This window comes from Salarias fasciatus, chromosome 7 (genome assembly GCF_902148845.1).
Source record: "Salarias fasciatus chromosome 7, fSalaFa1.1, whole genome shotgun sequence".
Classification (NCBI taxonomy): Eukaryota; Metazoa; Chordata; class Actinopteri; order Blenniiformes; family Blenniidae; genus Salarias; species Salarias fasciatus.
Genome location: NC_043751.1, coordinates 27,490,637 through 27,562,725, shown reverse-complemented (window position 1 = coordinate 27,562,725; position 72,089 = coordinate 27,490,637). Strand labels below are relative to the sequence as shown.

At 43.8% G+C, this 72,089-nt stretch overlaps 2 protein-coding genes across 2 annotated transcripts; one reads left to right on the top strand and one right to left on the bottom strand.

The window, feature by feature from the left end:
- The first annotated feature begins 14,498 nt into the window (after positions 1–14,498).
- cracr2aa (calcium release activated channel regulator 2Aa) lies at positions 14,499–26,268 on the top strand. The gene is made up of 18 exons (XM_030096586.1): positions 14,499–14,614; positions 17,241–17,609; positions 18,948–19,059; positions 19,147–19,336; positions 20,046–20,192; positions 20,645–20,735; positions 20,830–20,925; positions 21,328–21,515; positions 21,848–21,919; positions 22,389–22,434; positions 22,522–22,601; positions 22,696–22,966; positions 23,053–23,185; positions 24,014–24,095; positions 24,283–24,397; positions 24,602–24,703; positions 25,109–25,185; positions 25,981–26,268. Exons 2-18 carry the CDS (start codon positions 17,409–17,411, stop codon positions 26,066–26,068), a joined length of 2,091 nt encoding a protein of 696 aa, XP_029952446.1. The 5' UTR covers positions 14,499–14,614; positions 17,241–17,408; the 3' UTR covers positions 26,069–26,268.
- Positions 26,269–28,966: 2,698 nt separating this feature from the next.
- Positions 28,967–49,790, bottom strand: LOC115392080 (protein arginine N-methyltransferase 8-B). The gene is made up of 10 exons (XM_030096587.1): positions 49,640–49,790; positions 45,511–45,756; positions 44,449–44,604; positions 38,889–38,952; positions 37,970–38,112; positions 36,339–36,426; positions 35,160–35,275; positions 31,905–32,055; positions 29,502–29,623; positions 28,967–29,117 (listed from the first exon to the last, which is right to left on the bottom strand). Exons 1-10 carry the CDS (start codon positions 49,706–49,708, stop codon positions 29,034–29,036), a joined length of 1,239 nt encoding a protein of 412 aa, XP_029952447.1. The 5' UTR covers positions 49,709–49,790; the 3' UTR covers positions 28,967–29,033.
- Positions 49,791–72,089: the final 22,299 nt, after the last annotated feature.

The window sequence follows — 72,089 nt, the reverse complement described above, 5'->3', positions numbered from 1 at the left end:
TTTTCAACGTCAAATACATCCCGAGGGTCTAAGTTTTTCTTATAAAGCTTTAGATTTAACTTGTCAAAATCTGCAAAACGGTGATGATTCCAGGTCATAATGACAAAAGCCTGGAGATGTAACCAACATATCAGTTGCACTTTTCCACCAAAACATGACCTTTAAATGAATGTTGATCAAATCTTCTTGCAATCTCTGTATTTTTTTTCTGTTTGAATTTCTGAAGAATACTCTCTTACTAACGTCTACAGCACTGATCACTGGACACTGACACGTTTACCGTATGTCATAACAAAGCACATCCACCCTCAAAACGATCTCCTCCGATGTAATGATGGGCTTGAGTAATGCAGCGACTGCTTGTTCTGCGCATGGCGAGGCCAGCCGAGCGCCGCAGCGAGCCACAGCATTCATGAGAAGCCGCAGCGTCTCCGCGCTGCCATCTGAAATTCATTCGCTCAGAAGAGACAGAGGTTTAGCTTTCAGTGACTGACATCTTTAAAGGCCCCAAACTTTATTTTCTATTAGCTCACTTACGTTTACTGCAATAGAAAACCCTAATTGACGAAACGGCATGTATATATTTGCATCAACCTCCAGAGAGCTTTGTGTTTTTCAGTGTCTCCGCTGGCTAATGTTTGACCTTTAATTATGCGTGCTAGCCCACCAGAGTGGAAAAAATTCCTGTAATTTGTGTTGTTTTGTTGTAAACATCTCCGCTAACTGAACACAAGTGTTTTTCTGATGCGGTTTATGTCGGGATTTCAAATATACTTAAAATCTTCATCATCTGGCAAAACAAAGGTCAGCAACCAAAACATCAACAACCAAAAACAGGTTGGCGAGCATCTGAGAAAAACTCTGACTTGCATGATGAAATGAAGCTTGTTGCATGGTAATATTTCAGCACGCAGAGCCCCGTCCACAGCAAATAAATGTGCTTTCATTTGCGTTGATGCAGAGAAATGTGAAAATCGGCTGTGAAATCCTCGGGGGGGAATCATCCTACAGATATTGTGTTGCTGCTCCTATTGTTTCCAAAAGAAACCCATGTGCACAACTCATCACATCGTCCAGAGAATTCCGTCCAGAGGACATAAAACAGGAAGATGAATAACAGAAATGTGTTCAGCAGAGCAAGAGGGCAAAGTCAACAATTATACAAGCATTAAAGAATGTGATTTTTAGATGTTTGCATGATATTTATTTACACAACAAAATCCCGAGCCTCTTCTAAACACCTGCAGCGTATAGACATTTGCGTGCCTGATAACAGCTGAGCCTCTCCATCCAGGTACAGTCCGGGAGAATTTATCCGCCATGTGGTGCGCAGCTCCGAACAATACTTCATCAAACCCTGGAAAACAGGACGGCTTGATTCATGGGTTCTCGCTCAGCTTGAAGGCTCTTATCTTTTTCTTCGAGCATTCTCAGAACCAAAACAATAAAGACTGGAAACACATGGCGGAGGGAACAAGCCCAAAATGACCAACTGTGCTTCCCGTGATCAGTTACAAAGACGCTGCAGTTTTCATGTGCATTTTATTCAGTGTCTTCTGTCTATTATAGAAATGATGGCTGTTATATGGTTTGCATGGAGGCATTTATGAGCATCACTGAAATATGGAATGCACCAGTCGTCCTTTTTCTACCTTTCAGCCTCTGAGAAAGACAAAACTTTACAGTGAAGCTGAACCCCGGAGAGAAATATCTGTTTTTCTCTTTGCCATCAGACAAATTAAAGCTATTTTTGAAGCTTATTTGCTGTGTAGTGATTCAAAAGTTAATTAAAAAATTAATTTGTAGCTTTAAATTTGTACTAATGGTTCCATGTTTCCTTATGTTAGTGCAGTTCATGCAATAAATCATTAAAAAGAAGAAAAGCCACGTGCAATCTCTCTTCATTTGTCAAAATAAGAGGAGCTATTAATATGTACTTAGTATTTCATGGTCCGCTTTGCAGAGATCAAGGGAATTGCTGCACCAGCTTTGGAGAAAGAGACCCTGACATTAAGGTTTTATTTTTTATCTGCAAACAATTTATTTTTTCTGCTTTCCTTCAGTGTTCATTCATTCTAGTAAATGGAGAAGCCATCAGAGAGAAACAAGCCAGCCAGCTAATAAAAATTAGACTATGAAGTGCAATTTTAGTCTGGGTTGAATTACTGATGAAGTTCAGAAGAATTCCTCGCTCGCCATTGAACTCGAGACATCCGTAAATCTGCACTTGCTGAAGAGTAATAACCTTCCTCTCCAGAAGCGTCAGATTTCACCTAAAATACTGAATTTTTCTGCTGATTGAAGCTGAATCGGCTTTGTTCTCCATCCACCGTCAGATTATCATCCCTCACGCTGCTCTCCGCCTGCACTTCCTCCGTCAGAACTGAAGTTCGACGTGCTCCTCACATACCAGCAACACTCAGCGGTGATTAATATGCTGAGAGGAGGCCGGTACGGATCCGCCATCAACCAAACTGCAGCGGCAGAGAGTGAAGTGGAGAGCATGTCGTCTATCATATATTAAATATGACTTCACTTCAGGTGATCTCTTGGAAGGGGGCGGCACTCCTTGCACTGCTGCTCATGCTTCTCCCACACAGCCGTCCATTACGCCTGCTTCTCATGTTTGGTTTCGAGGTCAAACGTGCAGCGTGTTTGCAAGACGCCACGCGATACGCTGGGCCGACGAGGTGCAGCCGCAACACGGAAAGTCATGAATGTCAAATTAGCAAAAGGCGATTTCTGTTACACAGTTATACATCAACTTAATTCTTTTAATGTCCTGCGAGTCCTGGACTCATTCACTCGGGTAACAAGGCTAAAAAAAACAAGCACCGAATCGTTTTAACTGAAAACTGAGCTGATGTCAAATTAATGCACTGAGTTTTTATGCTGGATTGCAGGAATTCTCATTCCAAAAAGAGACTGAGGACAGGTTTACGCAACTTTTATTTCAGAAAAGGTTTGTGACAATGTTCGGAAACGAGGTCCGTTTGCAGGGAAGGCAGTGATGCTGGAAATGATGTAGATTTCATGCTGTTTTCACGTTTCATGTCGTGGGAGCTGTTGTTTGTTTTTGTAACGAGAAAAATACGTTTTAAACATTAACAGTGGGAGAAGACAACCAGGCTGGATTGTTGTTATATTTGACTCAACTCTAAATCTAATCTGGACTGGGAGTCATGACACTCCAGAAATATTCCATCTCCTCCCGCTCGTGCAGAAGGAGTGTTTACTGTGGCTGTGGTGTCAGTGTTTCAGAAAAATTCCGTTTTCCACTGTCTACACGGTCCGGTTTCGAAAAGTTGCTTTTTCCGTGGCGCAGATGACCGTTGTAAACAGTTCGCTCTAAACAGATGTTCAAAATGCAGCGAAAGTTTTTTGATTTGACTTAAAAACATGGTCGTGTTATGGGGATTAAATCAAACATGTCAGCAGACAAACCAAACTCTCGACTGACTTTGAACTGAAGCACCATTAAACAGTTAATGACTAATTTTCCTTTCATCGTGCATCATACTGCCTCAGCAGTGTCAACACGTTCTACACAACCAGCACATTCACCCATTCATATAACATCAGTCACAGAACATCGACAGTGGCAGCATGAGGTCTGACTCTTGGAGGCCACAGGGGGTTCGGCGTCTTTTCCAAGGACGATTCGATACGACTTTACACTGTCAGGAGGAGCAGATCGCTCTCCCAGCCGAGCCTCCATCGCAGGACAGCAGCCTTATCTGAGACAACATCTACAATCTAGCTTCAGAATTCTTTGTAAAATATCTCGACAATCGAGCTCAAAACGTCTTGTTTTCTGATTTATGACTCACTTCACATCTTTTAAATTTGGCCTTCCCATGAGAAAGCTGGAAACCACTTTCAGACTCGTGTTGACGTGGACAAGGCGATATTAAAATAATCCTTGAGTGCCACAAACCTTCAGCCTCTTCAGCTGCGGTGGGATTTGGACTCTAGAAAGACCCTGTAGATTGATTTCCATCCTGAAACGGCCAGAGAAGTGACAGCTCGCATTTGGCTTCACACTCTGAGAACTTGAAACATATCAAACATGGAGCTTTACTCGGGCGTCTAATTTACTGTGGAAAACCGACTGTTAGCTACATTGTTCACAGTGCTTAACTTTTTGAATTTAACACACGGAGACAGTCCAGACCTCCTCGGGCTCCGAGGTCAAACTCTATAAGTGTAACGCTTCAAAAATGGCTGTATATGAAATAAACAAGCCACTCAGAGGGCGAATCCCTCACTGCAGCCGTCTGCTTCTCGTTGCAGTGGATGAATGTCGACGTTTTACTCATATAATATTCTCTACTCCTGAAGACCATCTGCCAAAGCTCCCAGAAAGCATTCTGCACTCCGTACCCTCTCTCTGCCCTCTCTCAACTCTCTCCACCTTCTCTCCGCCCTCTCCACTCTTTCTCGAGTTTCTCTGCCCTCTTCTCGCTCTTTTTCCGTTCCGTTTTTTGATATTCTCTCTGCACTTTGGCTTTGTGGCCCTGCACCCTCTTGTGGGTCAATTTAGGCTCACGGGCCTTATATTTGACACCCCAGATCTATAACCTTATAACCTTTCTACGCTCTCAAACTCTTGGTGCCCTCTTTTTTTCTTATTTGCCCTCTTTCTCCCCTCTGCACCCCGCCTCGACCTCGGCCTCTCTCGTCTCTACATTCTTCCTTCTCTATCCTCCACCTAAATCCTCCTGTCTTAACTTTAACGGCGGTTTCAGTAGGCAGCTCATCGCCAGAACACCAAATCACTTCAACGAGTTACAACTACACCGGTCGATTTTCGAGACGAGTGAAATCCACGGTGATGATCGTCTTCAGCGTTCCTTCACGGGATCGAGTGAACTTACTGCGGTGTGTGACGCGCCTGACACTGCAGATGGCACAAAAGTCATTCATAACTACAAGTTCCATGAATTTATGGTGCTTAAGGAAGATTGTGAAACATAATCATCCCTCCATCCCACTTTAAGCCCAGTCAGTGACCCAAATCTGAAGCCTGCCACCATCTGCCAGCCCTGGAGCTTGTGGTAAGGTTTTTTTTTTTGAGCTGGCACACTCGGCTCTCATTCCAGAGGACATAAACAAGACCTTCTGAGGGCTTTCAACAGCGACGCAGAAACAGGAACGCTAACCCAACGCTGCTACACACATCACTCTACTGCCAAGCCGGCGAACAAAACATCCCTGAGTAATGCCTTCAGCGTTCAGCGCTCGAAGCCAGACGTTAATATATCCAATTGTTTCTAATTATTTTTAAGGTTCTTGGTTAGACTGATAGACGTGGTCGTAAATCGTGAAGGAGCTCCCTGGAAAACAGACCGACTGCGCCGAACGCCGTGAGGCCGTCCGTTATTATATACGTGTGTGAAATCTATCAAGATGGAATCAGTGGAATGAAATTCAACTCCAGTCAAAACGACATCCACGCATTAATATTTGGAAGAACTTTCGTCGACATTAAAGCAACATTTATCTTATGATAGCGCTAGAAAACTCCCGCTAATCCAGCTTTGACAGAGCGGTGCAGGTCCTCGTGCACCCGAGCCTCCAGGCGTCCCGCCGGACGGTTAGAATAACACCTCGCCGTGCGTCAGCCGCCCCGCGCAGCCTTGAAACCTTTCCCTCTCGGCCGCGGCCGGCGGAGAGCCCAGCCAAACACGTGTCCGGTGCCGCGGTGGTATTCGCCTTCTGGTCGGAGCAGACGTTTGCAGGCCGTGCCACCCAGCGAGCCGGCGGTGCCCCTTCGGCTCGGCGATTATCAGTGGGAGGTCCGGCCTCTCCCCCTCCCCCTCCTCCTCCTCCTCCTCCTTCTCCATCTCCCTCTCTGGGTCTTCAGTTTCATACCTTATCTGACAACGTCTCCAGATAAATTCCTGCTGTCTCCCAAATATTTGACATACGATGACGTCCAGTCTAAGAGTTTCCAGATCAGATGTAGACTCAACATGTAACCTGCGTTCGCCGCACCCGAGCTGCCTCCACAGACGCCCCTGTGCCGCTCTCTCCACTTTCACTGCTATCATGTTCACGCAGTGAAAGTCAGTTTGGCAGGGTGGAAGGAATCAGCAGGAGTCTGGCTGGAAAGAAGGAGCTGCAGCTCTTAAAGTCCTTGTTCCCGTGAGGAAGACGCTTTTCTGACCACACTGACGTCCTGCTGGTCGTCGGCGTGAAATTCAACTCGTCAAAACAGCTTGGAAGCCACTTACATTCTGGCATGTCCTATTGGAGAAAGAAGCATTTAAAGAACAGTAAATAAATCAAATCAACGTACGAAAGAACTTTATGTGATGTTAAGTCCATCCTGCAGTTTGAATGATCTCCTCGTGTTTGACAGAGCTGAACATCTCCCCAGAGCAGACGACGCATTGTTCTCAAATTTCATTCTGTTCCAGCAGAAAACCTGTAGTTTCACAATTTCACATTTGTAAAATAGCATTAAGTGAAAACATCAAGACAAAATAAAACAGTTTTCCGTTAAAAAAACATCCAACAAAATGTTCACTATACTGATTTCTTAAAACACGTTTTTGTTAAAATTATTGTTTTAACAATTAATTCAGAAAGAAGAATACAAGATCTGGTAGTTTTATAGTAGAGAGTCACCGTAGTAACAATCCAACTTGTCTGTCTGTCGATAAGAATATCAGTGTACTCCCAGTGTTAATGTTTATAGCATATTATTCACTGCATGTATCGCAGAGACAACCAATAGCACCTCCTAGTGGCCCAACATACTAACTACATCAGTTTTTGTATTGCTGCTGTATCTGTGTAAACCGACATTGTTTTCAAAACGTTGCCGCTTGAAGGCAAAACTTTTCTGAACCCTCGGTCTGACAGATTTGTGGTCAGTGTTCAGGGTAATGATCGCTGTATTGATTATAGCTGCTTTGCTTTTTATTTTTTTTGTTCCAGCTCAGAACCTGAAAGCGACTGGAGTTTGTGAGCTAAAGTCAATATTTTGCAGATTTACTGGCCCGGGCTTCAGATGACAACCACACTTCAGCGTCTGCTCTGGAAAAGCTTGTCACATGGTCGGTTGACAAAATATTGCGTGCTGCTGCTGCTCACAGACAAATTTGACATCCTGCTGACTATAGGGGAACTTCCCAACCGTCTCATCATGTGTAGCGCATTCACATTCTCCACTCATTATATTAACATCCACTTCACTTCTTTCAGTCCTCTTCAGAATGTTCCTCTTTGACTTGCTTTATATTTTTGATCGTATGATCACTGAAGTCCTGAAATCACATAAAGGTTAAGATAATGAAACAATTAGCAAACAAGACTCACAGACATCAGATGTGGATCATTTCATGGAATTTCTATTGAAAATTCTGAGCGATCCTGGGAGGCAGCTCCTGCTCAACGCTGCAGGTTGACGTCAGACTGATATAAACGAGCATAAAAGAAAAATCACTTTTACTGCAGGAAACTCATAAAGAGTCAATATACTCATAAAGGTGTTTTATTGCTTTATTACTGTATTATTTTCAAATTACCTCGAGAAACTGAATCACATTGCAAACTGTTTCAGTTTTATGCCTGGGAGTAATCCACTGTTGTGTGGGATAATCACAGTTTAATTGAAACCGTAAAAACCCTTTAATGGCATCTAAATCTGGGTGAGAACATGGTTGGAAACACATTGAATGAAAGTTATTGCTGCAGATCTGATGATGAGATGTGTTTATGAGGTGAGATTTAGTCGATGACGGGCGATGGAAAGGCGCCCGTCGAGGTTCGAGAAGCAGGCTTGTTGTCTCACTAGTTGAAATTCCTGCTCCGGGGAGAGATTTAGGTGGGAACAAGTAAAAGTCAGAGCTCGTCACGATCCGTGAAACCACCACAGAGAGCTCCTTCCTGAGGCCCGCAATCCACGAGTGCTGCGCTGCGGCTCCCCGCTGCTCCCAGTGAGTGCAGGTTAACCATGACTCAGATGGGTCAAACGCAAAAAATAATAATTCTCCCCGAGCGGCTCCACAGACTGAGTTCTACGTAGAATTAAATTCATAATTCAAAACAGTGGGAAATGCCATAAACAGTTTATTACGTGTATAAAAGGTGGCAAAAGCATAATAATCACATTCTTGTGTAAAAACAGTTTTTTAGCATTTTAACTCCCTAACTTCAGTAAAAGTAACCAAACCTAAAAGGGAAATGAGTTTAAATAAAAGAAGGGAGTTATAACTTTCAAACTGCTGACATACACAAAGATATAATGAGTGGAAAGTACAAATGTTTGTGTTCAAACTAGTAGCAAAAGGAACAAACTGTCAAAAATGTATGTACCCAATTAAAATACTTCCTCTCTCACCACTGCTCACTGAAGATGTAACCCTGAATGCCATTTAAAGCCACACTGGATTTCATGTTTACAGCATGAAAATCTGACACCGAGCCCTATCTCATCCATAGTTGGACAACAAAATTGGTTTTACTCAGTTCATTATGGCAAAAATGCCACTTTCCCTTGAAACGGGTCTGGACGGTGCGATGGAAATAACACCTGCAGTTCATTTCTGCAAGTAGCATTCATCTTAAAGCTGCGTAGGCCAAGAAAATTGGCCTTTTGCTTTCCTTTGGGTAAAGAATTTGACTCCTGTGGGTCGTAAAACAGGACTTGTGAAAGCCCGAGCCAAATAAAAGATAAAAAAGATCATGTTTTCACATGCGCAGGTTATGAAAGTGGCTAAAAGGTAAAACAGCTGGGACATGTTTCAAACACCACATTTGGTAAGCAACTGGGGAACAGATTATGCAAAGCTCAGGATTTCTTTTATGATGTTGAGAAAAAAAACATTTTTATCACAGATCTAAATGTCAGTTTGATTTATTGGATTACGGCTCAGAATCAGCTCTGCTGGTTAAATCATGCTAGTATTTCGATATAAAAAGTGACATGATTATTGAGTTGAAGCACATTTGTTTGCCAAGTTATATTCAGATTAGATGTTTGGGTGAAGCCAGTCGTGCTTGCGGGGCTTTCTGTGTGGAGTTTGCATGTTCTCTCTGTCTTTGCATGGATTTTCTCTTTGAGCAAATTGCTGATTTTTAAAACTGAGCTTGATAAGGCGGTGTAAAGGATAGTTTTTCTAAAGTTTTTTCTAAGTTTTTTTAAAGGAGAGTTTTTCAGTTATTGTTTTCTCAAACTTCCAGCTATTTGAGCAGGTGCAGAAAAACTATTTATTGCAGCGTTTTCAGAAAGTTGTGTTTTCCTCCATTTACACGGAAACTGAGCCCAAGTGTCAAAAAGTTCCACCCATTTTCAAAAGGTCGCATTTTCAGTGGCTCTGAGGAGCGTTTAAATGGACACCTGAAGGTTTTATATGAAAACGTTTTGTAAAAATGGCCTTATCTGTTCAGCCTGTACCAATGGATAATCTGACTGCTTTCACAAGCACAGTCTCATCAAACCGTCGCTCCATCTTTATGATTAAACACTCATTTTCTCAACAGTTCTTCGCAGGTGATGTAATTTTTAGGCTGAACAGGAAAAACAGAGAGAGTGACTGAATACATGAGCTCTGCTGCTCAGTGAGATACTGGGAAAATCAGTGTGAACATGTGAGGAAACCAATCAAACAATAGGAAACACATGTTTCCATATTCCTCTGGGGAGGGGCCGAAGGCAAGTGGTACTTACATGTAATCACGTCCAGTGGCACGAGTCCAGGTTAAGGAGGGGCTGAAATCCCTCCGGAGAGCCGATTCTCAGCGCTGGTCACTCAGTGAGCTTCAGCAAACGGCTGTATTGAGACGTGCAGCAGTGAAGCAGCTGGAAGCGTTGTGTTCTGTTGTGTGGAAATGAAAATCTGGCCCCTATTGTATCAGCAGCCGTCCTGCAAATGGAGCCGGTCATAGCTTGTCGTGCACAATAAGACTGGGCGTGATAAGAAGCGATAGCAGCAGCGCGCTCGCCCGGCACGCAGGCCGCCGTGGTTCCAGCTTGGCAGGAGTCGGCGGCCAGGTTGCCACATGACCGCGTGCCAACTATCACCACATCCATGGAAAATAAGTCAGGCTGGGCCAGTCTTTCAGCGCTGCAGTGTAAACATGAAGGGAAGAGATGTTTGTGACAGAAATACGCCAACAGGGCATTTTACTGCAGCATAGAATTAGACATAACTCCTTGACAAGAGCACATCAAAAATAATCCAACGGCCGTACGTACACCGCACAAAGCATTTATCCATGAAAATAAGAATGAGAGGAGCATAGCAGTTTTTAGATGGACTTGTGCATGTGTGTTGTATCCAGCTGCAACAGCGATTCTTTTAAATCTCAATATTCTGAATCGATGATGAGAGATATTGACAGCAAATCAAATCAGCAGGTGCTGATTTTCCACCACATTAACAGACATAAGAGTGACACCTAGAGGTTTCCATTAAACAGTGAATATACAGTAGAGGTTTGTTTCTGTTTTTAAGACATCATCCATACAGAGGAGGTGATCCCAGCTGATGGTGAGCAGGATACACTCTGGACAAGCTTCCAGTCCATCATATTTAACAATTAGATCTTTCATAGATCATAAGTAATGTATAAGATACATTTCTGTTCCAATTAAACTTGAAGACGGTGAGGTGAAAACAATCTCAAGGACATTAAAACACAACTGGCGAGGAGTCTTATGAAAAAAGGGCACCGGAGTAAATAAATCCTTAATACCACAGGGAGAGTAGATGAGATTAGAGCAAACACACTGAATCATGGCTGTCAGAAACAGGCCAAATCTGGCTTCCTTGTAGGTGACAAGAACTCCTCAAAGTAGGTCTGACCTACATGAGAGTTCTCAGCTGCTTTCTCCGACTGTCGGGGCGCAGCGAGGTGTGCATCGAGCAGCAGGAACATGTGACACACAGAGCTCGTATAGAGAATGAAAACCATGCAGGCAGGGCAAAGGTCAAGCCCACATGGAATACTGCTCCTCAGCCCCACTCACGGGGTCGATCCTTGCTCCTGTCCACACATAGTTCATATCCCAGAGACACTGGAGGACCGCTGAGGCCGAGGCCGAGGCCGAGGCAGGGAGCACTCCAGGCCCCCGACCACTGAGACGCAGAGCCCAGCGAAACCCTCCAAGTGTGACCTCAGTCCTTCCGAGGCCTTCAAAGAGGGCCGTGCGGCGACACTGGCTGCGTCTGCTTTCCTCTCTCTCAGCCATCACCTCGGGTTCCCCTCTCCGCCGCTGGAAATGGAAATGGCTCCCGGAGGTCCCGTCGCACTGGATCTTTGCTCGAGTTCAGAGGCTGGCTGTGTTCTTCCCCGGCCCCGTCGGCTTCAGCACGGCTGGCCAGTTATGAAAGAACCACGAATGTAATAAATACCAGTTTATTAAAAGATGGTTTCTGCATTGTCTGCAGCAGGGGGGCCAAAACCGGCCTGCAACAGGCTCAGTTTGGCCAGAAGAAGAACCATCAAGCAAACTGTAAAAATTTCAAAGAAAAATGTATTTTTAAAAGAAATTTCTTGAGACCATTGGACGCAACACAACTGTAAGGCCTAAATTACATTCAAAGTCATGCTGTCAGGGTTAGAAGTTTTTCTTTTTCATATTTCACTGATATTTGCTCCAGAGAGTATCATTAATATTGACTTTAGTAATTTTTGGTAGCAGTAGTTTGATTTTTGTGAGAACAATGACATTTTCATCACTTAAACTCTGTGTCACGACAAAGAAAAACTATCAAGTTTAATTTCTCAGGTTATTATGGCGCTGTCTTACTGATCTGACCCACTCAAGATGAAACTGGGCTGTATTTGACCCCTGACCTAAAACGTGTTCGACACTGTTCAATGCAATCAAACACTGACGTAAAAACAGACATAGATATATAGCCAATAGTTAATACTGTGTGGTCTGCTTTATTCGTGCAGGAACTGTGTTGTGTGTTAATGATCATCACTCAGTGTCTCCAACGTAAACACATCTGGCACTGAAGTCTCTGCTGGAGCATCGCCTCGTCTACATCTGTTTGCCGCAAATCAGCCTTTGGAAAACAGCTCGGAGCGGAGACGGTCAAAGCTCAGGGGCTCTCATCAGCGCCACACATGTGGAACATCCATGTACGTTTCTGCGAGTGCAACAGGAAACTGTGACAAACGTGGCCTGGGAGAGTGCTTTCACGTCTGCTTGGCTGCTGTGCAGACACATTTCTCCGCTATAATACGAGACAGGCTCCCTCCACCCTCGGCCCACAGATGAGGCTCGCTCCTCGTTATATCGTTGGGGTTTGAGGTTGTCTAATCTCTTCTGTACCATTTGGACCAGACTAAGATTTTTAAAAGCTGCCACAATATGCTCCAAGATCAGTTTGAATTACTATAACCTACAATAAATCTGGTAATTAGGATCTGAACACCCCAATAAACCCCAGGTTTTATTTAACATTAGTTTCTTGGTTTATACTGGGGAAAGTGATGAATCTGGTCATGGTTTTTCAGTCAGAGATAAATAACCCATCCTATGCTGCCCTCATCTGTTTGTTTTTAGTACTGCATGAGAGTCTGACTAGTTTCATCTCTTGTGACAAAGATGTTTATTTTTCTAATACAGGATTTTTTTTTTACACTGACACGCTCAGTTCATCTTAGATATGCTATTAAGAATAATAAAAATACCTCTCGAGAACTGTCAGAACTACTACTACTACTATTTTTGCATTGATTACAGTCAGTCAGCAGCTCCATCTTTTACTTTCTACTTACTTTCTACTTTCTGCGACATTTCTTTAACTGTTTGAGACAACAAAAGTTCAGACTTGTTCCTGTTGCAATTCATCGTCCAGATTATTGTCGAAATTCCGAGGCAGGTGTGATAATGGTGATTTCTCTGATATGTTAGTTTAGTGAGTAAATCTGATGATGGGATGGGCTGAAATCTGAGGAGTTATAGCTGGTGTGTCAGGCATAAGGCTCGTGGACCAAAACTGGCCCCATAAGAGGCTCCAATCTGCCATTTAAACTCGCTGCTGAGATTGTCCTGCTATGAAAATTAGCCTCAAATCCAGGCTGTCAGGATGAGCTTGTTAAAACATGCACGCAAAATGCTGCAACAGGTATAGGAGATTTTTTTTCTCTTTTTTGATATTTCACTGTATTTTGTAATCGAATTGGCTTGATGTTGAGATTGGAGTAATTTTTGGTGCCAAGTGCAAAACATTTAGCAAAATCAGACACTTTTTCAAAAACACAAGAATGAACTTTGAAGTTCTAATTAAAGGTTATGAAGTTACACCTTGTTGTGAGGCTTCAAAGTATTAGACTGCATGTTACACATTTCAAGGGTATGTTTTCCTGCACATTTCACTGGTATATTGGATGTTGAATATTGTATCATAGATTGCACATATAGGTTATTCAGCTTCATCCTGAAGTCTTATTGCACTCTTTTTCTTGTCTATATTCTCTATTCCTTGTTTTAAATTATATATGTCAACACTGTAGGAGGGCAAGCGAGACAAAATTCAGATTCCACTGTGTGTCATTGTACGTACAACGGAATTGACAGTCAGCTCACTTTGATTTTGACTTGAATTTATGTGGTGTTTACTGCTCCAGCCCACTCAGACTGGACCGCATGTGACCCCTGGACTAGAATGAGTTGAACACCACAGAGTGATAGTGAAACTAGCACACAGATAAGTTGTCAAAGCTTGCAGCGGCTCCGTAATGGCACAACTTATGTGTGTGTGGGAAGAAAAAAACTGTTGTGTGATAGGAATTGCAAGTAAGACAATCTCGATCCCCCTCGCGCCGGTCCGGACAAGAGGGTAGAAAATAGATGGATGGACAATCTCGATTTAGACACTGAATCAAAACCTTTATCGTATTCATCTAAAGCATCAAACACAAGGGCAATGAGCCAGAAGACCTTCAAGAGGCTCCAGTCTGGCACATCAAACTATTTTCTAAAATTCTCAAATGAAAACATAGTGTTTTTAAATGGAAACTAGAATTAGCCTCAAAGTGGTGCATAATGTAACAGCTATGGTGGATGTGTTTTTGGGACAATTCAATGTATTTTACAACAAAGGTTTCATTAAAATTAAATTTATGTTGATTTTGGTCATTTTTGACAGGAACTGATTGGTTTTATGATAATATTGATGCTTTAAAGTTCAAATTTAAAGGTTATTATCGCACTGTTTCACAAGCCTGGCCCTGTCGAGATGACCTTGGACTGTATTTGCGCCCTGAACTAAAAAGTGTTTGACTCTCCTTATCTAATAGCTGTGATCAGCAGTGGTGCGTCCTTTGAGCCAGCGTGCTGTATTGTGGGTAAAAAAAAAAGTCATGCGGTTCTGCTCTACTAACAAAGACAAACATCTTGTGGTTTGGTGAGGTGGAGTTGAAGGTTTGTGTCACTTCCGTGTTGGCGTTGTTACGGGTTACCGGATGCCTTTAGCCCCGCCCCCGCTGAGCTCGCCCCCGTCTGCCCTCGCTTAAATTCCTGTAGTCACACTCTCAACACAGCGCGCGCGCACACACACACACACACACACTCTCTTGTAAACACTCAGCTCCACCTGCTGCGCTCAGCTCCCTCCGCCTCGGTTCAGCTCTTTTCTCGCCGGTATGTATTTTAATTTAATTTCTCCTCCAAAACGGCTTCTTCCTGCAGAACGGGTCTCTGCTGGGGAGGAAGTTTCACTTTTTTTGGCTGCACGTGTTTTGGGAAACTCACGCCGTTTTCAGTCACTTGTTCCACACGTTGAGTTTGACAGTTGGTTATTTGGCAGGTGTCAGCGGTTTCTATAATCTAATGTGTTGATATATTTGTGTGACATAACGTGCATTTCTTCAGAGACTCCACCCTGTGGCTTCAGGTTACTGATTGTTGTCACCCTCCAGGAAATGGACTGAACGTTTAGATTCGGACACTTGTTATGTCAGAAATAGACTTTCTACAGCCTGTTCCATTTTTTTTATCCTAAATGCGGATTTGTCTTATGTATTATCATCACTGGTGTGATGCTATTAAAACTGTAACCAGTTTTAAAGAGGACTGATAATAGCTCTTTAAGAATTATATTATGATGTAGTTTGGTTTAGAAGCTGTTATAATCATGATTGTGGCACATGAAACCATTTGTTTGGGGGGGGGGAAATCACTTTTATGGAGTAAGAATGTAGAGGAGTAAATCCTTCAACACACTGTCTCCCACTTTAATAAATAATGCAGAGACCCAGTGATTTGCTCTGTTGCTCACCAAGTTTCTTCTGCAGCTATTTAATCAGATTTTTGTGAGCTATTTAGACTTTGAGAAACAAGCAGTGGTTTAACAGAAGTTAAAGCATCAAGGTTGTGACTGTAAATTTGGGTTTGAGTCCCTCTGATTGTTACATCATCTGAGGATCAGTGGTTTACAGCAGCTGGAAACAAACTGTATTATTTTCACCGGGATCACATCGTCGCTATTTGCTCAACATGTAGATAAGTACAGTAGCTTTACCAGCTGTTACATGTCCTAAAACAGATAAGATGTTGATTCAAAGCTCCAGCACATTGAATTCAAGCCCGTATTCCAGTCTTGGGAATGTGAAGTGTGTAAATCTGTAATAACTTTACACTAATGCACAGTTTAGTGCAGGACGTCAAACACATTTTAGACCAGGAGTCACATACAGACCAAATTCATACTGAGTGGGCCAGACCAGCCATTAAATAATAACCTTTAAAGTTAAACTTTAAGGTTTCTCTTTGAGTATATGTAATGAAAATGTATATTTTCAAAAAAAAATAAACCAATTCCAACCAAAAATTACTACATTATCAACATAAAGACAATTTCAATGATATATTCCAATGTAAAATACAGTGAAATGTAAAAAAAAAAAAGACAGCTTCTGTAGTTGTTGCAATTTGCATGTTTTTACAAACTCATGCTGACAGCATGACTGAGAGGATCAAACTGGTTTTCTGTCTCTCATGGCAGCATCATTGATTTCTCAACTCGAGTCTCAGTGTGTCCCATAATGTTTTTTTTTTTAAATGCATGTTTTTGTAAAAAAATAAAAATTGTTTGGCCAGATTGAAGCGTCTTGTGAACCAGATTTGGCCCACAGGCCTTTTGTTTGACTCCCGTGGTTCACTGTTAATTGAACAGATTAACATTATGACTCTTAAGTTTTCATTTACTGCCTCAACTGGCTTACTGGATCACAGCAGAGGAGCCTCCTAGGTGTTTTGTTTTTTTTTTGTTTTTTGTTTTTTTTTTAAATCAAGATTTAAGACGGTCATGTTCTGTCTCGTGCGTATGGACGAAGAAAACCACACCGCCGTTTCCAAACAGCATTTCATCTTTGTTCCTCTTCTGGTTTCCGCGCTCATGCTCAGGCATCGTCTCTTGCTCATTGTGGCTTGCTGGCTTTCCTCGTGAGGTTTGTCATGCTCTCAAAAATGTTGCACAATGTTTAGACTTGAAATGTAAAGCACGTCATACTCAAACAGTAAAAGTCGCACCGTTCCCCCTTTTTAATGTTAAATGAGTTACTGGTGTGGCCAAATAAGTTATATAAGTTTTTTTTTTTCTGTTTTATAGCTTAAAATTGCTTCTTAAGGTAATTTCATTTGCAGAATCCCTCATCTCGTATTTCTTGACCTGCATGTTATTTTTTGGGAGGTCTCTCTTACCCCTGTCCCACGAAATGCTGTAGGTCACTGCACACACACACACACACACACACAGTGAGCGATGTTCTTGTTGGTGAGTCGATTGAGCAAACTTGTTCCAAACCGATGCACTCGGAGCTGCGGCCTGCAGAGAAACCTCCACCACGAACAGGGTTGAATCAGTCGATATATATATTCCAGGTGAACAAGGCTGTCCTCGTCACGCCACAACCTCACTTTCACTTTCGGCGGTCCTTGTCGGATGACATTAGTCACAGCAGGAGCTTCAGTCCCTGAAACACCACAGAAGAAGAGCAGATATATTTTTTTAGGGGGGTCTGTGATTTCATTTTGCACAAATTCCATGATTAAAACCATTATTTTAGTGAAGATTTCCTTTTTTGTGTCTTCGTGGCTCGTTTGGTTCAAACAGCTCTCCATTTGAAAGGATTTCCAGCTTCATAATGGCGTCAATTTTCCAAACCATTTCATCCCTCTTTTGATCTGCTGCTTAGAACTGTATTATAAGAGACTGTCGTCGGCGAACGAGGGGCTGTAACTGAAGAATATCCTTCTCTCTTTCCAGGTTTGCTCCTCTAATTGAAGAGGTGGTTGCTAAGAGATGACAGTGGGTGACATTGGTGAAAGCCTCAGATGTACGGCAGTCTGAAGCCGGAGTTCTGCCGGATCTGTCTGCTCCACGCCTCCGCCCGTACCCGGCTGGTCTGAGGAACGCACGCGCTCGCCGGGCGCCATGGAAGCTTTCGGCAGTCCGTCCCTCAACGGCACGGCGGCCCGGACGGCACGGCAGAGTGCCGAGGCGTGCCGGTGGAAGAGGGACCACAAAGGTCAGGCGGGGGACTTGGATCCGGACACCATCCAGGAGAAAACCCACGAATTCTTCCAGATGTGCGACATCGAGAGCAAGGGCTTCATCACCCGACGTGACATGCAGGTAAACTTTAATTTACGGCAGATCAACGTTAAAAGATGTTACATTGACTTTACTCTGAAAAACCATAAACATATATTCTCATCACTAACTTTCATCAGAATGAGATTCTAATTTTGATCATGTAATAAAAGTTGTGGTTCAGTCAGTGTGTAGCGTGCAGGTACAGTCTGTCGTTAATGACACACACACACGGCGTGGATCTGATTCAAAGCTTCATGAAAGAGGTCCGGCTCGGAGAGCGGCGTGGATGCTTTGTCATGCGAGCCCTCCACTCACATTATTGTGCAGATTCACCTTCCCCTCGGATATTCATCAGCGCTATTGATAACCCTTTGATGAAGCACTTTCAGGCTCTCGCTCCCGAGCAGCATAAACACAGGTCAGGCTTTGATCTGCTGTTTATCATAATGTTTTGTAAATGAGACGGCAACCTGGATCCAGTCCTTTTCAGCTCTATTAATAGGAGCATCTGTCCTGAAGAGGCCGAGGCGTGTTTTTAAAAGTTGCACTTTACATACAGCTGGCGCAGGCTGCGACGGTGTGGCTGCTAAATAACGTAGTTCCACTCCTGACATGGCGCTCTGGTTCGTTTAACACCGCGACTGTCAGCAGGATGGCTTTACAATCCGGCTGTTTGCTGACATGAGGGATATGTTCTGCTCTGATAACACATTTAACAAGAACAGCTGGTAGTCTTACGCACATGGTATCCTGTCTGTGTCCCTGCCCTGGATTGTAGAGGTGGCTTTGGTCAACATTTGTCACAATGTAAACACCGCTTGAATAAAAAAAAAAAACGGGCTGAGGTGTGGCTGTGTTGTCTTTACTTGAAAATGGTCCAAGAGTTCCAGTCTGGGTCAGGTGTCTTTGGGAGGGTTCGCTTTGTTTCTTCAGATTAACCTCTCAGCTGAAGAACAAACGTCAGTAGATATTCTTTTAAAGCGTTTTTTTTTTTCTTTTTTCTTTTTTTTTCCCCCATCAGTTCCACTGGAACTTCCTTGTGGTCAATCATTAAAGATAGCACTGGGAAGATGCCAGGTGTTATTTTGTGCGTGTACTGGAGGGGATGCATGCTTTGGAAATATTTGGAGCCTAAAATAAAATGCTGCAGAGATAAGGTGGTCTAATTTTGTCATTGAGGTTTCAAAGTATGAGGAAAAGGACCAGTAACTGTTACACGGCACATGATTGTAGCACCTGTTCGTGATGAAGCAGCCAAATATGCAAAAACAATTAAGACTATGAGCTAAAATAAGAAAAACTAAAGTTATTTTGTTTCTGATCACTACATCCATAAACGTCCGTCGATCAATCCCCTGTGTTCTGTCTTGTGATCAGAGGCTGAATGGGGAGATTCCTCTCAGCGCGGACGAGTTGGAGAACGTGTTCGATACCCTGGACTCGGATGGCAATGGGTACCTCACCCTGGACGAGTTCTCTTCAGGCTTCAGTACGTTTCTAAATTCCCGCTCAGGTCACCATTTTTCAGAATATTTAAAATCGCATCATGTTGTGTTTTTGTTCCGTTTTCTTGAAGGTGAGTTTTTGTTCGGACGGAGGGTGTCGGCAGTGGAAGGCCCAGTGCAGAAACTCCCGAGTCAGAGTCTGCCGGAGGTTCTGTATCAGACGCAGTGGGAGGAGAGCCTGGCGAAAGGAGAGGAGGATGAGGAGGAAAAGCACTTCAGCATGCTCATGGAGAGCCTGGGAGCCAACAGCGTCTTTGAAGAGTGAGTGCTGGATGCGAGTGTTTGCTCGCGATTACAGACTCTGCTGTCGGCTCCACTTTCATATCGCTTCACACTTTGTCGGCATCTTCTTGAAGTCTTGGCCATATTTTGAGTAACTCGGCCTGAGACTGCAATCAGCTGTGCAAACTCGATGAGAGTTTAGAAGTTTCCACTCAGCTGTTCATCTGACCTCTTTAATGTTCGACCGCTTTACAGACAGATTTATCTCTCAAAGATGTGACATAATTTTAATTTTTTTTTCTTTTTTCTGAATAATCCCAAGTTTAGAGAAGCTTTGTTCTTTGTCAACTTCTTTTTTTATTTCCTGTTCAGTAGTCCCTGGAGGTTTCCTTGCTTTGACTGACTGCTCTTCTGAAACGACTGACTTCACCTTTTAAAAAGCACGTACAGCTCAATAAAAGTCAGCGGGAGTGGAGCCGGATGCCAGATTCCTATTGGCTCCACTGGCCCGAATTAAGGCTGGAGACATTTGGATGACATTTCCGATGAGATCAATGTGGTTGACCAGACTTTTAGGTCTTTCAGGTCGTTTAAGATTGCTGCTGAACAGCTGCTCGAATTTCCACTCATGTCAACTCCACATTATCTGTAATTTTCCTCTAATTTGGGGCTGTGTGAAACCTCATGAGTGAGACCGCCGAGTGGCGGCGGTGCGGCGCTTGTTTACTCCTCCGTCCTGCCTCCTCAGCCGCGCCGAGGTGCACCGTCTGTGGGCCCAGCTGCGCCGCGACGAGCCGCACCTCCTGTCCAACTTCGAGGACTTCCTGGCCAGAGTGACGTCCCAGATTAGAGAAGCCAACCGGGAGAAGAAGGAGATGGAGAGCGCTCTGAAAAGGTCGGCCAGCGTCTCCATGTAATCACTTGTCAGCCCGCCCGGAAAGTAATTGTCTCACTAAATAATGTGTGTGTGCGCGTGTGTGTGTGTGTGTGTGTGTGTTATTCAATTAAGCTGAAGAGGAAAGACTCCTTTTTTTTTCTTTTTTTTTTAAATTCTCTCTTCCAGTTTTTTCCAGTGGTTTTTGTCTTTCCTTCCTCATCCTTCTTGTAGCCATTTAGACATTCTTAATGCTTTTTATCATTTATAAACAAGATGAAAAATGACTGATTTGTTTTTCTGTCTTTTTTTCTTGATTTGTGCATGTGAACCTTTTTTTTCCCCGCTCCTGAAAGCTGTCCGTCCGTCCTCGTTCCATCCCCGTCCCCGTGCGCTCCTCTGCTGTAACGACTCGTGCTCTTGAATGAAAGCAGGGCATTAACGGCTCCGTCGTCTCATCCCAAACCGTACAGGAAGGCGGCGACTCATGACGACGAGATCCAGCGCCTGTACGAGGAAATGGAACAGCAAATAAAAAATGAAAAGGACCGGATCGTGCTGCAGGTAGAAACCCGTCACAGCTTTACTCTGCGCAGCCGAAGTGGTTCTCTCTCACTTCTTGACTTGATATAGTTGTCTGTTTTACACTGTACTCAAGGATTATGAGCGATATCTAACTCGCAGTCAGGATTTGGAGCTGCAGCTGTCCAGCAAGCAGAAGGAGCTGGAGCAGCTTTTCCAGAGACAGAAATCGGTGAGTGAAAATATCACCACTGCTGCATGTCAGTGTTTGATTTCCACGAGGAAGGTGTTTCAAATAAGCACCTCAGAGGGCCCGTGAAAAACTTCAGCCCTAAATCAAGAAAGACAAGATCAATGATCAAAGAATGATTCAACAAATATCAGCATTAGGAACATTTACTATTGTAGCATTTATAGTGTGATACTTGCATCTTTTTACCAAACAAGTCTCAAAATCATGTCATGATCCTGCTCTGTATTGTAGTTTCAAATCGTTCCACTAGATGTCACCCAAGTCACATACGTCTCTGTGTTTAGTTCACACATTCAGACACTCACCTGGCCAAAAACAGAGTAATTGTTAATCTTTCACGGTGTGTTCTTCTGTTCTTTTCGTCCTGGCGCCGCTCTCCAGCTGGAGTTTCAGTGCCAGGAGCTTCACAGCGAACAGCATGTGACCAAAGTGGAGAACGTGAAGCTGAAGCAGACAAATGAGGAGCTGGCGCAGGAGCTGGAGCACACCAGCCAGGAGCTGCTCCTCGCCCAGGAGCAGCTCAGCCTACTGCAGGAGCAGTCCACACGGCTGCACGAGGACAAGGAGATGTGAGTGTGCAGCTGAATTCATTTTTTACTCTCAATTTAGATTTGTTTGACTTCATCAAACTATAAAACATAAGATCATTCACACATTTATGGTAACAGTGCAGAAAGTGCAGCTCTTTTAAAAGTATTTCTGTGGGTCTTTTACTCCGAGCGTCTGTTTGTTCATATATGCAGCAGAGCAGCATTCTTTCAGATCTGTGAAACCTTATCAGGAAAAAGGAGACAGAAAACCCGTTTCCTTCTGTCTGTCAGCTCTGCTTGTGTTGCATGTGAACGCAGGTCGTTCTGCTTCTGTCCGCTCATAAAACACAATGCACTGTTGTCCCACGCAGGGAAATCTACCGGCTGACGGAGGGGCTGCAGCGAGAGCGAGCGTGCCTCCTGAAGCAGCTCGACCTGCTGAGGTATGAATCACAGTAAAATAAAACAAAACAGAGGCGCATCAGAGGGATTTATGAAGACTGCCGCTGCTACGCTGCTTTCTTCTTGTACGTCGACAAATCAGTCGTGGTGTTTCAGTCAAATAATGAGTTCTAGAGTGAAAATGTGTTTTTAGGAGATTTCGCAACTGTGTTATGCAACTCGATGAATCAGCATCTCAAACGCTGATTCACTGGATGATAACAGTCAAGACATTATTCTGTTTAGCTTAAACTTTCTTTGGGGGGGGGGTTCAAACTTGTATGCAACCTAAATCATGTTGAACCGCAAATGTAAAAATACTGTAAATTCAGAAGAAGGTAAGAAGTTGTTTGAGACACATCATGGAGGAATCTTCTCATTGTTTAGCTTACTTTCTTAAAAATGTTAACCATTGCGTATTTTGTGAATATGTTGACATCTTCTTTTACTTCTTGTTTCCTTGTTGTCCAGAGAAATGAACAAACACTTACGGGATGAAAGGGACATGAGCTACCAGGTGAGTTTCATGTGCAGAGCGCATATAGCTTATTCAAATGAGACAGAAATAGATTTTAATGAATGAGAAATTCACCTGACTCCACAGAAACCCAAAATCCCACCAAGTTTGAAGCAGAGACCTTTTATTGGTGCTGTGAAGCTCTCAAACACGAGTATCTTCAAAAGGTAAACCACTTCATCCATTAAATCCGGTTGTTTGTTATTGGCAGACGGAGTGTGTGCTTCAGCCGTGTTGTGTTGTGTTTTGTCGTATCCGCAGTGAGGATGAGGAGGAGCTGAGCCCCGTCTTCGTGCGGCAGAGCCTCGCCAACGGCCCGTCGCAGCCGTCTCACTCGGCGGCGTCCAGAGGCCACCTCCAGAGGATCATCTCCATCGAGGAGGACCACCTCCCCCACCTGCTCGGCGACTGCCACGCCCAGAGCCCCCTGCCGGAGTGTGACGAGAACGCTCACTCCAGAGGGAGCGAGGCGGAGAGCGAGACGCCAACGTCTCCCAGAGGTCAGCCCGTGGGCAAGGAGACCAGCATCAATGTGAGAAACTCTCCATTCAGCGCAAGTCAGGAGGGAGATCTGAGAAAGTGATGTTACAGAGTGTTTGTTTTTGTTTGTTTCGTCAGGAGGAAAGCAGTCCGCCGGCTCCCGACCGCCTGTTCAAGATCGTGCTGGTTGGGAACTCCAGTGTGGGAAAGACCTCCCTGCTGCGCCGCTTCTGTGACGACAGCTTCCACTCGGGCACCTCTGCCACTGTGGGTGCGTCTGCACGAGCGCCGCCGCGCCTCGCGCCCCACTTCACGCCCGTGTGTGTGTTTGCACACACAGCTGTAAAACGTAGCGGCTGCGTGTGACACTGACAAAGCAACAGGCTTTGTTTTAACTGGAGAATAGAGAAGTGTCAGCAGTTAGAGGTCATCAGTTCACCACAATGCAAAAAAATATACAAATCCACATTTTAACATCATCGTAAACGGTCCTGTTTGAGGTTGCAGAAAGCAACCGCCGTGCTGACTTCATGGGTGCTTCTTGTACTTTTGTTAATTATCTAAGTTAAACAACAGAGATCATTATTATTAAGTTCCACATTGTTGGTTTTAAACCTTCCAGCAGTAGGAAAGTGGTGCCGTGTTCAGTTCTCCTGCTTCATTGTGAGTTTTCTCAGAGAATATTGGTTCAAAAACCTTCATTTTAAGGCTTATTTAGGATTCTAAATGGTATAAAATCTAAATTTAAGTGTGTGCAACTGTCTTTTTCTCAGTGTTTCCCTGCTTTTGCACTAAGCTGAGATCCACTCCATCACCCTGCAACTCAGGAATGATGTATATAAAAGATGGATTCTGAACAGCTGTCATAGGATTTCTCATTGGAAGTTTGCCTGAGCTTCAGATTGTCTTTGGTTTTATGAATGTATCCATCCAGCCAGGGCGAAGATAAAGCAGGTTAACTTTAGACAGATCAACCCGTTATTCACAGGGAAAAACACACGGTCAGAATCTGGTGTGTTTTCACATTAATTGTGGGATTTTTCGCTGTCATCTGTACATTTTCTGACTTGTTTCATCAATGTTTTGTTTGTACCTGCAGGTATAGATTACAGCGTAAAGACGATATCGGTGGACAACAGCCAGGTGGCGCTGCAGTTGTGGGATACAGCTGGACAAGAAAGGTGAGATCAGTGTTTTTATAAAAATCTCCTCTAAAACCATGTGACCCTGCATGAGTCCATACATAGTTTATATATTCATATATATATATATATATATCCACATTCCAAAGGAGAGTTTTCAGAGATGTTCAGGTAAAAGAAAGCAAACCATTTTTCTTCCATCGGTGTTTTTCTTTTCCTCCTGCAGGTATCGAAGCATCACCAAGCAGTTCTTCCGTAAGGCTGACGGTGTGGCTGTGATGTACGATATCACCGACGAGCAGAGCTTCACCGCTGTCAGACAGTGGCTGTCCAGTGTCAAAGTGAGATAGTCGCAGTTCCTTCTGCACAAGTTTTCACAGAGTTTTAAAAAGTCTGTTTTTAAAAGTCATGGTTTATCTGCAGTATTTTACTGTTTTCTTATAACCTCTTCTTAACCTATTCGTCTAAATAAACCAGACAGGAGCAGGAATCAGTTTGATATCGGTGGCATTAAGAGAGCATCGGTTCCTCCTCTTCTCCTGCAGGAAGGTGCGGGAGACGACATTCCCGTCATGCTGCTGGGAAACAAAACCGACAAGGAGATTGAAAGACAAGTTGAGAAGGAACTGGGCGAAAGACTAGCTAAGGTTGGTTATTTCAGGTGTTTTTAATTTAATCTGATTCTGTCAGGAGAGTCTGAATACATGAATTCTGTGGCATAAAACCTGTGATGAGTAAATCTCTTCGATGTGAAGAGTCACTTCCTCACTGCAGTATAATGATTAGTGCTCTCATCTCAGAGAAAAAATGTTGGAGTTAGTATGTTGTTTGTGTGTGTGGATTCCGTTTAAATGCTTTCCTTCACCGTCCCAAAAACATGTTTGATGGTAAATAGTTACTCTAAATGGGTAGGTTTCTGTTTTGCCTGTGATGGACTGGAGAGATGTCCGGGATGCCTTCATACAGTCAGCTGGCATCAAATGGAACAGAGCAGTATTGACGAGGGAAGGAAGGCGTTTTCCACTCCTCATCATTTGTCTCTGTTATTCCAGGACTGCCAGATGACCTTCTATGAATGCAGTGCGCGCTCCGGACACAACGTGGTGGACTCCATGCTACATTTAGCCAGGTGAGCAGAAGCCGTCATCTTTGTTTGAAATGAACATGAGTGAAGAATCAAAGTAAAGATATGGAGCGTCTCTCTGTTTGGAGAACGTTTTCAAGATTCATTCTTCTGTAATCTTCTGTTTTGGGGCCACAATGGACCAGACAGTGTATTTAGTGTCATTAATGGTTTTGGTGATTGTTCCAGTGAAGTGACATGAACGACCAGTCTTTTACCGTCTGCATCGTGTCAAAACATTTACAGTCATAATATACTGATGGAATGGTTTTTTTTCCCAGTAAATATATGCCATAAATGCAAGAGATAAACTGGTAAATATTTTAAAAACATTATAGGGGTTTAGTGCAGGGGTGTCAAACATATGGCACCGGGCCTTAAACTGTCCCGACACAGGATCCATCAGGAGCAAAGTCTCATTATTACCGTTGATAATATGACTGGCCGCTTTCCGCTGCACATGGCTTGTGTGAATACTGCAGCAGGTGGGATTCCACACCAAATAAAATCATATTCCAATGTATTTTTCATTATATGGTTTAGCGCTAAAACAAAGTCGAACATTTGGAGTCGTCATTCCCTGATCCAGACCACTTGAGATTAAATTGTGCTGCATGAGGAACATGAACTATCCTGATAATGGCACTGAAAATAGACTGGCTGACACCCTCACCTCAGGAAACCCCCCACACCCACACCCATACCCACACACACAGACACACACAGTGCAGAGACTGACTGAATGGATCCTATGCAGAGTTCGGTGCATCAATGTGTTTTCGTGCCATTCCGTCCTGCCAGGATCCTGAAAGAGCAAGAGGACCGAGAGAAGGAGAAGACAGTCCAGCTGGTCAACGGCTCGTCAGAGAAGAAGAAGTCCTGCTGCTAACACACACACACACACACTCGGGGTGTTACCGCACGGTGCCAGTGAGGACACATTATTCTGACTGTCAGCACAGCCGTTTCTCACTCCGTCTTTGAATGTGAAGCACTTTGAGCACGCCACAAAAGGAAAGAAGGAAAAAAAAAAACCTTATTGTCACATTGCTGCACTACTTTAATAATGATCTCCCAAGACACCCGTGATCTGAAAATTGCTACTTCATGAAGCCTTTTGTAGGAAAGTAATAATAATGAGGAAAAAGTGCCTGTGTGTTCTTTTAAAAGTTGAACGAACTGTGCGATCTTAAATCTGATTCAAACTTGTATTTTCAGACATTTGAGTCTTTAAACTTCAAATATTTATTAGCCTTAAGTCTCTTTTTACTACATAGAATAATATATGGAATCAGTGTTAAGTGTTTAAACTGTTGTTTCTTCATCTTTTGTGTCATAAATAACCCACTTTGCGACTTTGTCAGCACTACATCTATAAAGTTTGAGCCATTCGGTTATTGATCGACAGATCAATGTAACGGAGGTTTTCGTTGGTATTTCTTGACAGTGTAGTTTCCTCACCTGGTGGACACAGCCGAAGCAACGTGCTTTGAGTGGACAAAAATATTCTTTTTTTTTTTTTTTTGTTCTCCCCCAGGGTTGAAATATTTGGTATTGTTTTGTATCACGTGTGCTTTTCCTTTTGTCTGTTTGTACTGTGGATAGAACGTATCCTGGTTCAGCTGTAGCAATCTGTCGTACTTACCTCATTTAAATGGGATGTTGGATGCACCAGATATCTTACTGTGATCTGTTCTCGTAAGAAGATGGGTGAAAGTGAACACATGTTGGTTTCTGAAGTCCCGACTCTCACTGTTACCCACAGTGCTTCACTGCCATCATCCTCCTGCACGTCGACTGTATATAAGAAATGTCAATAAAAAGATATGTATGTCATGTGGAAAGCATCTGAGGGATACATTTGTCTTTATTTTATATTAGAAGTAAGGTTAGATGCACAGTGGTGAAGAGTTTAGCCTCATAAGAAGACGGTGGGCTTTCAGGCTTTACTGTGTGGAGTTTGCACGTTCTCCCTGTGCATGAGGGAAACTCAGGTTTGAGGTGAACCGACGCTAAAAGTGTCTCGTTGGATCTCTGCGCGCGACCTGTCCAGGATGGATGAAGTGTTCAGGAAGAAGGGATACAGCACAACCCAGGGGACACATTTGCACATTGCACTTTATTTTTAAGTTGATGACGATATGTGAAACAACATATTCAGTATTGGAAAACAGGAATCATCGCATGTGCAGTCAGCATGCCAATTGTCTTAGAACTTTGATAAAACATTTTATCCTTCAGATCTTGAAGGTGCTTCACTATACTGATATTATTCTCTGACAAATAGACGGATTTATTATATATCATTTCTTGTAAGCATGAAGGACTCTGTATTGCTTGTTTGTGCCAACCAGATTTCCGGCAGCTCTCTGTTGAGGCTTCATGTCCGTTGATTGTTGCTCACTTTGGTTGCATGCTTCGTGACGATACTGCATATACTGTGCATTTTCATTCCAGTTTTGGTTATCAGAGTATCCGCTTGTTTATAAAAGACTGAAGAGTAGAGGCGAGATCTCGGGGACGGAAAGGTAATGTGAACGTCGTTGATTTTTGTGCAGGTTTAGAGCAAAGACAAGGTTGTCAGTTCTATGAAACGTCGTCAAATGAAGGCCAGAGGTTTTCAAGAGCGGGAAGATGACCCTCACACGCTATTCTGACTTAAAATAAAGTGTTTTAATAAACTAATAGTTTTATTCTCTGCTTAATTTCAATCAAAACTCTCCCGATCTGTTACAAACCCTAGTTAAGCTCTCTGGTACCCCTCAATTTAAAAATCTGACAGATCCTTCTTCCTTTTTTATTCTCCTAAGACCTGTATTGTGGTCTAGGCGCCACAAAATGATGTCCACGTTCGTGGACGCCAGGTCCTAGTGAAGAAAAACCCTACGTGGGTACCTTGGCAATGACTGTATTAAGAGCACAGGTGAAATGACGTTATGGTCGATGTGTAAAATGATCTGCCATCTACAGTGTTGTAATATATTACTTTACACAGGTTTCAGCATTGGTTGAAGCTTCTGCATCATTTCAGCAATGAACTGGTTTGTGTTTGTGTTCTGATTGATTCTGACGAAAGAATGCTTGAGGATATTTAATGAATCGACGAACAGCGGCTGGAGGCTGAACGCAGCAGTGCGGGTGAGGGTCGAGGGTCACTTCGGCACTTGGTCAAGGCATTGAGGATGGGAACGGGTGGGTCACCGGCATGTCGCCGTCACAACTCAAACCGGCAGCGCGGGCGCACGAGCTCCGGCACGTCCGAGGACACACTCACAGGGAAACCACTGACTAACACGTTACACTTCACACGACAAAGTCTGTGCTCTCCAGCGGGTCTTCAGCTGCTCTCCACGTCGCTACACCGACACAGCTAGAAATCAAATCGTTCCACTACGCTACGTTACAGAACATGACAGAAGAACTACACTGAGACTGACCGTCTATCGATACCGAAATGTGGACGACACAATAAACCATTCGGTGAACTCTATTTGTCCTAAGATGGGATCTGTCCCTCCAAAAGGTCCGACGTTTGATGGAAAACAAACACCCAACAAAACACAAGTACATCACTCCATCTCACATGTACAGCAATAACATTCATCAAGACTAGAAAATATTCCTTTTTGTCAGTGTTACATTCAAAATAATTTAACAGTCAGCATGAAAACCTTTCTTCTTCATTAAAGTGACAGTACTGACCCCGTCACTGTCCGCCTCTGGCTGGTCTTTGGCCTGGTCTGTCCTCCGCCCCCCCCCCCTCACGTCCCTCTGTGGTCATGAGAGCGTCTCTGTCTCCCTCTGCTGCTCAGAAAGTCCCGCCCGGCGGGGCGCCGACGTCCCGCCGCTCCATCTTAACGCATCTTGTAGTCGTGAGATATGGCGGCTTCACACAGCTGCCCTTTGAAATCCAGCTCAAAGGTAAAGTCCAGGTCGCGCTGCAGGTGAACAGAAAGGGGTGGGGGGGGGGCACAAGAGAGGGTTTCCGTTTAGACTGGATGCAACATGGAAGAGAAATATGAGATCAAATACCACTTTCAGGTTTTTCATTCTGGCCTGGCAGCAAACCAGGGTGTTGAATGAACGTGGAGTGTTTGTGTCGGACAACAAGACCACTTCCTCCCCCCACGGAGGGGGGGTTGGAGGACACTGCCAAGGTCAACAGTGGAATCTGTTGTTGTTTGTTGGAGTTTCTGAGAGGAAGCAGCCTGCTGTGGCTGTGGGCAGGCTGTGACTCACTCCCTGCCGTATGGTCGGATATATAAACACGGCGCACAGCGCTGCCTCGGCGAGCGCTGCAGAACACAGAACACCCCACTCACGATGTTTTTCTCGTTGGGCTTCATAGCGATGCTGCCAACGATCTCTTCGCCCCGCCGCACAGTCAGGTAGTCCTCCATGTAGAACACGGTCTGCTTCCAGTGGGTGTACGGCGCATCTGGAGCTGGAAGACACACACACACACACACACACACACACACACACACACACACACACACACACACACACACACACACACACACACACACAGAAACACACCGTGCCAAAGAAAAGAGGAAGTTGAGCCGTTATCTCTAAACTCTGTTTGGCATTTATCATCATTCAGCTCTAATACCCAGGAGATGGAACTGAGATAAAACTTGTATGAGACAAAAACTAAAAAGTTATGAACATTTAGATCATAATAATACTTTTTTTTTTGTCCAACTTGTACAATTTCGAGCTGAAAAGAGGAAATCATGAGGATGGATCAACACTATTAGGAGATAATTCCACAGTTTTGTCTTTCAACACGGGGAAAATTCAGAGAAACAGCAACATGTTGTCACATTATCGGAGACACTGATCACTTCCATCCTTTCCAACGTGTCTTCAGAGAGGAGAACAAGCTTAGTTAGGAATCTAACTCTAATTGATATTATTTCAAAAGCACTATGAAAGCCATAAAAAGCTGCACCGACAGCGTTTTAAACCATCTGAATATGGAGAGCAACGGCATGTGAAGAATGCAGCTGTTCGTTTTTTCCAAGTTAACCAAAATAGGGAGTGTTTTAATGGACTGGCTGCGCGCCGTCAGTCCCTCCCGACTCTACCGCAGAGACACAGAGACACCCACACACAGCCTCCCGTCTACCTGACATAAATGTCAAGTGGAGAATAAACACAGGCGCTGGAAAAGAAAAAAAAGAGCAGGTAGTTCCACTTGACTTTATGATGACAGCTTTCAAATAGGAGGCAGATAATGCTTGACTACGTTCCTGACCTCGCCGCAGCTGCTCGACTCAGTCTTCTTTCATCGCCGTCCCACTTTGTATCCATTGTGCTGCCTTATGTGCATCCATCTGTGAGCGTGTGTGTGTGTGTCTGCGAGTGTGTGTGTGCCTGACAACAAAGACAGGTAAGACTCAACACCCCAGCCCCAAAACAAATGTGAGCAATTCCCAGAGCTCTGACCGTCACTGTTCACTTGAGTGGAATTCAAAAGGTCAGTTGCTCTTAAATCGAGTTTCTGCCAGCTGTCCCGGGGCAGCTCTGTACATCTGGCTTTATAGACAAGCTCTCTGTCAGTGCATAGATAAAAAGGCCTGCCAATCAGCGAGGCTTTGGCGCAGACCCGCCTCTCGGTGTGTGTGTGTGTGTGTTTTTTTAAGGTAGCGTTCAATAAAGGCACTGACACGCTGACGGCTTCTTATGCTAATGCGGTGGATGAATTGGCGTTTCCACTGACCAGAGTGAATTGGAGTTTCTGACCTCTGCCGGACGGCTTCTCCTTGGCTGGAGAGTGTGTGTGAGTGTGTGTGAAACAGTTATCTCTTAAACCTATACAATGAATCAATGGTAAATTTAGTCCCCAGGTGTGCAGGTTTAGATCTGTATATTCACTTTTCATGGCAGCGAGGGCTTCAGGCCCAACGCTGGAATACTGACTTGACAGACGAGCGCACGTTAAATCAATAGGAGGGCATTGGGTAGGGCGGGAAAGGAAGCAGGTACAAAACAAGGTATCTCTTTGTCAAAAAAAAAATAAAACTTAGAAAGCCCTGGGGCTCCTGATGCATAAAAGATGGGCACACAAGTTGTTTTTGTCAAAAACACCAAAAGAAATCTGTGTTCGTCCAGCTGGAAGGAGTTCATTCTGCTTTACGTTCACCGCGCCACCACTAGAGGGCAGTCACACACAGGCTATCACACAACAGGCTCACTGGACTAAATCAGCCTGATCTGAGCTGCTGGTAACAGATCGATGCCTTTCCAGCATCCACACCGATCACAGGAGGGAGGAAGTCTCCGTCACTGATTAGAAGAGGCGGGAAATGTCAGCTGAGACTCCCCGACTCAAACACTGGATATTAACCCCGTGGAAGATTTATGGTTTCACATAAACGTAACCAAAGGTTCTTCACGTGCTTCCAGTATTTATATTCAATCAGGCCAAGCAGCTGCTGTCTGTAGAGTCACAGTTAACAGATAAACAGAGCGGGATAAACAGTTTGAACATTCATTTGGTTGGAAAGTCTGTTTTTACTTAAAGCCTTTTCTTTTACAAGAACCAGAACATTTCATTAATCCTTCCTTAGTAAAGGACCATGAGGGAGCTGGAGGGGATTCCAGCTGAATATGGGCAGATACACCACCAGTCTCCAATCCATGCACAGGGGGAACATGCAAACCCCGCAGTAAAAGGTCACAAAGCCCCGACTAGATAGGCAGACGTCCCATCTCACCTGTGGAAAACCCAGTCTTCTTGTGACACTTGGTGAACTCAATATTGAAGTAAGTGACCAGCGCGTGGATGTAATCGTTCCTCTGGATTTGCAGACAGAAAGACGAGGTGAATGACAGATCTTCAGGCTTCACTGTGTAGATGTCCACCTCCTGCAACGGAAAACACACTTCTTGACATCCGGAAAATACCAGGTAAAACAAATATACCCCAAAACATCCGCCTTTCTGTTCCTGTTCTGAACGGCTTTAAGAGAACAGGGGTTAATGCTTGCTGATTATGAGCGACTTCTGAGTAATACTGCTCCTAATAAAGAAAACTGTTCAAGCAAACGCTGGATGTTTGAAGCAACACATGCAGAGTCATTGCGTTATTGTGTGCTTGTGCACTGTGGCCGTGCACACTGTACTTCCAGGGGGAGTTGGAAACCGACGGAACAGGAAGTGGTGCAACATGAAGTGAATAAATGGGAACCAGGAAGTAGCCTCTGGTTCTTTACCATGTGGCTTCTGAAGCAGAGGGGAATTCACCCAGCAGCCCTCAAGAAAGGAGCGGCTGCAAGTTCACCTGACTTCTACATGGTGGGGGTTTCACATCGATGACTTATGAAGAGGAATATCAAACTGCTAATGTCTTCACAGGTTAGGGCAGCAAACACTGGGAAACTGTAACATGAGTGAACAGACGTAACTGAAAGGTGAAGTATTTCATTATACTGAGGACAATGAAAGACAAAATCGTCTGGTTTTGTTGTTTTAAATGCAACAAACAGCATTACTGTGGACCTTTCTCTCTGAATCCTTGTTTGCTGGTCAGCTTTTCATTCATCAGCGTGTGTTTTCGTGTGTGTGACGTGGTTTATTGCGTTGCGGTGGTGTTGGTGGATCCTGAAGCGATGCCAGTTCATCTAACGCTGTTAATGAATTCCAATAGCATTAGCAGAGCTGCACTGATCACCTCTATAATTTCACTTTATTATTATTTCAGCTATTTATTTCTGGTTCATTAGTGCGGTTTATAGCAGTGGTCAGAAGTCCTCCAGTATTTAGGGCGCACTACAATGTCTCATCAAATCAGGGCTCTGCAGCCTATCAGACCCTGAAGGAGTCCAGGTGTTCTTCACTCACAGTACAAAGGATCCACGCTGTACCTGTAAATGTCCTCCTTCTTCCAATCAGTCTATCAGGAAACCCCAGAGTGAACCCCACCCCCCCCCCCCAGCTTAATCCTGTTCACAGCAGAACAGGCTGTTCTCTGTGCTGTGGCGCCGGCGTGTAACTCTGCCAATCATATTAGCTTCAACGGGGAGAACGCCGCTCACCTGAAACCTACGCTGCAGGATAAACATGTAGGCAGCGCCGTGTAATCTTGTTCCGCGTACCGTCGGCGTTAATAGATATTCTCTGCTCGCACTGGCGGTTCCTGGCGCCAGGTGCTGCGCTTGCTGCGGAGGAAGGAGCCTTATGTTTGCTGGCGCGGAAACAATGCAGCACTATTGCAGAACGTACTCCACAGTTTGTTTTTACTCACTCTTATCAACACATTCAGATATCATTTTGGCGCCCTCATGCAATTACTATGAAGGCCAAATTAAAAAAATAAAGAAAAAAAAATGTTAAGAGCACCACGGTGTGGGCTGTTAATGTAAAATTAATTATTTTCTCCAAGATTATACCTCTTAATGATCCTCCCTGAGTATTGTTGCAAAAGTTTAAAGTAGGAGTTTAATAATATGAATTCCAGTGTGTGCTCCTCATCAGCGCTACAGTTTTAATGAGGTCATTCTCTAATCCATTTAAAAACAGGATCGCTTGCCAGTGGGGTATTGTTTTCACGCTTTTGTTTTGTGTTTTTTTTCTCCTCAACAGCTTCCACAGACAGACAACATCTCCATTATGCAGGATTTAATCCATCACTGATGACTTACTCAAGACAAAGCTGATTAATATACAAGCGCTTGACAATCAGGAGAGGAAATCGAGGTAAGATCACACAACAACAACACGGCAGCACAGAGGTGGCACGGGGCAGAGCCGGCGATAAGAAGGTCACTGTGACGAGGAGCGGGCGCAATCAGAGGCTCCAGACGGGATCGCTATTGACACGCACGGCGCCGGAGTCCCATCAGGCCGGGAGATTCACTGACAGGACACCAAGGTCACGGCCGTGTCCGCCGCCGCGTGTCAGACGGCGTGTTTACCAGTCAATCCGCCTCGCCGAGAAGCCACAGCTCGCATGTGTTCCTGTTACCGCGGCGATGACGGCGGCGCTGTCAGTCTGCGGACGTCATTAAATCTTAATGTATTGACTCCATAAACCCGCCGTTCAACATGTTTACTCGTCTTCCCAAGATAAGGCGGCTGTCGTTAGAAAAGGACGATAACAGCAGTGTGCTCCTTTGCAACTGTGAGAAAAAAAAAAAAAAAAAAACGTGTTTTGGACGAGCCCCGGGACATTTTCCTCCTGCTTGATGTCGCCGTGTCGTGCAGCCGTGTCAAACTCGCTTTAGCTCAGGAGCCATGCAGACCAGCAAGATACAGGCGTAATAACCTTTAGATTTCAACTCCGAAGTTTTTCTTTATTGTGCTGAATGTTAGTTACCATGAGCCGTCTCACACAATCGAGGGTAATGTCGACATAAAGCCAGTTTTAATGATACTTTCTGCAAAATGCAGTGAAATGTCTTGATTTCCTAATATCTCAGCTTGAGTCCGTGTTAGTCTGCTACTCTTAAAAACACTGTGGTAAAAAGTCGATGGCGGCTGGACTGGAGCCTCTTTGGGGCTGGTTTTGGTCCGCGGACCTTTTGTTGGACTCCCTGATTGAGTGGTGAAGATGAAAGCAACATTTGCGTTCCATTCTGATGTTTATACCACATGAATCTGTTCGTATTTGTCTTTATAACCATTTAGAATAGTCACTGTTTAGAACTGGGAAGAGGAAGCTTATAAAAGTGAATAAAAACGACCAATATATTAAATCTAGAGAACTTCTGAACAGGATCCATCCCAGTTCTTCCAGGATCCTGCAGGCTGATCAGTCAGAAATTCTTGACTTTGCACTAATTTCCCATTAAAACAAAAGATACTGAAGGAAATTTAAGAAACTCCAAGTCAAAAAAGATCAAACATTCATAGAGTTGGTCTGAAAACCCTGAAGGTCAAGGCGAAGCTTTTTCTACCATTTCCACCATTGAGCTTTATCCCCGGGGTCCTGAGCCGGTCCTGAAGTGACCAGAAGGCGTTCAGACGCTCACCTTGACCAGGCAGGCGTTGGTCACCACCTGTTTGGGGTCCACCACGTCCACCAGAGGCTCCTTCATGGCCACGTTGCGAATGCAGGTCATGTCGAAGCCGTAGACGTTCTCCCACCCTGGTGAACACAGGACGCCTGTGAATCGCGGCTTTATGAAACATCCTCTCCCCTCATTTGTCTTTGTTTTTTTTTCCATTCAGCTTTGATGGAAAAAAGCGGCGGTGGAGGAGGCTGCAGCTAAGACAACACGACTTCGGGGGCATTACTCACGGAGCTTCTTGGAATAGTCTGCTCTCCTCCCCTGGAGATGTACCTCCTGTCATTCTGAAATTATTTTTATTTTGACAGATGGAAGTCACATTGTTTTTGGCAATGATTTGCCAGCGCGAGTCTCTTTGAACACAAACTCTATTCTTGCCTCGGATATCCTTTGCCGCTTAAGCTAAATCATCCATTATTCATTGCGCTCTTTAAGATAGCGGGTGAGTCAAACCTGCCATGACCCAAAACAGGAGAACAGCTTGAGCGCGTTGCAGAAGTGGTGATAATTAGCAGGTCACGGACCCCCGGCGGCTGCTTTCGAGCGGCGGATTTGAATAAAGGTGTGTGTTTTTCAGAAGGTGCACTTGTGTGGCTCTCAGAGGCCCCCGGATGGAGGTGGGGGTGGGTGGGGGTCTGCTCTGCCACAACCTCTCTCTGAGTCCTTGGGTAAAGATGTCAACACGCCTGTGATGCACCGCTATAATGCAAAGCGGCGTAAACCGAAAACTTCGCCGAGCAGCGAACCATCAGACTTTCTCAGGATATTATCTGCTGCGCGGCGCCTGGACATTCTCCCAGATGCATGGGGGAGTGTGAGTAGGAGGACGACTGGCTGTTCCTCTGCTTGTGTTGCTGTTGTCATCTGGGCCGTGCCCTGACCCAACGCCGACTCCGCTCGCTGTTCTTTTTGCTGGGAGTCCGGCAGGCGAACCGTCGCCTACATTCCTCCTGGTGAGTTTTCAAGTGGGATGATAAGGAAGACGGGGGAAGCTTGTTGACTTATGAGATAAATCACCGCCCGCTGTTTGGTCCCCGAGGAGTAGTTCTTCACTATTTGCAGTGCTGGAGAGGTTGTGTATGAGTGGGCCCACACTGTATACCACGGATTCTGTACATTTCCATCCATCCACACACTTACAATGTATTTTGAAGTCTTTATACTGCCTGTCCTCGATCGCCACCACGTAGAGAGAGGCTCGGTCGGGAAACATCAGTCCTCCAGGTTTCTGTTGAACAAACGAGAGCAGGAAATCGCCGAGATGTAAAGTGTGAACGAAGGTCTGTACTACAGCAAACGGTGGCATTTCATTTCTCTGCCAAGAACAAGTTTAAATTATTGAGGCACATTAATTCGAGCGCCATGGCAGCGAGAACAGAACAGAACAGAACAGAAGCCCTGCCAGTGAAGTTTAGGGCTGCATCTGCTGCTTTCCAATCACAAAGGAATAAACAATGTTTAGTTTGATAATTATGCAAAAAACCCTCCAAACATTAGCACAGAAAAATTACCCACCTGTGAGTTTTTGACTCGTTAAGCTTATTATACTTAAAAAATTAACAAAACTGGTCCTCAGATTTGATTTTAATAATACAAGTCATGGGTAATAAAAGTAGGGCTCGTGGGCCACAAACAGCCCACAAGAGGATGCAATCTGGTCCACTAAACCACCAAGCAAATAGTGAAGATTTCAAAGAAAACATTGAATTTTTTAAACACATTTCTTTAGAGTAACGGACACAATGCCACCCTGAGGCCCGAGCTGAGGGATCAGAATGAACGCTAGCTAGCTAGCTAGCTAGCTAGCTAGCTCGCTCGCTAGCTGTCAAAGTCATGCTGTCAGGGAGAGTTTCTTAAAACATGCATAAAGCAGCTTTTTTGGACATTTTAGTGTATTTTGCTCTGGAAATAATTATGAAAATTGCCACAAAATGATTTGCTTTATAGATTTTATATGGCCCTTCAACTAAAATGTATTGGACACTGCTGTTGCATTTGATAAATAATTAACATTGAGGTCGTTTGTTAAAAGGGTTTGAGAAAATTATGAGAGGTTTTCTATGTCATGATGTAGTTATATGGACCAATCTTGACCTTTAATTTCAGAAAATATAGAAGAGTGATAACATTTGCATTTTCACATGATCGTTGCATGAATTCCAGGATTTAGATAAACCAGGCCTGAATATGATGAAAGACACCCGCTCGCTAAACTCACTGTCCAGATAAAATATGAATTTTTGGCACTTGTGAAGATACTTGACCATGTAAACAGAGTCTCACTGCAGTTAGAACTTATTTTGTCTGCATGCTTGAAGCACGATGGATCTCAGCTGCTGTTTCAGAACTTCAGTCTGGATGAAGAACAGGCTGATAGCTGCTGATTTATTCCACTTCATTCACAGAAATTAAATTGAGTTGAGTATGAGGAAAATAATGCTAACTTCTTATTGTGAGATATCAAGAAAATAGCACAATTTCTCTCTTAAATAGGCAGTATTTAGCACTGTTGCAAGAAAAGTCAAACTAAAATAAAATGAAGATATTACTGCTCCACAGAAATATCTTATCTACACAGGTAGTGTATTTCTGTGTACATACTCTGTATATAGCAGCAAAAGAATGTAAATGCTGCTCCCAAATGGCTAAATATGGGACATTGTGTTTGTACGCATTGTTTTATTAAGCTATGCCATCAGTGTTGATGCTAAAATGCATTTCCGCGCAAACTCCTGCCTGTGGTGGAGATACATTCAAGGCGCGCGTCGTACCAGCCACTTGTCTCGAGCAAAGATGACCGTGTTGAGCATGGATTCGTAGAAGAGGCTGTAGCCCATCCACTCGGATATGATGATGTCCACCTTCTCCACAGGAAGCTCCACCTCCTCCACCTTCCCATTGAAGATGGTGATGACTGCAACACACAGCACAGATCTGAAGCCACACACTCCGCAGAGTAGTGAAACACAATTACCAAACGGTGTCATGTGAGTGTGTGCAGCGGCCGGTGATAGAGTGGAGAGAGGAGAAGAAAGTGAACATTCTGCGCTGCCATGGCAGCCGCGGCGTTCGTATGGAAATGAGGGCAGAACCGAGGCGTGGATCTCTGCCCTCAGTCAGATTAGCCGACTCCAGCTTTGTTTGCTCTGCGTTGGGAGGAAGTTAGCGAGGACTTTCCCTGGTGATACAAGTGTCAGTCAGGATGACATGTGAACCCTGCTCCTCCAGCTGGTGATTGCCTGGCGCTCTGCTCGCCGTCCAGAGCCGAGAGTAAACACAGCGTTAACCCGGCACTCAATTACTGGAGCATACTTGATATTCATAGGTTTATAGATAGGGCGCTTGCTGACAGGGTGGTTTATGGAGGCATTATTTGGCAGCTGCAGTCGCTGGCTCGGAAAAAAAAAAAGTTTTCACATGATAAAAAGAAAACCAAACATGGGCTTTAAAGTTCTATATAAGTTTGAGGGGGGAGCGGACGCAGAGCGGCATTAAATGAGCAGAATTTGACTGTTCTGTGCTGGAAATCAAATCACTTCCCTACGTTTTGCTATCCTCATGCATCTCCTTTTGCAAGCCCTCCTTTCTGACATGGTCGTTCACCATCATGACTGTAACCCAGTTTACTGCCGTCTTCCCTCCGGATAAAGTGCTGTGTAATCAGTATAGAGGAACAGCTGCTGCTCTTACCGCTGTCAAGGTGGTTGGACTTGATGATCCTCTCCGAGTACTCCGATATACTGGAACATTCAATCTGCCGGAGAGGAGAAGAAAAAAAGAGGAGCTAATTAAATGAGAGCTATCTTTGACTCTGCTCACATGTCCTCGCTTCGCTTGGACTGCGGTGCACTCATTAAATGTTCACCTTAAAAACCGGGATCAGCTGTTCTCACATACTGGTTTTTACGGGCAAGCTTCACATTCAGGCACAACAACGTGTAAAAACATGGCTGCAATATATACAAAGTTAATGCCTTTACCTGTAAATTCAAGCTCCAGCCACATAAAAATGGAATTGCTCAATAAGTAAATGGCTTCTCACATTAAACAGAGCATTTTATTGCTAGATCATCATTCTTTGCGCGATCATTCAGACACCAGTAGCAACGGTGACGATGCTCTTGCAGCACTGTGCAGCTCTGGAGGACCAGCTGAGCCGTCGCTGCCCCAGAACGGGAGTAAAACCAAGTTCCCCCACATCTTTAACCAGTGGTGTCACTGAATAAGCTCTAGATGCGTCGGTTTCCCTCTGTATCGCAGGAATGACTCTGCCCGGAGAACAATGCATCACCTCAAGGCCTCCAAACACCGAGAAGGTCGCATCCTTCGAAGGAGGCCGCCTCTGAATTTAAAACGCCACGTGACTGGCAGTTTCAACATGTAATTGTGGCGTTATCATGCCATTCCTTCGGCATTAGCATAATTTAACCACATACCGCAGGCTAGCGGTAATGATCTGAGAGAGGCCGTGTGTGAGCAGGTGGATTAGACACGGCAAAGTCACCTCAGATGCTATTAACGGACCTCGTAGTGAAATACGATGCCTTGTTTGATATGAAGGGACTTACATCAACTTACTCCACCGGAAGCCTGACTTTGTTGCTAATTAATCCAGTTAATTCTTCGATAGTGCGATTTCATATAATCAATGTTGGTTTCATCCCCATGCATCATTTTGTGTCAATATTTCTTTTTAAAAAGGGAAGCACCCCTGCGGCATAAGACCCCCTCAGGCGAATTTCCCTCCGCACTAACAGTGCAACACAGGAAAGACAACCCAAGGATCAAAGGTTAACAGGCTTTTCCTTCATTCCTGTGACCAAATACATGAATATTTATGTCGTTACAAGGCTGCTAATCCTGATGCAACAGCGTGTAAGCAGCAATCTGCTGCTGGATTTGGAGAATGTGGTGTCAGGCTAAAACAAGTCACACAAAGTTTAATTATTTACAAGATTATAGTAAGTTTAGAAAAAAAAATCTGTTGTTATCCATTAAATGAAATCTACATAATTACCAAATGTCATGTAAATATTTTTTCTACAAGTCAAACTAATATTATTTCCGATTGCACATTAATTACTAGTGTAAAAGCTAAAGGTTGCAGACATGGAGGGCTGAGTAATAATGTTCCTCCAGATTAAAGTCTGACCCTCACAGGCTTCTGGGAACAATGGCGTTGCTTCCCTTTTTTCTTTCAGAGTGAGCCGCGATCATGCACATAACCTAAAATAAAAAAAAGTAATCCAGAATTAGGTCTTTTCTTCTTAATTGCTGCTCCTGGCAGAAAGGTCTACCCGGCGCTGCAGCCGCCCGGCGGCTCTCTGGGGAGTAAACAAGGTCGTCTGAGTTTATTGTCGGTGTGGTTCTTTACTCTCCTCTCCTCAGTGAAAACACCAGAGGCTGGAGCCTGGTTAGCAGAGCTGAAAGAGCTGCTTTGTTGATGGACGTCGTCTGCCGGATTGTTTCTTTAGATCTTTATTTGAAGATGGAAAAGTGGGGAGTTGGATTTTTGCCAGATTTTAGATTTTTGAAAAGTTGCGTTCCGGCGACTCCGAGCACCACTGTTGAGAAACAAACCCCAAAACGCAATGGAAGTCTCGCCTTGTCACTTGGACGAGGCCTGAATGAATTATTTGAGGTGTGTGATCGCGGTAAGCTTTTAGCAGCAGCCAGAGAGGAATTATCATCCAGCCTCACGCTCCCAGGTTAATTTGGGGCCGTACAGTCAAGCTGAAATAGTGCATGGTGAAAGAATATAAAGAGGTCGATTTTACAAGGTGTGCCAGAGCCACAGAAGAACTGCCAGAGCCTGTTAATTAAAAGCAATTAAGGTGAAGATTAGCCACTGCTCAGCCGTAACTAGCCATTTACCCCCGATGGGACCTTCAACTTTTAGTTTCATTACTCTTTTGACACTTTAGACTTTTCTTTTTTAATTATCCTCACTGCAGTCTGCTTTTTTTTTACCTTATGTTCTGATTTATCCTCGGCTGAAATGTAATCTGTCAACTTTCCTTTAGCGGGGCACCAAATTTATTTCTCACCCACTTGATAAATTGTTTTTGTGTGTGTGTGTGTGTGTGTGTGTGTCCCACAAATGCACAATGATTTATTGAGGCGCCAACAATAACAGAATTGTAAGAAAATAATGTTTCATTCGTCTGATCTGAACTCTGGACATTTCTACTGAGCTGCTCTTGAGCAAAATAAGGATACAATTCAGCGGGAAGCATTTGTCGATACTGGGCTCTCTCACGGCAGCGGGGGAGTCTTTTTTGGGGGCGGGGGGGTATCGATTTTCACCTGAGTGTGTAGGCTGGGCCGGGGAACTCCTTCAGTTGGAGGTGTTCAGTCACAATCAAGAGCAGGACTTCAGGATTCTGGATCCTAAACGGCAGACTGGGATCACTGTTAAGGTGTTTCTACTAACTTTTAAGGGATATCTATCGTCCGTCCTCTACTTCCTGACATCTTCAGTTTTCTCATAGACATGCAGAATGCCGGACGTGACATGAGCTCTGCCTGCCTGGAGCAGCCCCGCGTTCTGCAGCCGATTAGCAGAGGGCCGGCCAGGAGCCTCTGGTGCCCATTAAACACCGAGCTGCACCAAACAAACAGCGCTAGTTAATCCTGCGGTAGGTATGTGCACGTGCGTGCGCTCGTGACGCCGAGCGTTAGTTAGCCGGGCTGCCGCTGAGGCGGATCCTCTAATTGGCCATGATCCCTGCTCGTCTCTTTCTGGGTGTCGGTGAGGAGAGACGGCCATTAGCCACGTGTCCGTCAGAATCACGCTCCAGCGCGGCCGGCGGAGCCTCGAGGTGTGTCGACACAGACACCGCCGCGCACGTCGCCTCCCGCACCTCTCGCCGGTGTCAGGAAGAGTCACCGTCACTGCCGCTGCAGCCACAGGCTCTCTAACGGAGAGCGCCAGCCTCTAACTTTACCCAGACGCCCCGGCACCTGGGCGCTGCAGAGAGCTCCGAGACTGAGAGCTGGAATATGAAACCTTCTTCTGTCACGGTGTTTGTCTTTAGGAAATGTAATTTTATTGTATTATTCCTCATAAATCAGACAATAATTTCAATAAAAACCAAAGGTTTGTCATCTCCCAAAGCTCACACAATTTATTCCTTTTATTCTTTTGACAATAAATGTCCAGAAACAATTAAAAACCACACCGTTCACTCGGCCTTGATGACATTGACTCCATGTCAGATTCTCACTATGGTTGCACACAGGCACCTCAACAATCACATTTTGCTGTTTCTGATTTGTGCACGTTATATTTATCAACATTAAGATGGAATAATATGGATAAAGGGCAAAGTTTTCCTAGATTCTCGTATTTCTGCACCTTTAATCGGTTCAGGATGGGAGCTGAGCCGTTCTGACTGAACCCAGACAGAGAGACGGATCAGCAGTCCGTTACAGACACTCTTATTCAAACCGTTGGACAATCTGGAGTCATCGGAGAGCCTCCATCACGTTTCTGGACTGGAATCCAACCAGTGGAACCACCACGAGGTCTGCGTAACGTTGTAGAAACAACACAACCCACCAGTGGACAAACAAATCGCTCTCGAAAGACGTTTAGTCCTGTTACTGTTTGTACCTGAGCTGGTTTTCATCTCGCACCGAACCATCCAGCTTGTTTTTCTTTGTCTTTCGGGTTTACAGTATAATGCAGAGCGTTCACATAACAACATACTTCTGAATGAGCGTAACGTTTTTTAAACGAGCCTCTGAACAATGCTGCTTTGAGTCATTATGCACGGTAAACATGGATCTCAGTCTGCTCAGAACTCTTTCATCCTCATTTCACGACGATCTCCGCCCGGTTTGATTATTCCACTTTGTGGTTTAACGTCAGGCGCTGCGTCGAGATGGATGGACGTGGCTGCGGCGAACAGACTGACCACACAGGTTATGAATTTTGCAACAGTGTTTTATGAGTGCGCCGCTGATCCAAAATTGAGGCTATCACTTTTCTTAATAAGGTCCATATGACAGAGTGATGTTCCCGTTGGCCCGCAGCCCAGGTTTGTCCCGCTCTCGCACGCCCACCTCTCTCACATCCAACTTTATAAGCTCCGGGTCTGATGAACGGGCTTCGGTGCAGAACAAAAACCGAGAGGCATTAAGTCACAAAGTCAGGTAAATCTATTAAATCTCAGCTCTGTGTTTGTGTGCAAAACCCTGCCGGTCAGACAGCGCAAATGAAAAGTAAATTATCTAAAGTATAAAAACAGGATGATATATATATATATATATATATATATATATATATATATATATATATATATATATATATATATATATATATATATATTGTGTGTGTGTGTGTGTGTGTGTAGAGAGAGAGAGAGAGAGGGTAAAAAATCTAAGTAAGGCAGCTTGAAGAAGGAGGGAAAACAAACATAAGTCACACACTCTTAAACACACAATGTCAACCGGTGGCTCCAAACAAGTCCCACGGCAACGCGGAGTTAATCATTCCCCCCTTCAAGCACACGCTCTGGATAAAAATAAGTTCCACATGGTTATCCCGAGCCGCCGGTTTGTGTGTGTGTGTGTGTGTGTGTGTGTGCGCGCGTCTGCATGCAATCTCAGACATGACCTGACTGCCAATTACTTCTGTGTCAGCGTGCAACAACGGTAATAAGTGGGGAATCGGCGAGGCTCGGCAGGTCAGTGGGAGAGTCTGCACGCTCTCGCCATCTGCACGTCCGAACAGATGATCATCAGCCATTAGGGGGAGTGTGATTAAAATGGTCCTTTAAATACACACACGCTGCAGACATTACGGATGATGAGAAGGGCTTGGAGACGAGATGAGAGCCGGACAACCGCTGATCCTGATGTAAACTAATCTATAGAGGACAATCATGCTAATTTTATTCAAACCTAATATAGTTTATTATAATACTGTTTCAGTACCGGCCATTGGATTTCCACATTTCAAAATCAAATTAGTAGAGAAAATAATTTCAAATTTTCAATGATAACTCCTGGTAAAAAATACAATGAAACGTCCAAAAGCCATCTCCTATAATTCATCTACTTTGCAGCATTTATCATGTTGGCGTTGAGGCTCAGTGTTCAATATTCTATTAAAGAAACCTGGTAAAACGTCAATGTTTTCTGTTTTTGCTGTCATGTTTGGGGCCAGATTGTGTTTGATACCCCTGGTTTAGATGGTGATTGATCACAGTTATTGATCTCTGCTTAAAAAGCAGCCATATCTCACCCCATACACGTGCTTGGCCCCGGCTTTGGCTGCAAACATGGAGAGGATCCCCGTCCCACTCCCAACGTCCAGCACGATCTTGTCCTTGAAGACGTGCTTGTTGTGGTACATGGAGTTCCTGTAGGTGAGCGTCCTCACTTCATCCTTCAGCATTTCCTGGTTCAGCATGAACAACAGATAACAGATCAGGCCACGGTGACACGAGTACACCCCCCGCCAGCAGGTGAAAAATGTGTTTGGGCATCGAGGGCCCAGGCTTTGTGTGATATCTGCAGTGGAGCTGTAGGAAAAGAACACACAGTTCACCCACTCTCCCTCTGCTGGAGCGCAGCTGCGTGGAGATGCATTCAAATCCAGAGCCGGTGTTTCTGAATAAGCGCCGAGTCTCAGACTGTCTGCAGCCGTCTCCGCCTCTCACACCGGGAGCAGGAATATTCAGAAATGACAAAAATACACCTGACCCATATTCCAAAAATATGATAAATTCATCTCTCAGGTCAGGGCAGAAACATGCTCCTTGTTATACAGCCTGTAATCTTTTTAAGTAGCAGAGGGAGGAAGTAACCACATTATAGAAGAAGGAAAAACAAACATCTAATAGGGGAATTCGGGTTTCATATAGAAAGAGCAGTTTTTAATATATTCAACAATGGCTTCTTGAGAAAGCTTGTGTAGAAACTGCTCCCAACCCTGGCTGGTCTGCATTAATGTCAGACTGAGAGAAGCTTTGCATCATCTGCCAGTTTCCAGGCAAAGACTCCTCTCATCCGAAACTCCTTAAAGAAATTGGGTGGTTCTGACTCCAGACATGGCCCGGAACTTTTATGACAATAAGATTTAGTTTAGGGAGTTGTCGGAGCTGAAACTGAACACACAGTCAGAAAAACAAACATGAAAATCAGCAGATACGAAGTTACAATTTGAAATTCAGCCAGAAACGTATTTTAAATGACCACATACACAAAGAGACTGGAAGCTGAGCTTCTTGCCAGTAGGATCGATAGACGGATCTCTGTTTCTGTAAAAACAGCCATTCTAAAGTCATCTGACTGACGCTCGTACCTCGTGAATACCAAAGTGGGCGTAAGAGTCAAAGTAGTAATCCCGAGAGGTCATCTCCTCCGGGCTGAGGAACTTGGACATCTTGCCCCGGCCGGGGCAGCTGGGCAGGCCGGCAGCGTGGGGGGTGTGTGGCGGCCGGGGGGGCCGGGGGGCGTGCTGGACTGAAGGCACCGGCTTGGGCAGTGGCGTCGGCTGGGCCGACTGTGACGGAATGATGCGGATCGGCTGAGGCTGCAACTGCGGTTGCTACAAACAAGAAGAGAGGAGGAAGAAAAGAGTGTTGATTCTGAGAACTGGTCGAGTTTGGGTTGATTTGTTGGTGACCAAGCTTCGAAGAGAAGAGTACAAAACCTGCTGGGAACAAGTCAGCCGGTCAGAGAACAGCACAAATGGCCAGAAATCCCCGCTCTGCTGAGGAGACGACACCCATAATGCCCTGATTATCACCTTCCAGCTGGGAGAGTCCAGCCGTGTGAATGAAGAGAGAAACATCTCAGGACTGAGCAGGAAGCCAGTTCCTGAACGACGCGCTTCTCATTGGAATGACAGATAAAACGTCCTGATGATGGCAGTTATTTCAACATAAAACCCATTTTCGTGGCTTGTTTCTGTCTCTGAGCCGGCGTTTCCTCCTCCAGCAGCCCGTCTGGTACCGCAGGGCCCAGACCTCTCGCCCCACACGCATCAGCGAGTCCTGCCCACTCACTGACTCTGGTTCCAGTTCACTGCTTTTCTTTGCTTGGGAAACTTTCGATAGATACCGATACTCTGCAATTTGGTAGGATGCCCGCAACAAGAGCTGCAATCCTGGAAATGTTCTGACCCAGTCATCTAACCGTCACTGAACTCCTCACACCGTCCACTGAGGGCGAAATGTTCACTTCCTGCGTATTAAATCCATTTCTAGACAGAAATGTCAAAGATATTGAGGTCTTAAAGCGGTTTTATTTCTAGTTTTGCTTTAGATTCACATTCACAGTTTAATTTAGCGGCTACTTTATTTTCTATCTAAATCAGTGTTTTCTTTGAAATGTTTACAATTTGATAGGTGATTTGGCAGGCTGGATTTGAAAATTTGTGCGGACCAGCTTTGGCCCACAGACCTTATGACTGACATCCCCGCTTTGCTTTCTTAAAATCTTGTAATTAAGTCTTCCAAACAGCTTTTACTCTCACACTCTTGTTTTTATCGTTATGAAGACTAACATGAATACTTGAAGTGGGAATTTCTGTCGGCTGTGTTTGCTTTTATAAATGACCTTTCACCTCTTTGTAGCCACTTCTACTCCCGTAAAATGACCATTGTGCAGATTTATTTTTGTCCTTTTCTGTCCTGCTGGGCCGAAATGGCACGCAGTGGGATCCAGTGAGCAAGAAAATAATGTGCGAAAATAATGGCTCATGATTCATGCACAGCCTGGGTTGGTTGAATGATGAAGCACTCGAGCTGCAGGGCTAAAAATATCAGGATGGCATGTATATTAGTCCACAACTGTTATAAATTAATGACTTTTGAACTTACTGGCCAAGTCTGCGGTCGAAGGGAGCAACTGAGAAGACACTTTTAAATATGTGAATACGAAGATGGCTTGAACTGTAATGCAAATCATCTATTTTGGTCTTAGGATGATTTATAATAACCTTGCTGACTTTTTAATTCAGTCAAATTACTCCTGGAACTATTCTACTGAGTTGGCAAAAAGTTTGCTGGATATCGATTTGCATGCCGGGAAAGATTAACATTTGACATTTCCAAAAGTTTAGCATGAGATCTAAATGATCCGCAAGTAAATCCAAGTGGAGTAAAAGCCGAAATGTTTTTCTGATGCATATTAAATAGGTTTATTTCACATTGTAAGAAAGTTTAAGACATGTTAAAGGAGATGCAAACGTCTCCAGTGCAGATACAGAGTTCTATAATCCCAATCCCAGTCTGAAGAGGACTGGCTGAAGCCTTTTAAAGGTCTTATATGAGAGCAATGCAGCCATACCAGAGTCCTAATGCGTTTTAAAGCAAGGCACCATTAGTGATCTTTACTCTGGACACCTGAGGGATGGAGCAGGAGATAGGTCTATTAAGGCTCAGACATACTGCAGAGACTCTTCACAAAAAGCTGGAAAAGTAAAAATGGACCATTTAGAAATTAACTCCAACAAGGAAGTCAAGAAAAGGACTTTAAGGTTGGCTCATCTGATAAAAAAAAGACCTGCAGCAGCATGCTGGGTTAATTGCAAACCATTTAAAGCAGATTTGTGGAAGTGATGAAGTGTCTGAGCGAGAAAATAACACCAAGTAGTGTCATGCTTTCTCTTTAGGTGGAGATTAATGGTGTGTGCCTAATAAAGTTAAGAGGATTTTGATTGTTTACTTCAGAAACAAGTAGCTTCTTAATGAAGTTTGACTAATAAAGCAGACAGCGGTTGTTTAACTTGACTGTGAATCCTTCCAGCTATGATATTAAAGAGCATTTAGTTTGTTCAGGTGACGTCGGAGAGAGACGTCCTGAGGTTACATGGTGGACAGCTGTTAAGACTGCAGGGTAAAGCTTGGCACATCTCTGAAAAATACAGCAGTGAAAGCAAAAAAAAGAAGAAAAAACTCAATTTGATAAACAGCTGGCTTCAAGTCAACAGAGAAAGCAGTCAATACTGACCGGACAGGGACAGGAGGGGGCGATTCGGGCTGCAGTTTGTGAAAGTTGAGCACTTTCCTAAAGTTTCAGTGCAGGAAAACAAACTTGGAAGGAGGGGGAGTGAAGTAAACTTGGAGTGAGACGTCCTGACACAGGACACACGTCCTTGCCTCTGACCCCCCCTCAAAGACGGATAAACACATTTGAGCTTCTATTTCAGACTGGATGCTCATTTCTACGCTGAGGTGAGACTCGTTACTTGAGAAGGACGTTTTCCTGCTTCTTCTGTTACATATTGGATGTGGATGCCCCCCCCCCCCCCCCCCCAACCCCTCCTCCACAGCCACTGGGTTGGTTCATGATGATTCTGGAGTCAGGGGTAACATCACTGAAGGTAGATTATGAATATTGTGTTTCCTACAGTGCAGCCAGGTTGCTGCGTGATAGTTTCGGGCTTTTCATTGCAGAATAATCATTATTTGATGCGGGTGAAAAGTCCTCCTGGTGTCAGGAAACACAATCACTTTGGTCTTCTGCCATTATAGCACTTAGGTGCCTCTCCGAACACAAATATTCCAAAGGAGCAGAGAGCATTAGTGGAGAGGAAAATCTATCTAATTCTAATGTATCACTTGCAGTTTGCTCTCAGACATAAGCCCATTGATAAGATGTCTGAGGAGGGATTTTTCCCTGAACTTACTTTGAGGGTTTTTTTTGGTGATGAATTATGTATAACGAAGTAACATGACTTTGCTATCTCGAGCTTGACAGGACGGCTGAACCTATCAGAGTTACACCGTGCATACAGATGCGGCGCGTGCAACTTAATGATGGAAACCATCACACTGGGAGATAGTGTGGAACGAGCCTCGGCGCGTGAATGCTGCACTGCATCGAGATGGGCGGGTGGGGGGGGGGGGGATTCTCTGAAACGCTGCTGACACTTGGCATCTTCAACTCAGCCTACTTTCTGCACATAACACAAGAAAGAGAGAGAGAGAGAAAAAAAACTGCTTTGCACATCAACTCCAGTCTGCAAAGACGCTGCAGCACCTTGGACAGCGCCAGCAGAGCCACATGTCTCCGCGGCGTGAAGCCGTCCCGTCCCGCTCCCTCCATACTGCTCACACACACTTGTTCTCTAATGCAAAAACCGTCCGTGTGCCTTCAGATTCCTTGAGTCATTGTCGGAGAGAGTGACAGGAATGCAGAGCAGGTCGTTCTCACTGAAACACCCGCAGAGCGCGCTCACCTTGCCTGCCCGTGTGTGAGACTTGACATGCGTTTTGCAGCTGAACGCGTGCATTTGATTGGCTTGGCGATGCGTTGATTTGTCTGTTGGGGCAAACGTCTTTGCGGGCAGGCTGCGGGACTCTGGACGGTCGGCATCCCGCAATGTCTCGGCGCGCAACTTCTCCCAGCAGGACGCTGCGGGACGCACCGGGCGGCACGGCGCCTCCGTTAACGAGGGAAATCACAGCTGTTTTCACACTTACCTCAATGCTCTCGGACTCCGCCATTTTTCTCCTGAGGAGCATGCAGCGGGACGAGTGCTTAATTCCCATAGGAGCCGGAGAAAAAAAAAAAATAAAAACGTGCACTTGATGGAAGTAAAGAGGGGGGAAAAAAGCGCAGCGAGATTTTAAGCCTCCTCGATTGTTTTCATTGATCTTCATTCACATCCCAAACTGCTGGGTTCTTTGGAAATTCTAAGACTGAGAAAAGACGTGAAACTACTACACGAGGTCCCAAAAACACCGCCTGAGCCAGTTTTGCCACAAAGTGCAGTGGATTGCATGGTCCAAAAGTTTGCAGTCCAGCGGTGCGCGTTCCTGCACGGAGCGAGAGGAAAAGGCATCATTTGGCTTCAAAACGCACGCAAATGCAACATCCTGTCCCATGACCCGGCAGATGGGGGATCTGACAAGATTGCAGCAAAAGCGGCAGATTGTCATGAATACAGTGTTGATTCCTCTACCGCAACATGGTTTCTAAAAATAGTCCCTCATGCATCCGCCGCTTCCTCACCGACTGGAGGAAGAAAAAAAAAAAAAAAAGACGCATGCACGGAAATCTGATGGCTCTCAAAACGTGCCGGTGAATTTCTCATGAGCACGTGGCACCATCTTTAATGTAACGGGATTCCTCTGCACCACATGACCCTCCTCCCCCTCCTCCTCCTCCTCCTCCTCCCCCAGCCATTTGCATGCACAAAGTGCCTGCACAGAGAAAGTTGGAGTTGAGAGCTCTATGTTCAGCTTCCGCACGCACGCACACACACACACACACACACACACACACACACACACACACACACACACACACACACACACACACACACACACACACGCACGCACTGTCCATGAAAGTGACCACTCTGCCCTCACTGGCCTGCAGGGTAAATGTCTGAGCTGGCTGCTGTTTGCACGCCTATTATATGCTTCACCTGCTCTGCTCACTGCAGGAGGAAAAAAAAAGGCATTTACGACCAGTTTTCCTTGATGCTACTGTCTCAACATGTGTAATAAAAGTGTATCAACCCCCCCCACTGCTGCCATTATGTCACTTCATTTCTACATTTAGACGCTGGCGGAAAGGCTCTCTTTGCAGCAACACCTCTCAGTGTCCACTGACTGCCATTGCCGTGACAACAGTTTCATAACATCAGCATATTCTACTGTATTTTTCCCGAGCGGAGTCTAATGCTTTGGCGCTGGAGTCTATTTTGAGGAGAGGCCATCCCTCTCTACCACCTACACCCCTCGCCACTTCTTACATTATTCAGCAGCGCGGGTAGGCAGGCGCTCGCCAGGCAGCAAGCACACACCAGGAGAGGAAAAAAGAAAAAAAAAAAAAACCTGGCTAAATGCTCCTTTTTAGTTGCCCACACCTTTTTCCATCCCACCATGGACGCCCTCAGTGTGTGTGTGAGGGTGAAATACTCGGGCTATCCTGATGAATCGACCGTCCTGGTGCTCATCTAGCTCACAGTTTCCCATCATTTAGATTAAATTAGCTCATTAACACCAGTCTGGTAATGAGTGCAGACTGGGGGAAGCACACATATGGCCGAATCTGGCCTGCAGGAGGATCCAGCCTGACTCTGTAAAGTCCAAAGATTAATAATATTGATTGGATTATTCACCTAAAGATAAGTGCTGTTGCGGAGGTATTTACAGTGGTGGACACGGCACCGTCGTTCGATTGGACCCGCGAGGGGAGGGATGCAGCTGTGAAATCTATCTTTCTTATTGCTTGTGAAGCACCGTCAGCCTCAGAGCTGCACTGGGAGGGTCAACGTGCAGAAGCATCCATGAAGACATCAAAATGCTGCAAACAGAGGATGAATAGTTTAGTTGTTGAGCACAACACTGTATTTTGTACCCAGAGGTATTCTGAAAAAAAAGCATAACTGAACTTATTTTCTATTGCAAACTTCAACAATATTGAATTAAATGTGAACGTTTTCATAATGTACTCACAGCTACTGGCAGTAAAACTAAGGAAAAGATTTGAAGCTTATTGTCTTCTTACTGATTCCTGGACTGAAATGACGGTTTCACACCCCTGATGTAGTATATAGTGTTTAAACTGCATTGGCCACACAAAGATTGGCCTGTAATCAAATCCAATCTGGGAAAACTGCAGTGCCCCAAAATCGATAATGGTTTAATTGCCACATCCTGCAGGATCTACACTGTGGAGCTGAAAATTCACGATATCTGCTTCCTGTAAGCATTTATTCAGCTTTCTGTCTGATGTTAACTTGTTTGCTTACAGTCGCAGCAAACTGTTTTTAGAAAAAGTCCTTATTTAGATAGGAACGAGTGAAAGGGTCAAAGGGCAAATCCAGGCTGCTGGATGAACTAACGACCCCAAAACTTTAACCTTGAGTTTGTAGTGAAATCGCTGCTCTTTCCCATTTGCCTGTTTTACGAGATCGCTTCCTTAGTCGAAACATTAGTGATGCAGCGGTGGAAGCCAGCGTGAGCATCGACGCCCCAGTCTGAGGTTTAGTGTGGCTGCAGGTTTTGAGGGAGATTGGAATCAAACCCACTGCTCACACAAATAAGTTATTATTTATCTTATAGGGTTATAAAGCAACAGTTATGAGAGGTACAAGGTTTCTTAACTTTGCACGTGGGAAATAAAAAGTAGCTTCTGAGCTCCGTTTTACAGGCTTGTTTGTTTATGTTCGTGGCACTGCTGGAGGCGGCCATGTTCCTGTTTGCTGTTTTCCTGTAACCACTGTAAATCTGGACGTTTGACCAGCAGCTGTGCGGGCGTTGTTAACTGAGAGGAGTGAACATTTTATTCAGTGGAGCAATCGGCTCGTTAAATTTCCCATCAGTCTCAGTGCTGTGGAGATATTTCAGTCCGAACCGAAGTGGCAGGCGGGTACCGCCGGCTGACCTTGAGCGACGCTGTCAGCATGACTAAAAACACCTGACAGAGCCGGCGGATTGTGGGGTCCTGTTGGAGCGCCGCGGATCAATATTTCAGCTCATAGACAATTGATCACGCAGCCGGGCAGATTACTGCCGAGATGTTCTCTGATCTGGGTGTAATTACTCTCCCGTAATGTGCTGTATCATTTCTGACAGTGGCAGCAGATGACTGGGCTCTCTCGGCTGGGCCGCCGCCGCTCCTCTGCGCTCGCAGGATCAGAATTTCAGATGCTCCGAAATCACTTCAATTGCCTCATTTTGCTTCCCTCTGATGTGGATCTTCTGCTCGTTTCATCTCCACGTCGCACGTAACCTTTTTCTTTTCTCTTCATATCAATGGGAAGCGCTTCGATCCTCGGTCGCGGTCCATTGTCCGGCCTCGGAGTAATTAGTGCGGCTCCGGGCTGCGGCAGGGGGAAGTGTTTTGACCGTTTCCCGCTCGGCGACAGCATAAGAAGCCGGTCATTATACCCGATAGGACAGCACAGCCCTGTGAAACCTAATTAGGCCAAACTGACTCTCCTTTCATTTGAACATGAACTCTCTGATTGTTCCACTCACCAGCGGAGGAGAGTGACAGGAAACACAGGCGGACGCCGCCGGGTTGGAAGCTGCAGGAACCGGAGTCACACGTTGCTTGTTTTCGTACTTACAGCTTATTTGTCGGCTTGGACGACCGTTAAATAGATTACCTGCTTTACATATTTGCTCACTCCATCGTTGTGTCATAAATATTCAAGCTGTTTTTCCGGTTATGATGAACCCACTCTCCTCTGCTCTTGTTTGATTCTGGCTTAGGATTAGTTCTTTCTACATGTTTTCACCCAGAACTCCGAGGGTTTATAATGAGAGGCTTTTCTCAAACCGTGCCATATGAGTGTCTTCTCAGGGATTTTCAGAGGTGAATTATTTCACTCACCAACCAAAGAGAATAAGTGTCCAGGCTGACATTTGAGGGAGGCTTGGCAGAATGCCGCCGTGCAGCTTTGTGTTCCAGTTTGCTGATTTGTTTTCCTCAGCATTTCAAGAGTATTTTTGTTTTTAACTTTTTTTTCCCACTGTGGTGTTTTCAAATCTTCATTTGTTCCATAAATGTTGGCATTTAAATGTCAATGCATATCTGATTCAGAGCTGTGCTGTATAATGTACCTCGAGAGAGATTAAATTAAAATCTGATGTTTTTTTTCTAATATATATTTTTATTTAACCAGGCTGTATACCTCTCCCAACGGCAACATACTGACTCTGAGCCAGACAGGAATTACTCCATTTATCAATTCAATTTCATTTCCTGCATGTAAATAGTGTTTATCCCAACATCCAATTTGCAACTGTGAACAGTAATAACAGTAAAGTGCCTAAAAACCCATCATGGATTTCTGCCATTCATGATAAATAAACACAGATTTGTATCATCGCCGTCACACACTCATCCAGCCACAGATTACATTATCCCTCCTCCGTATAGATGAAGTGGAATCATCTCATGGAATGTTAAAGCAGCATCAGTTTTAAGTAAAAATTAAGAATAATCACTTGGTTTATATAAATAAAGTTGCTTCAGACAGCAAACTTTGACTTTGGAGTCACACGTGGATCTCTGAAGCTTTCACCAAGTCAAAGATCAATCAACATTATTTTATTTAATTTGCAAACCACGCTATTTTTAAAAGAGCTTTAAACTGTGCAAAAAAAAAAAAAAAATGGAAAAACAATCCATGATATGGCTTCAATTATTAAGCAAAACAGCTAAAATGAAAAAATGAATGCATAAATAAAAAAACAGTTAAAAAGTTGAACTTTTTTTAAAAGCCATAATCTCAAAAACACATAAGAATGTTTTTTTCAAAGAAAAAAAAACAACTATAAACTGGGATAAACTAATTAAGCAGGTGAAACTACTGAGGCAATAAGAAAAGTTAGCATTAGAGCTAATTCTGAGTGAAGGCGGTTTACCCGAGTAAACTCAACTCAGAAATACTCCCAACATGATCAGAAGCGACATTACAGTCAAAATATGTTTTCCTTCAGGAGTCGGCTCATAAACAAAGGCTGACGCTACACATTTGAAAGACAAGAATAACTGCTCTCTCTTTCAGAAGTTAGAGAAGGAAACTGATTTCGTTTAGAAGATTTTATTTCTCAGAGGTCATTAAAAGATGACAAGCCAATGATCGGAAAACCCTGCAGTGACATGAGTAATGTTATCCGCACTAATGCAGCCTGCTGTTATTAACCCAGCTTACAAATCACATCTGTTAGGCTGCTGGCAGAAGGACAACACAGAAAATCAGATTCCAGCAGGACTGATATGAAATACACAACAAAGCAGCAACACAACGTCTGTTTTCTATTACTTCTGCCTTTGCATGTTAACATGAAGCAGCTTTCCTATCGGAGACGAGCATTTTCAAAAGGTTGCATTGAAAGTGACTCCGCCCACCACTGTTATGTAAACGCACAATGGAAGTTTTGCACTTTCGCTTGAAAATGTTTTCACGTAAACAGGTTTAAGTTCTCCTCTTCAGTCACATTCCTTCTTTCAGTTTCTTCCAAAGACAAAAAAATACACTCCTGATTTGTTGCTTCTTCAGATGCGCGTCTCAGACCAGTCGACTGTCTGCTGCCGATTAAATACTGAATGATTTCACATCAGAGACGTTTCTTCTCGTGTTGATGAGGATTCAGGGTTGTGAAATGAGGCTGAGGACGACGACTGATTCTTGAATCATTCAGGCCTGGATTTCAGCCGCTCTGTTCCAGTCAGCTGTTGTGTTTGTGTTCAGACCATAAACTGTGCTCACAGCCGTTCTGATGTGTGAGGTTTACAGACTTCAATGAGGCCATTTGCATTGGAGATTAAAAAAAAAAAAAAAAAAAAACTTTACCCAAAAAAAAGATTCCATTAATGAAACACAAGGGAAATAAGTTCCAGGTGCAACACAACCGTCTGATCCTCTCACACTCACACACCCGAGAAGACAGCCATCAAATCAGCGTGGGAAGCAATAACAGCATCGCTCTCATTGATCACTGCTGAAAGCATGCTGGTATATATATCTGTTTGGTTTTTTTTTATACTCCAGGAAGAGGAAAACTCTGCATCCTACCACTTTCACAGACTTTTTGTTTCAAAGACAAAGCTTTGAGTTTGCGACTCATTAAAAGCTCCTCCGCTGCAGGGCCGCTGTCTCTGCGCTGGAAACGGATCAGATAATGGCGCCTGGATTAATCGACTGCCACGTGCGCTTCGTCTCTGATGAGGCGAGGTGGGACCGCAGAGCCAGGCGATCAGGCACATGGAGGACGTGGTTGAGCTTCAGCAAGCGTTCTCCACCAACTTCACACAGGAATCCACCCACACACACACACACACACACACACAGACACACACACACACACACACACATAGGCGCTTGGCTTTTATCAGCCTCCTATCATTTTGATATGCTTTGTAGTTAGATTTCTGTTTGTGTGTGTGTTTGTGTGTGTGTGTGTGTGTGTGTGTGTGTGTGAGGACCGTGCGATACATGACACGCTGACAGATTCTTTGCTAGCTGAGCCTGTGAAGATAAAACAAACAAACCTGCCGCTGTCACGTCCGCCCGTCGCCGAGCCGTCATGTAATAGTTAGTAGCTACAGGCGTGCGAATGCAGATATTTGACAGATGAAGCCGTACGACATGTAAAGTAGCTCGTGGAAAGAACAGCGACGGTGTTACAACCGCGCAGCGCAGGCGTGACACTGAGAAGATACAGTAACTACAACACCGATGAGAGGCGCTGCTGGCGGCCTGAGTGCTCCGTCAGTGCAGATGAAACCCCAAACTGCTGCTTTGGCTTGTTCCGTGGAGAAGTATCCACCTCGGGAATACTCATTTTATTTTTTTACAAAGATATATTTTATGTTTCAGGATGCAAAACTACAATCATTTTAGTGCATGTTCCTCCTTTAAAGGCTCTGCTAAAAGATCTCCAGTAAGAATCTCGACTTGTAACACAGTGCAGTCTATTAATGGTCCCTGCTAAAGAGAGCAGCCTTAGCTGTTAATAATTCATTAGATTTATGCTATCTACTTCCTGGTTTCTTTCTGTAATTTTGGAATCTTTTTTTCACTTAACCTTATATTGAAGCACAGATATTTTGTGCAGTGTAAATAACTCAAAAATGTAGTTTTTGTGACATGTGGTTAATGTTTCCTGTTTGCACATACAGAGTATAATCTGCAGGGAAGCTCATTACCAAGTGCTTACATTTCACTTACTGCAATAATGAGTAATTGATAATGCAACGACAAAGCTTAGAAATACCCTGAAATGTTCTTTGTTAATTCACTGCTCACTGACTGACTGTAACGAGCTGCCACCTCGTGTGATGTTTAATGATTTTCAATATGATCCATTAAACAAGGATATTTCATTTTAAGAATTAACATTTTGTACAGCTTTTCGTGCTGCTCACTCTTATAGCGACTGTTCTCACCTCCATAGCTCTGCATTTGTCAATTTTGTGTCAAACGCTCAACTTTGCATCATTTAGTATTCGCAGCTGACTTTCCTCTTCTCACTGTAGTTTATCTTAAACCTTTTCCACACTGCTCCTCCTCAGCTGATTAGATTGTCAGTTGATGTCGGCTGTATTGTGTGTAATGTGTTTGATCAGTTTCACTGGCACGAGCAGCCACAGGACTGGACCTGACATCCGGAATTAATACTGATATCTGTAGAGGTCAAACATATGTATAGATGAAGCAGAAGGGTCCAGAACTTTGTCAATGTGGCCACATTTCATTATGTGAAAGTGCCCAAGGATAAAAAACCAAAACAAAATCCATCTATATATGATTCTGAATCAAATTGTCCCTTGATATTGGAATATTACTCTTCAAACCAGCCATATTCTTCCTGTGAATTCAGCCAAGTGACCCTCGTCAGTCTCCTTGAGATCTCACTCTTCTGAAGGTCACAATAAGCAGCATACAGTTGAGTTTATATAAGTCATTGCACTGCGGTGAGACTCAGTACAAGAATGTGATGTTCTCCATCTGTTCTTTAATCACAAACACTTTCTTTAACAATTTCACCTGCTCACATCTTATTTCAAATTACATGTTTTTTTTTTTTTTAAATTGCGACACTTCTTATTAATTCAGAGGATCTTCTCCGAGCTCTCGTCTGTGTTCTGCAGCTTCATTATGAAGACAGATTGTCGCAGAAATGGATGTTGAGCAGGCTGAACCAGTCAAAAGTACAGCTGTCATTGTTTATGTCTTCCTCCAACGCCGCGACGAGAAATTGACTTCGTGCCGAGAAAAGAGAGACGTTCCAGTCAGGAGGGAAGGCATTAGGAGAATGACTCGCTTCATTTGGCCTTGAATCAAGGGTCTCCGGTTCTACGTTTCCTCGACTGAGGCGAGAACCGTGATGCGTTTGTTGGGGGAACACACAGCGTGTCAGGCTTCACAGGCTGGAGTTTTTCTCATCTAAATGAACTGCTGGATGATTAGAAATCTGTTTGGGAATTTCAGCAATGTCGGTATCGATTCCTCCTTATGGTGTTTCTCTTTGCTGATGCGATTTAATTGAATGCAGTGTTCCTGTCATATGCAAGAGAATGTAACCCAACAGGAATCAATACCCGAGACAACACGAGTCTGCAGAGCCGTCGTTCAGATCTGTGGCCTGCTGTGCTTCCAGGAGGCCCGTTTTTCTTCTTCTTCTATGCTTTCAGACTACCTGCATGTTGGTTTCTGTGCTTTTGCTAAAGCTGGCGTGTATTTCTGCAAATCTGCAGCAGTTTGAGTCCCGGGCAAGTTGATTGATTGGTTTCTAGATTTTGTGCACTGGCAGTCGTCACATCAGTATGGTTCACATTATCAGCTGTAAAATTAATAAAATATAATAAAAAAATAAAAGTTTGATTAAATGAAGTAAACTAGAAGCTGAAACCGAACTACAAAGAAAGGACCAGACAACAGAGGGTTAAATGTTTGTGCCTCCTTGCAGTTTTTTTTTTCTTCTCCCCACTTCTGTTTTCCTCTTTTCTCCAAGTTCTTGCCGTTGTGACGATCTCAGGGGAGAGGATCCATATTTAATGACCCAGCAGTAGTTGCATGAAAATGGGCCAGCGAAGAAGCCGACAACAAGCCCACTGGCTCCTTTTAGCGCTGCATGGATATTTTAGGAGAGCTCTTGTATTAATGAACAGCTACTTATTGCCCACTGGGACGTGTACGGAAGGGTGGCGGCTGAATTTTTCAATCAGCCATTAACTAAATATACTGAACAGTTGTGGTAGACAAAGGTAGCGAGGAAGAAACAACAACAACAACAACAACAACAACAACAACCCCGAAACTTGATTTCTGAAAGGAGGATGTGGTCCAGTCAGAGAGATCAGGTTTTTGGAGGTTGCTCAAGGGCAGAAGTACCGTATGTGGTCTCTTGGCTGAGCTTCCCTTTTTATTTGACAACACAAGTTATACCAGGGCAATCTAATCAAACCCCCTCTGGCTCCTTCCAACGCAGAGAATTATAACTCAATTTCCCGGAGCTCCTCCACCAGTACCTGTCCACAAGCCTGAAGCCAAAACCTGTTAGATAACAGTAAAGTACACAGTTTGGAGAACTTTCCTCTAAAGGAAACATATATTCAGAGTAGATGAGCTTCACAACATATTGTAATGGAGTCAGGAAGGATTAATCCTGAGCTATTTGTGTGTAGTGCTGACCTTTTCAGTGGGATTTGACAAATATATTAACGCACTAAAATTAACTTTAATTTACCTTTAAATTACCAGCCGACACATTTACATTAAGTTGGATTTACATCCATCCATGATTCAGTTTGATCAGGCTTATCAAACATAATTCCCGAGAGTTGAAACATTGAAATGTTGGGTTAGGGTTACTGTGTACTTCAAGGTTGCACCAGTGTAGAGAAAACTGAGACATTTCACCAGAACTGTATGAATTCTAGATAATTTGAGTAGTTAATAACATCTAATCGACATATGTGGAACTAACTGATTGTTTTTAGTCAACGCGTCACATATCTGGGATGGTGGAAGGGAAGCCTAGATGGATCTAATGATCTATTCTATATTGTGAATCGTTTTAATGAACCTCTTATCGCTCACTTGATTTCAATGAGAGCTGAGCGTGTGTGTGTGTGTATGTGTGTGTGTATGTGTGTGTGTGTGCGTTACTTTGTGTGTCTCGCAGCTGTTTGTTCAGCTCAGTTTCATTATATGAGATAAAAGCCCAGAACAAATATACACTGTGTTTGTTCGGCGTGTTTTTCAAGCACATTAACGGACACAAACATGTAAAAGCTTCAGAAGCAAACAAGAGAATGACTTTAACTGCCTGCTGCTACACTGCCGTGTGAGGCGAACGCAAACACATCCAAAAAAGAGACGTATTGAAATCGATGCCAAAGTCGGCTGTAAAATTTACCCAACTTTGCTCTTTTCTTTGGCAGATTTAGCTCTTCCAGCTCTAATAAGCCAATCTGGAAATGCTAACATTTGTGATTTTATGGCTTTAAGTTGAACCTGGGACCATTTATCATTGCGTGTGTACATAAATCCCCCCCGGCCCGAACGCCAGGCCACGGAGCCCATTTCAAGTGTTCGCCGGTGCTTGACGGAGCCGCAGGCACTCATCACGTCTGTTGTAACTCCTGAAAGCCGCCGTGATTTAAACCTTGGTGTTTTTTTTCCCGGGGCCCAACGTGCTCCCTTTAAGATTAATCACAGAAAGCGGCAGGATTCATTACAGCCACTTATTAGTCCCTGAAAACGATACACCTACTTTAGAAAGGTATTATTATTTTTTTTAAATATATTTGCATTTGCTTGTGGAAAGAGCCCAGTTAATCACTATTAATTAGGACAGTGATTATCACTCTGTCAATATGGCGGTAAACCTCCAACAACGTACGCAGACATTCATCAGTCTCTAACAGCCAATTGGCCCTGCTTGGTATGCAGGAGCGACCGGGGCTATAAAACGGCTCATTGCAGGTGACATCCTCCTGAGGGCATTCCACCAATATAAAGGCTGAACACTCATTCATTCTGGAGCACCAATTCATATTCATTACTCTCACACATCTGCAGAACATGACAGATTGATTGAGACTGGCTGAAAATGCAGACCCAAACTGTTTCCCCCGTTCGCCAACTTTCCATCAGCAATCACCGCATTTGTCTGCGAGTTGATTAATTATCGCTGGAATCTCACAGGAGCGCAGCGCCAACTGGAAGAGGCCCGGGTACAAACCAGATGACGAGGAAAGGGATGCGCGTCAGGGAGAGTGAATCGCTCAAGAAGGAAATAAAGGACAAAAGATGGAAATCCCTGCGAGGGAAAGATAGTTAATCAAATATGATGGAAGAAGAAACATCCTTATTAATCCAAATTTGGGGTTTTAGGACATGAAATTGTTTGTTTCAAACTAATCCAAAAATGATAAATGGTGTTGTATTTTTGCTTCAGAAAAGTTTTGTTTGTGCAACATTTCTAAAATGATGTGTTTGCATGAAAGTGGCAGGAATGCTAAAAAAAACAAAAAACAAAAAAAAAAAAAAAAGCAGTTTTTATATTGGTCGATGGCGTTGGTTGTTTTTGTAATGAAACCACACAGAGAACAATTGAGAACAATACCCCGGAAACATCAACAATGATGAGTACACGGATGTTCGCGTGGATTGACCTTTGATTGATGAGGAGGATGTGGAGTCAGAACATTCTGGAAGCCGCCATTGTTGTTTCTGTCCATCCCATCCCACATGTACAGAAGAACTGTTCACCATTTAACTATTTATAAAGTGCACATCAGTAGCAACTTTCCAGAAAAGTTGTTAGTCTACACTTCTGAGTGGAAAATACCTGAACTTAGATTCAAAGTCACAAACTGCTCTTTAGAGACTTTTGTGAGCAGATAAATAAAAATCTCTCTGATAAAATCTGCATTAAGCATTCATAAAGTGAATGTGTTTGTTTAGAAACAAAGTCTACAGATAATATTGACTTTACAAGTAACATTTTATCTTTGTGTTGATTTATGGCCGATGACAGCATTGCCATTTGTCTTTGAGTTTTTATGGTTCCTTTTGTCAACTCCAACAAATCAGAGAGTGAATTTGTGGAAACTTTTATAGCCCCCAGCTCTAAGGGACAGAGTCAGATGGTCCACGTCTAGAGCCACGATAAAAAGGGAGGAACATACACAGAAATGCACTATAATCATAAATTTATCAACATCACAATTTGAAATATGCACGCCGCAAAAGAATGACTTGATTGCAATAAATGGTGTTTTCATGCACGGTGTGTGTTAACATAAGGAGTCGTACAGAAAAAGGAGTGTGTTTAACTTCAGGAAGATTACATCATGGTGGCAACCATGGAAAAAAAAAAAACAAGAAAAATGACAAAAAACAACAAGTGCTCAGCTTCTGAAAAGCTGCTGCTGGAAACTACAGAAGCACATGTGGTAAAATAAATAAATTAAAAACATGAACAAGAGAAACAAATGTGGTGCAGTTAGATCCAAGACTGTTATTTGGAAGAACAAAGACGACAACAAATGCTTGATCATTTGTTAAAACGACCAAACAGCTGAAAGAAAAAGTTAAGATATTTGTTTGCTTTTGGTGGATTTTTGGAAGTTTATGACACAGATAAACCCATCCAGGCTCACGGAGTCTTCTCTGATTTTATTAAAACTTTTCAAACTTTGAATCTTTGATAGCGTGGGGGGGGGGGGGGGGGGGGGGGGGGGGGGGGGGGTAATAAGTCCCGGATAATGACAGAGTCACAGATGTGTGTATCGATGGGCCTGGGTTTGCCTGTGGAGAAGTCGAAGCTGGTGGCTGTCTGTCAGGCCCAGGTGTGGCTCGGGAAGATAAGGAGCCGCCCGGCTGCTATCTGCCTCACTCTGATGAATATAGATGACAGGCCGTGATGGACAGCGAGCCTTATTATGGATCTGACATTCAGATCAGGAGGATCAGCAGCACGGACGCGGGGGCTCGGGCGGCCATTGATGAAAGCGTTTCCACTGTCGCTTCAAGCGCCGTGTTTGTTTAACAAGACCTCAGGCTCTGCTTCCGTCGTTTTACCGCGGCTTCATTGATTGAGAGTTTGGTGACGTCGGAGTGTAAGCCCCGGCATGGGGACTCGCTTGATTTAGGCATCGATTGAAAACGAGGAACTGCTTTGCTAAAATTGAGCAGTGACTTAATTCTTTTTTTCCTCACTAAGAGATTTAACAGCAGTGTGCACATCTTTCTCCTGCATCTCATTCTGTTGAAAGGTGTATGAAAGGTTTACATGAAAGCTGATCGTACATCTTAAGGTATCACGGTGCCACTCCACAGCTCTTAAATCTGATCTTGGCATTGCGAGCTTCCATGATAAATGTCAAATCACTTCCTGATAACTGTTCTCATAAAAGGACAAGCGCACGCTGTGTATCAAAGGATGCCTGACCTCAACCGGCTTCAAATGAGCTGATATTTCCTCTTCTCCCGACAGGTTAAGAGCTTCTTGGATCATCTCAGTTAGACGTATTTGGCTGGGACTAGAAAGGGTGCATTAAACAGATTCTGTTTCTCTAATTCAATGAAAGGACGACTTATAACTGTTACTGCTTCTCTGTCACATTTGTCTTCACTCTGGTCTCAACTTTGTTGCTCTAACAACTAAAAAAACGATGAGAGGTTTTTAATACAGCAAATTGGAGACAGAGTAACTTACATGCAATCATCTTTGCAATCATAGTTCAAAATATCAAAATATTCCAGTGTAGGATATGTGCATTTGTTTCAATGTACAAAGTAGGACTGCACAATGTCAAATGATCATTCTGTTGAATTTTGGGAAAACGTGATTTCTGTTTAAATACAAACATGTAATTGATGTGAAGGAACTGTTCTTCCAAACAACAGTGCTCTTTCACTATTCAAGTGCATTGGGCTCCAGCTGATTGACAGCCAGGACACCCAGTTCATATAACCTCCTGGAACTTGGTCGTTTTGGAGTTGATTCTCCCAGAATAGCAGTCCAAAGTCATCATCTGTTCATCCAAATGTCTGTCATTGCAACTGTGTGTGTGTGGTTTTCATTACAAAAACAAACAGCTCCTACTAGTGGCCCAACATGAAAGCTACCTCATTTTCAGTGTTTCTGCCATTTTTGTGTGAAGAGACGTCATTTTCAAAAGGATGCTGCGTAAACTTGAAACTTTTCTGAAGCAAAAATGCAAACCTTTGCATTTTCACGAGAAACATTACCATGTAAACACGACATTGGTGGTGTAGTCTAGTCTCTGCTGGCACCTGCTGAAAGGTGGAGTTAATCTGAGACTGGCTGACAGTCCAGCAATGTCTCAACTCATTTAAACATCAACACTCTTATTTTCTTCCACTGACTGTCTCTTTAAAATAAAATAACTGTGAGAGCCAAAGAAAGTTAAAGAAAATTTAAGTGAATAAATAAGCATCATTTGCATTTTTGTTAGAATGTTCATGTTCATCAAATAAATAATTGCAAAGAAAAATTGCTTGATTTGGTTTAATCCATGTTTATTTGAAAGCGAATTAGTTTCAAAAGACAATATTTTGTTGCTGCATTTTGTTTGAGTGAAATAGATTTCTGTCACTCTAAGAAGTAGGAAAAACAGGAGAAGGCTTAGAGAGGAACTGAATCAGTTGAGAACTAATCAAGGAAAGAGACACATGGTTCTCTTTGAGGAGCTTTGAAGGATCCTGTAAGACGACAAAACCGTACAAACGGTAACAAAACTGTGGATTGAAGAGTTTGTTTCTTCAATTTTACAATGGAGTCCTGTGGAAGTTTTTTCCTTTTCAAACTAACATTCACGAGTAAGCCAGACAACTGGATCTTCAACTCATCAATATCCATTCCATCAAGGAAATCAAGAATAAAATAACAATAAATGTAATATGCAACTGACAGATGATCCACAATAATTTGAAATCTGTGCAAACACTGGTTGAAAACAACAGAATCAAAGAGGTGATTAGTTCTGTTAAAATTGATTGTGTTTTCACTTTCACATGGTGATTCACAAAAAGACCATGAGAGATGTCCAAGCAGGAGTTTTCGCGTTGAAAACCCTAACCCGATCTAACCTGAACCAACCCTCGCCTTCTCAGGCACCAACCTTCTGTTGGTGCTTCACATGAGAGCAGTCTGCTGGAAACAGTCTTACTGATGTGTTCACTATGGGAAAACGTTAGGACACAAATCAATGAGGCATCCTTAATACGTTTAACATACTGTATAAAAATCCATCAGCTGTAATGCTCACAGGCAAAACATGCTCCCTCCATTTCTAATACTGAGGGTCAAGGTAGAGTTGCCCTCTCAGCCCTTTATCTGCTCGCTCTCAAGAGCCTCTAGCACAGGCCATCCGCAGTTCTCCCACATTTACACCGATTTCCATCAGAAACACTCATCATCACATCTCTCTGGATGCTGATGATGTTTTGCTCTATATAAACAACTGTGTGTCCTGCATGTTCTGTCAACTTTTGAAGATTACAGCAAGCTCTCTGGTTTTAAAATAAAATGGCGGAAATCAGGTTTGTTACCTTTAACCCACTTGATGTACAATTCTCCCTTCCCTGTTTCTATCTCAGTTGTTCAAAAGTGTGTCTATCTAGGTATAGATATCTCTTCTTCAATAGGAACAATAATTAAAACCAATTTCTGTAATACTCTTTAGAGTAACAGCAATAAGGATGTAAATAGCAGCATGTCAATGTTCTCAGGCAAAAGCTGTGATCTTTGCAAACTCATAATATCCCCTGCAGTTGAGAAGACCCGTTCACTTGGTACAGAAGTGGCTGATGCGGTGAGGTATGCTTTTGCAAGAGGAGAGAGACGTGGGTAGACCGTGGCATTCTCCCTCCACCTCTTGAGTGGACAGCTTGTAAGAGGTATTGGTGCTTCACCTCTGTACCTCGGTTTCAATCCCATCAGTGTGGTCTGCCTGTGCAGGTCCCACAAAAGTCCCTTCAAGGCCGTTTTCTTGGGAGGTGGTGGCTGTGGCTGTGCCATGGCTTCATCTCTCAGCTCAGCAAGCTTCTCTGCATCAGATGTGTCTATAGACAGCAGTGAAACACGCAAAAAAACATTTTGCAAATCAGTATATAAAAAAAAAAACATATTTTTGCATTTGCTTTCATTGAATATGCATTATTAACTGTTGTTTAAGCCATGCATATTCTATAGCAATAAAAATCCAGAAAAAGAATGTAGCTAATACCTGGTCATGTAGCTGCACAGCTTTATCGTTCAGCCTGTGGAGCACATCCTGACGCTGGTTTTCCTCTAGATGACGTAGAGAGTGAAATCCCAGGTCAACTGCAGTGCAGCCTGGGAGGTGGTTGTGTTCCTTTCATATCTGTTTGCCAGATTGCTCCGGATGGCTGAATTGGTTGAAGTCACTGTGGCTAAATCGTCTTCATTTTTCTCCATGCTCGTCTCAGTTGTGCCCCTGCCAGCCAATTTCACATCTGTTATTACCATGAAGGAGGATATCAAAAATAGCTGGACGCTCCACTATGTGGGACCCTTACTCTCCTTTATTTAATATTGATAGATTATTGATTAGTTCCTTTCCTAACCATTTTCCTGACTGGGAGAAAAGCAATATTCGTACACCATTCGTATCTTTGGAGCAGAGGCTTTACTTCCTTTTCAGGACATCTGCAGTAAACATGGTGCTCCTCGTACCTCCTTTTTCTATTATCTGCAGCTCAGAACAACTTGAAAAGAGAATGGTGTCTCTTTTCCTCCATGATTCATCACAGCTCTGCATTCCTGCAGCACCTCTTTGTTTGTGGCGGCACGGCTCAAAACACTAATTTTAATGTATTTTAATGCAGGAGTGAGACAGAATGAGCAATCTGAGCATCTAATCTGAAACGATGAGCCAAGTGGGAGCATCGACAGAGCCAGAAGTCCACATGAGGAGTTAATGAGGACGCAGGAAGGATTTAAGTTGAAATAAATTTAAAGGAAAAAGCCAGAGTGCATCTCATCAGGTTTTGATAAATACAGTGAGTGGAGAGAAGTGCATTTGAGTTTCGCTGCAGCAACAACATGAATATTTCCTTAATAAACACTATTTAAAAACCAGTGTTGATCTGATGAGTGGAAACAGAAAAACAGCTTTGTTTGTTTTAATTTACATTTCCCTCCTCGGGCTGTGAAGAACGGGCGAAGTTTACCTCTCCAACACTTCAGGTCAATTCAAAGTTCGGTGAAGAAGAGCAGCCATCGACAGGGTTGTTGTCGTTTTACATCCTGGTTATTTACTGCTCATATTATTCTTCTGCTGGAGCAATTTAAGTTTCTCTATTGTTGGACAGGTAAAGGGATTTCGAAACTAATGTCATTCAAAATAACATTCAAAATCATCAACTATTGTAACTAATATATATGTAACTATTATAAAAAGCTACAGTAGGTACATTGATTATTGAAATACATTGAAATGATTACTATAAATAACACTAGAAAATTTCTGAGAAATTTTCATTTGTGCCTGCCTGCAGCTGCCGATAGCAAAGCACCGCCCCAAAAAACTGCGATTAAGATGCCACTGTGATACCAATGTGACACGCCAAGTTTCAGCCAAGTCACAGCATGTGCAACCCACTTCCTATTTCCAGCTGGTGGCGCTGTACATGGTGAAGCATGGTGACTGAGTGCTGCAGCAGTCATCCGGGATTCATAGAACCGTGGTCACATTTGTAACTTTTATTTCATCCCCAATGCTGAAAGCACGGAATGACTGATCCCAGCTCAGTCATGCGACTCCCAGAGACCTCACTGAGAAGCCTCTGCAGAACCAAGGACCACGCCCAGTGGTGGGGAGTGGCGGCGTTCATGCTACAAACTGAGAGAAGTGCCGGGTGTCGTCCAGGAGGGAGGGAGAGTGAGAGACACGAATTTGTAGTGAAAAGTAAATTTCATGATTGACACACAACTTTATTTTCACTTAATTTAGGAATTATTGTAGAATTAAATTTTAAAATGTACTCCTCCATCTGAATCAGTGAGACTTCAAATGGCCAAAATCCAAGAGCTGGCTTTCACCAATGGGTAACGCCCACTTTTTTGGTGAGCTAATAGCATGGATCTGGGGGTGTGGTGGTTTGTGGGGATCGCCAAGGAGGGAATAATAGCCAATCGTGGATCAGCCCACCAAAACCACTACCTTGTGTATCAGAAATGTGTAAGAATCTGCAGTACCACCCAATGGACAGGGGGCGCTGTGCTGTACACTGGGGATCCACAGAAAATCAGATCAAGTGCTCAAAATGCAGATTTATGTTAGTTAGACACTAACAAGTAAGAATACACTCTCCAAATTCCAGGGACATTGGCAGAGCCACTTATAATCCCTCGAGGTCCCTGTAGTGTCGGTGTGTAGTCAGGTGAAATGTACAGTTAAACCATAAAGTCCAACACACACACACGCACACATACAGGGACAAGTTCTCACGAGTTAATTAGAAGGTAGTGCTGACGGGAAAGAGAGGAACTCTGTGGGCTTTTTTCTCCATCAGTAGCTTCTAACCGCGCTTACCAATCTTCTCTAATCAGGTTTAACTCGAACTGTGGGGGTGCGAAGGAGGCGATGTGTGGCGAGCTTGTGATTCCTCAGTCAAAGCGCTCCGACTGAGTGCTTCCCCTTCCCCCGTTACCTGAGGATAATTCACTTTGTTTGTGATGTGATTAAAGCTCTGAAGCTGCATCCAAATTCACTCTGTGGTTAGGGGAAGCAATGCAGATTGTAACTCACACTGAGTGCCTCGTGGACAGTTATGTTTTGAAAAATAGGCGGTGGAAATTCCCAAACTAATGACATAATTTCAAGCTAACACTGTTCAGCCTGAAAATTGTGTGACGCCCTTTGGTTATAATCAGCAGCTGTGAAACTCTTAAAATAAGAAGCTATATTAGGTTGTTAATCTTGTATTTCATTAAGTGAAACTTATCCATTCATTTTCTCAAAATGAATTATGTCGCATGTAAATTTTATAATAGAAATGAAAGGGAGTAACTTCTGGCACTAGAGAAACAAAAAGAAAGATGTAATGCTTCCATTTGGACACGATCGCTCCTGGACGGACTTCATTTATTCAGCGCTGTACTACGCAGTACCAAAAAGGTCAAGAAAATATCTCTCACCGGGTTTTCATGTTATTCTGGTTTCAGTATCCTGGGTGCTGCAGCAGCTGGCAGATGCCACAGGACAAGACGGGAGGAGGCAGGTGGCTCGGGAGGCCCGGCAGTGATGAACAGGATGTGCTTTGTGTCATCTCCATGTTGATGCATCGTTTCACAAGACGCAGCCGCCGTCTGCCGAGAGTAACGCAGTCAGGCCACTGCAGATGTGCTCTCATCTCCTATAACACACACACACACACACACACACACAATGCACATTTTCACATTTGCCGTCATGGCTGCTGTTCCAATTATTCCCACTAAGTTGAACAAATCCATCAGACAGAAGAAAAGTGAAAGAATGACAGAGGCTTATTTGCCGTGACAGTCGTGTGTTTGCCAGAGTGGCACCAGAACAGGCAGATTTCATAGCAAAGTCAACAGGAGACAGTCGCTGAAGCAGTCGATTCTTTTTCTTTCTGAGAAACCCGAGAGCACCTCAGACTACACAGTCTGAATCCAGGATGGATGGATGAAGACGGAATGCCGTTTTTGGAAGAAAACCAGAGGGGGCAGTGTTTCCAATGACAGGTGTTTGTGTTCTTTTTCAGTATGTGTTGTATGTTTTTTTTTTATCACAAGTTTTTCATATAATTAGAAGACATTAAAACTTGTAAAGATATGAATCACCAGTATTGAAGCGTCTTGCAACTTTCTGAAGGTTTTTCGGTGGGATCACCAGATATAATCTCCCCGCTGGTCCTGGACTGACCTCCAGGGCTGCTTTCAGTTGAACTTCACTGATAGACCTTTAATGGGGGACATCATGGGGGGCATTCTCATTGAACCACCGCCCCTGGGTCTTTTTTTTTTTTTTTTTTTGCAGTCCCTCTGATGGTTAAGCTCCATCACAGAGCGAGGCCTGCCAGCCTATGGATAAAACTCAATACGGCTTGTGTCAGTGATCTCATTCTTCCACTCATGACCCAAAGTTCATAACCATAAGTGAGAGTGTGTCGCAGACCCACTGGTACACAGAAATCATTTCGTTTAGAACCCTCTTCCTGAAATACTGTACTTCATTGTTCCCATCTGTCTAAATCTGGTGCCTAACAAGTGATCCCTCGTTATTTCAGTCAAGAATAAGATCCCATGATAGATGAATGTCTATAATCAGAGATGGTCTTCCCTGTTTTTTCTTTCTTTTTTTTTTCCCCCCAACAAGAGTATCATGGACTTAAACAAACGTACTGAGCTGCGACCACAAAACATCCCTGCCCGAGCTGGATGCATCCATGTCTCATGTCAAAAGGACCGCCTCATTTATAAAACTCAGTTTTCACTCTTGCATTCCTCGTCCAATCCTCAACTTGGCTGTGCCTCAACATTCTGCCATGATGATTAAAAACAACAGTGGGGACAAAACACAATCCTGGCAGAGTCCAGCGCCCACCTTAACAAATCAGACCCAGCAAACCATCGTAACTCTCATATAGGTGCATACAGGTATGAGTTACTATTACTGACATCTTGGGCTACACAGTTGTAAAAACTCCCAAAACACGTGCAGACCAGAGTGTCAAAGTCCCATATGCACACAATAATCTGTGAGAAGATAAAAACATGGTTCATTCGTCTATGGATGGAATTCTCTTTGTTTTTTCTCAATCTGAGTTTCAGCTAGCTCTCAGAGTCTCTTTTCCACCACCCTGTTGTCAGTGTTCCCTGACACTTAACACACACTCTCCATTTCCCTCTCTCTCCCTTTCCACCATCCTCGTATGTCAGTCAAAAGATATCGTACCAAAGGTCCATTAAATGCTGCAGAGGGCATTTCAAATAGACAGTCCCGCGGTATCCAGTGCCTGAAGCATCTCCCGGCACGTTTCTTCTACCACCAAGCAGATAAAGCCGTTGAATACCAGGAAACCGGTTGTGGGCAAGCCAGAAGCCTCCCAACCCTGCTTCTTGTCCAGTAGGCATGTTCTCTCAGTTCAGGAGATCTTCAGAGTACTCCCACACTGCCTATGATCCAAAACCACAGGATGTTTTCCCCTCCTGATGATCCAAATCCTGTTTGAGGCCGACTGACAGTCACTCTTCATCTCCAGTTACTTTGTATGTAAAAAGCTCTTGACCATTTTTTATGATTGAGATCATGGCTCTGAAAAGCACAATAAGCAACGTTGACACCCAGTGTTTCAAATCAGAACTGCAGTCCGGATAAAAAACGACAGAGAGCCTTCTTCCTCCTCCTCTTCCCCTCATAGAGTGTTGGACAGGTTGCTGGTTCAGGAGAGGATGGAGAAAACAGCCTCAGCTAAACGCTGAGTTTATTTTCGCTTGACACATGTTGTTTTGATACATTACCCACAATTCGTTGGGAAGTCTGGTATCACTCCAACTCTGCAACTTAATCTGAGATAAAGCAAACTTTTCAGTGTTTAATAGTTGGAGTTTCATGCTGTACGCCTCAGAGTCTGCACTACTTCTGTGTATTGATTTCAAAATACAGTCATTTCATGGGGTCTGCAGAGGAACACAGCAACCACCAAGTCATGCCCAAGCTCTGAACCTCCAGTGACTAAACCCTTGAAGAGACTATAGTGAGAAAAAAGTCATAGTATAAGCAAGAAAAGAAAAAAGAAGTATCTTATTATTCAAGGATTCTGCCACACAAGACAGAAACACATTAATGGAGCAGCTTTGCTATTTTTTTCTCGGTGACTGAACATCTATCACATTGCTGACAATAGTGATCTACACTTATCTACCACGGAGTGCTTTTAATGTCCTCCTTCAAGAGAAGGAGGACAAAAGGAGGAAGGAATCCAATTTCCAGCGTCTGCATGAAGCTATTTCCAGGAGTTCTCAATCCTTTACTCCTCCAATTAATCTGAATTTATTGCAATGTAAAAATAGAACGTGTGTGTGGGGAGACTGTGTGTGTGAGGGAGAGAGAGCCAGTTTTACTTTGTGCAGGAACAGATTTTCTTAACCACTTCTTAATACCCCGGGCAGCTCCTCGCTCTCGCATGTTGGCTTTCTTTGTTTCGGTTCTGTAGTCTTGAGGTTTCTGCTTGCAGTGTGCTGTCAGCCATCAGCGGTTTCTGCAATAAAACAAAAACTCCTTCTCCCACTGACCCAAGACAGGAGTTAATGTGGAGGACCGTGTTGAAGTCTTTTCCACTACAAAATATAGAAAAAACCTCCCTCTTTGATGTGTCAGTCCCTGTGCTGTATGTGTGTGTCTGTGTGTGTGTTGGCATCTGTTTCTGTT

Coding starts and splice junctions, on each gene's coding strand:
- LOC115392080 (XM_030096587.1), bottom strand. CDS start 49,708: ATGGGAATTAAGCACTCGTCCCGCTGCATGCTCCTCAGGAGAAAAATG. Junction 44,605..45,510: donor CCCACTTTGGTATTCACGAG/GTACGAGCGTCA, acceptor ATGCTGAACCAG/GAAATGCTGAAGGATGAAGT. Junction 32,056..35,159: donor CCAACGCCTGCCTGGTCAAG/GTGAGCGTCTGA, acceptor TTTCCGTTGCAG/GAGGTGGACATCTACACAGT.
- cracr2aa (XM_030096586.1), top strand. CDS start 17,409: ATGGAAGCTTTCGGCAGTCCGTCCCTCAACGGCACGGCGGCCCGGACG. Junction 22,967..23,052: donor GCAAGGAGACCAGCATCAAT/GTGAGAAACTCT, acceptor TTGTTTCGTCAG/GAGGAAAGCAGTCCGCCGGC. Junction 23,186..24,013: donor GGGCACCTCTGCCACTGTGG/GTGCGTCTGCAC, acceptor TTGTACCTGCAG/GTATAGATTACAGCGTAAAG.